Here is a 72089-nt window from a genome sequence, read left to right on the forward strand (position 1 = left end):
CCGAACTGACATTCGGCGCATAAGCGCAGATGACAGTCAGAGACCTATCCCCGACCCGAAGGCGGAGGGAAACAGCCCTCTCGTTCACCGGGGTAAACTCCGTTGTTAATGCACTGAGCTGTGGGGCCACCAATAGCCCCGCCCCAGCCCGGCATCGCTCACCCGCCACAACTCCAGAGTAAAAGAGCGTCCAGCCCCTCTCCAGGAGATTGGTTCCAGAATCCAAGCTATGTGTTGAGGTGAGCCCGACTATATCTAGTCGATACCTCTCAACCTCACGCACAAGCTCAGGCTCCTTCCCCACCAGAGAGGTGACATTCCATGTCCCGAAAGCCAGTTTTGTCAGCTGGGGATTGGACCGCCAGGGCCTCCCTTGGCCGCCACCCGATCCTAGAGAACCTAGAGATATAACCCAACATTCTATTGGCCTTTTTTATTGCTTCCCCACACTGGCGAGAGTGGGACATGGAAGCATCAACATACACACCGAGATCTTTCTCGTAATCAGCTACCTTTATTTCAGTGGAACCCATAAAATATCTGTACTTTATATTTCTGCTCCCTGCATGGATTACCTTACATAAATCTGTGTTAAATTTCATCTGCCAAGTATCAGCCCAGTCGCTAATTAAATCCAAATCCCGTTGTAGCCTCTCTGCTGCTAGATCAGTATCTGCTGTACCACCCACCTTGGTGTTGTCTGCAATTAAAGCAGTTTACTGTACTGTATGTATTTGTGTCAGTATCATTAATGTAAATTAGGAACAATAGTGGTCCTAAAATTGAACCCTGCGGTACCCCACTATGAACACAGGCCCACTGTGACATTCTGCCTCTAATAACTACTCACTGCTTCCTGTCAGTTAACCAGTTTTTGATCCAAGCTGCCACAGTTCCTAAAATCCCTGCAGCTTTGAGCTTTAGCAGGAGCCGTTTGTGGGGGACAACATCAAAGGCCTTCTGGAAATCTAAGTAGATCACATCGTAGGCTTCTTTGCGATCAATTTCACTTGTAGCTTCCTCAAAGAACTCAAGTAGATTCGTTAAACAGGATCTACCTCTCCTAAATCCATGTTGGCTATCCCTCAGAATGTTATTTGCATCCAGATAATCTACCATTTTAACTTAGATTATAGCTTCCATTATTTTTCCAGTAATGCTAGTTAAACTGATTTTTTGAATATGGGTGTTACATTAGCATGCTTCCAGTCTGAAGGTACCGCACCCGCAGATAACGATTTCTGGGATCTTAAAGTTAAAGGTTGGCTAATAATATCCCTCATCTCTTTTAAAACTATAAGTAAGATGCCATCAGGGCGATGCGATTTATTTATTTTGAGTTTAGCTAGGCTTAGTACCACATAAGCCTCAGTTATACGGTACATATATTGCTCATAGACGACGCTGTATTCGTACTCATTGGTGGTAAGTTACTTGTGTTCTCTACTGTGAACACCCATGAAAAATATCATTAAATTCATTTACTATATCAATTTCATTTTCAATTATAAGGCCCTTACTATCCTGCAAATTAGTGATTTCAGCTTTTAGAGCTCTTTTGCAGTTAAAATATTAGAAGAAACTTTTATTGTTATCTTTAGCCTCCAATGCAATTTTTCTTTCTATATCCCTCTTGGACAGACTAATGTAATTTTTTAACTCTACCTGTGGACTTAGATACTCCTGCTTAATTTTTAAATCATTAGTTATTTTCCAATTGTGGAACAGAACCCTTTTCCTCCTGACTTTATTCCTTATGGACCTTGCTTTGTTCATTGGTGTGCAGTCATGTTGGAACAGGAAGGGGCCATCCCCAAACTGCTCCCACAAAGTTGGGAGCATGAAATTCTCCAAAATGGTTTTGAATGCTGCAGCATTAAAGTTCCTTTCACTGGAACTAAAGCGCCAACCCCAACCCCTGAAAAACAACCCCACACCATAATCCCCCTCCACCAAACTTTACACTTGGCACAATGCAGTCAGGCAAGTACCGTTCTCCGTTCTCCTCACTCCAGAGAACACGTCTCCACTGCTCTAGAGTCCAGTGGCGGTGCGCTTTACACCACTGCATCCGATGCTTTGCATTGCAGTTGGTGATGTAAGGCTTGGATGCAGCTGCTCACCCATGGAAACCCATACCATGAAGTTCTCAATGCACTGTTCTTGAGCTAACCTGAAGGCCACACGAAGTTTGGAGGTCTGTACCTATTGTCTCTGCAGACAATTGGCGACTTCTGAACGCAGTGCGCCTCAGCATGCGTTGCCACTGCTCTGTGATTTAAGTAGCCTAGCACTTTGTGGCTGAGTTGCTGTTGTTCCCATTTGCTTCCACTTTGTTAATAATACCACGAACAGTTGACCGTGGAATATTTAGTAGCGAGGAAATTTCACGAATGGACTTATTGCACATTACGGTACCATGCTTGAATTCACTGAGCACCTGAGAGTGAGTGGTGTGTGAGTGGTAGGTGAGTGAGTGGTAGGTGAGTGAGTGGTGTGTGAGTGGTAGGTGAGTGAGTGGTATGTGAGTGGTGAGTGAGTGAGTGGTGTGTGAGTGGTAGGTGAGTGAGTGGTAGGTGAGTGAGTGGTGTGTGAGTGAGTGGTGTGTGAGTGGTAGGTGAGTGAGTGGTATGAGTGGTGTGTGAGTGGTAGGTGAGTGAGTGGTATGTGAGTGGTGTGTGAGTGAGTGGTGTGTGAGTGCGTGGTGTGTGAGTGAGTGGTAGGTGAATGCGTGGTGTGTGAGTGAGTGGTAGGTGAGTGCGTGGTGTATGAGTGAGTGGTGTGTGAGTGGTAGGTGAGTGCGTGGTGTGTGAGTGGTAGGTGAGTGAGTGGTAGGTGAGTGCGTGGTGTATGAGTGAGTGGTAGGTGAGTGCGTGGTGTGTGAGTGAGTGGTGTGTGAGTGAGTGGTAGGTGAGTGAGTGGTAGGTGAATGCGTGGTGTGTGAGTGAGTGGTAGGTGAGTGAGTGGTAGGTGAATGCGTGGTGTGTGAGTGAGTGGTGTGTGAGTGGTAGGTGAGTGTGTGGTAGGTGAATGCGTGGTGTGTGAGTGAGTGGTGTGTCAGTGGTAGGTGAGTGTGTGGTGTGTGAGTGAGTGGTGTGTGAGTGGTAGGTGAGTGTGTGGTGTGTGAGTGAGTAGTGTGTGAGTGGTAGGTGAATGAGTGGTAGGTGAGTGTGTGGTGTGTGAGTGAGTAGTGTGTGAGTGGTAGGTGAGTGAGTGGTAGGTGAGTGCGTCGTGTTTAAGTGAGTGGTAGGTGAGTGAGTGGTAGGTGAGTGCGTGGTGTGTGAGTGAGTAGTGTGTGAGTGGTAGGTGAGTGCGTGGTGTGTGAGTGAGTGGTGTGTGAGTGGTAGGTGAGTGTGTGGTGTGTGAGTGAGTGGTGTGTGAGTGGTAGGTGAGTGCGTGGTGTTTGAGTGAGTGGTAGGTGAGTGCGTGGTGTGTGAGTGGTGTGTGAGTGAGTGGTAGGTGAGTGCGTGGTTTGTGAGTAAGTGGTAGGTGAGGGCGTGGTGTGTGAGTGTGTGGTAGGTGAGTGCGTGGTGTGTGAGTGAGTGCTGTGTGAGTGGTAGGTGAGTGCATGGTGTGTGAGTGGTAGGTGAGTGAGTGGTAGGTGAGGGCGTGGTGTATGAGTGAGTGGTGTGTGAGTGAGTGGTAGGTGAGTGAGTGGTAGGTGAGTGCGTGGTGTATGAGTGAGTGGTAGGTGAGTGCGTGGTGTGTGAGTGAGTGGTAGGTGAGTGAGTGGTAGGTGAGTGCGTGGTGTATGAGTGAGTGGTAGGTGAGTGCGTGGTGTGTGAGTGAGTGGTGTGTGAGTGAGTGGTAGGTGAATGCGTGGTGTGTGAGTGAGTGGTGTGTGAGTGGTAGGTGAGTGAGTGGTAGGTGAATGCGTGGTGTGTGAGTGGTAGGTGAGTGTGTGGTGTGTGAGTGCTGTGTGAGTGGTAGGTGAGTGAGTGGTAGGTGAATGCGTGGTGTGTGAGTGAGTGGTGTGTGAGTGGTAGGTGAGTGTGTGGTAGGTGAATGCGTGGTGTGTGAGTGAGTGGTGTGTGAGTGGTAGGTGAGTGTGTGGTAGGTGAATGCGTGGTGTGTGAGTGAGTGGTGTGTCAGTGGTAGGTGAGTGTGTGGTGTGTGAGTGAGTGGTGTGTGAGTGGTAGGTGAGTGTGTGGTGTGTGAGTGAGTAGTGTGTGAGTGGTAGGTGAATGAGTGGTAGGTGAGTGTGTGGTGTGTGAGTGAGTAGTGTGTGAGTGGTAGGTGAGTGAGTGGTAGGTGAGTGCGTCGTGTTTAAGTGAGTGGTAGGTGAGTGAGTGGTAGGTGAGTGCGTGGTGTGTGAGTGAGTAGTGTGTGAGTGGTAGGTGAGTGCGTGGTGTGTGAGTGAGTGGTGTGTGAGTGGTAGGTGAGTGTGTGGTGTGTGAGTGAGTGGTGTGTGAGTGGTAGGTGAGTGCGTGGTGTTTGAGTGAGTGGTAGGTGAGTGCGTGGTGTGTGAGTGGTGTGTGAGTGAGTGGTAGGTGAGTGCGTGGTTTGTGAGTAAGTGGTAGGTGAGTGTGTGGTAGGTGAGTGCGTGGTGTGTGAGTGAGTGCTGTGTGAGTGGTAGGTGAGTGCATGGTGTGTGAGTGGTAGGTGAGTGAGTGGTAGGTGAGGGCGTGGTGTATGAGTGAGTGGTGTGTGAGTGAGTGGTAGGTGAGTGAGTGGTAGGTGAGTGCGTGGTGTATGAGTGAGTGGTAGGTGAGTGCGTGGTGTGTGAGTGAGTGGTAGGTGAGTGAGTGGTAGGTGAGTGCGTGGTGTATGAGTGAGTGGTAGGTGAGTGCGTGGTGTGTGAGTGAGTGGTGTGTGAGTGAGTGGTAGGTGAATGCGTGGTGTGTGAGTGAGTGGTGTGTGAGTGGTAGGTGAGTGAGTGGTAGGTGAATGCGTGGTGTGTGAGTGGTAGGTGAGTGTGTGGTGTGTGAGTGCTGTGTGAGTGGTAGGTGAGTGAGTGGTAGGTGAATGCGTGGTGTGTGAGTGAGTGGTGTGTGAGTGGTAGGTGAGTGTGTGGTAGGTGAATGCGTGGTGTGTGAGTGAGTGGTGTGTCAGTGGTAGGTGAGTGTGTGGTGTGTGAGTGAGTGGTGTGTGAGTGGTAGGTGAGTGCGTGGTGTTTGAGTGCGTGGTGTGTGAGTGAGTGGTGTGTGAGTGAGTGGTGTGTGAGTGAGTGGTAGGTGAGTGCGTGGTGTATGAGTGAGTGGTTTGTGAGTAAGTGGTAGGTGAGGGCGTGGTGTGTGAGTGTGTAGTGTATGAGTGAGTGGTAGGTGAGTGCGTGGTGTGTGAGTGCGTGGTGTGTGAGTGAGTGGTGTGTGAGTGAGTGGTAGGTGAATGCGTGGTGTGTGAGTGAGTGGTGTGTGAGTGGTAGTGTTGTAGTCAAGACCGCCTAAACCGAGACCAAGACATTGCCGAGACCGGAGGGTATCAAGACCAAGACACTGCCGAGACTTGAGGGTACCAAGACCAAGACCAAGTCCAAGACCAAGACCAAGACACACTAAGGCGAGACCAAGACCAAGACTGGTCGAGACCAAGACCAAGACCGAAAACAGACTAGGGCTAGAATCGACATCACATTACCCAGATCAACTGTAGAGAAAAAAGGCATTGCTGTAAAGTGTCATTACTCGTTAAATCAAATTCATGTTATCTTTTCAATTATATTGTCCGTATGTCCATATGTCTCTCATTTAAAATCTCCCAGATTTGTCATAGTTACGAGACCTGATGGAAAATAATATTCTCAGCAATCCTCTCCTATAACCATTTTATCAGACCTCGTCAAGGGAAAGAGATGGGATGTACCAGAAAGATGTTCATATTAAATCTCTTATACCAGGGACAGAGGCCTCGGGTAAGCTATCAATACAGCTATGTAATGATCCTTTGCTTTGAATTGAAGAGAATGAGCCTCCAGATTGACTTGCACCTCCAAGACCGTGCTTTCTAATCAATGTAAAATACCTAATTTATTTGAATTATAACTATGCTATAGACTTCGCGGACATTTTCGGACATTTTTTTGCCGATGTATGATACTACGTGTATGATGTTTGTGGACTGTGAAGCACTGGCAGTGTCCGTGGAGAAAATGTATAAAATGTAACGTTTTTGAAATGGATGCATCTGACTGGTTGCATTTGAATTGAGGCGCGTAATAAATAATGATACTGTTCTGTGAGGATGTGCAGTTTTCACTTTTTTTCCCCATCCCATCGAGACCGCTATGTCCGAGACCAAGACAAGACCGAGACCAAATAGAGTCGAGACCAAGACAAGACCGAGACTACAAAAAATTGGTCTCGAGACCGGTCTTGAGACCAAGACCGGTCTCGAGAACTACAACACTAGTGAGTGGTAGGTGAGTGTGTGGTAGGTGAATGCGTGGTGTGTGAGTGAGTGGTGTGTCAGTGGTAGGTGAGTGTGTGGTGTGTGAGTGAGTGGTGTGTGAGTGGTAGGTGAGTGTGTGGTGTGTGAGTGAGTAGTGTGTGAGTGGTAGGTGAGTGAGTGGTAGGTGAGTGCGTGGTGTTTGAGTGAGTGGTAGGTGAGTGAGTGGTAGGTGAGTGCGTGGTGTGTGAGTGAGTAGTGTGTGAGTGGTAGGTGAGTGCGTGGTGTGTGAGTGAGTGGTGTGTGAGTGGTAGGTGAGTGTGTGGTGTGTGAGTGAGTGGTGTGTGAGTGGTAGGTGAGTGTGTGGTGTTTGAGTGAGTGGTAGGTGAGTGCGTGGTGTGTGAGTGGTGTGTGAGTGAGTGGTAGGTGAGTGCGTGGTGTATGAGTGAGTGGTTTGTGTGTAAGTGGTAGGTGAGGGCGTGGTGTGTGAGTGTGTGGTAGGTGAGTGTGTGGTGTGTGAGTGAGTGCTGTGTGAGTGGTAGGTGAGTGCATGGTGTGTGAGTGGTAGGTGAGTGAGTGGTAGGTGAGGGCGTGGTGTATGAGTGAGTGGTGTGTGAGTGAGTGGTAGGTGAGTGAGTGGTAGGTGAGTGAGTGGTAGGTGAGTGCGTGGTGTGTGAGTGAGTGGTGTGTGAGTGAGTGGTAGGTGAGTGAGTGGTAGGTGAATGCGTGGTGTGTGAGTGAGTGGTGTGTGAGTGGTAGGTGAGTGTGTGGTAGGTGAATGCGTGGTGTGTGAGTGAGTGGTGTGTCAGTGGTAGGTGAGTGTGTGGTGTGTGAGTGAGTGGTGTGTGAGTGGTAGGTGAGTGTGTGGTGTGTGAGTGAGTGGTGTGTGAGTGGTAGGTGAGTGCGTGGTGTTTGAGTGCGTGGTGTGTGAGTGAGTGGTGTGTGAGTGAGTGGTGTGTGAGTGAGTGGTAGGTGAGTGCGTGGTGTATGAGTGAGTGGTTTGTGAGTAAGTGGTAGGTGAGGGCGTGGTGTGTGAGTGTGTAGTGTATGAGTGAGTGGTAGGTGAGTGCGTGGTGTGTGAGTGTGTAGTGTATGAGTAAGTGGTAGGTGAGGGCGTGGTGTGTGAGTGTGTAGTGTATGAGTGAGTGGTAGGTGAGTGTGTGAGTGTGTAGTGTATGAGTGAGTGGTTGGTGAGTGCGTGGTGTGTGAGTGAGTGGTTTGTGAGTGAATGGTAGGTGAGGGCGTGGTGTGTGAGTGTGTAGTGTATGAGTGAGTGGTAGGTGAGTGCGTGGTGTGTTAGTGTGTAGTGTATGAGTGAGTGGTAGGTGAGTGTGTAGTGTATGAGTGAGTGGTTGGTGAGTGCGTGGTGTGTGAGTTTGTGGTTTGTGAGTGAATGGTAGGTGAGGGCGTGGGTTGGTAGCCCATCCTGGGTTGTTCCCTGGCTTGCGCCCATAGGCTCTGTGATGGGCTCCGGACCCCCCAGGACCCTGAATAGGACAAGCGGTTACAGAGAATGGATAGTCAGTGGGACACCTACTACAGAATGACATGGCAGTGCCATATCAAACAAGGACAAGGACAGCACTGAACTTTGACTTCTCAACAACTGATATAAGAAAATTGTGGTAAAGTGACCCCTGTGAAGGGTATCATAGGGGAAACATCAGAAAAAAACATCTGAAGCCATGGCCCTATGGGTGTAACGGAACAGAGCGACCTAGCGACCCACTGTGCTGAAGATAAAAATCATGGCAGTCTAAAATGGGCTGCTTTTGTGTTTGCTTCAACCTACAACAAAGAAGTTTCTGGAAGAACAGAAAAACAGGGCAGCGTGTAGCAAGAATGCTGAGATGCACCTTATTAACAGTCTAATGAGGCCAAAGGTCACTGTTTATTTTCCTTTAGCTAACAGAATAAAATTCTCTTGCCATTAAATTTTATTTGTATAGTGCATTTTCACACCATTACATTGTACAGCGGGGCACACACACTCGTGGTGCAGCAGTGCAATGCACTCGTATGTGCGGCACTAACAATTGGGTTTCAAAGTGAGGTATATGACTTGAACAATTATTACAATCGACATTAACTGCATCTTGGACCAGTAAATAGGGACAGCTGAGAGGTAGGAGTAAGTGTCAGCATGCCCAGAAGTACACAAGGTAAATGTTTGGGGTAGTAAGTTTTAAATAAAAGAATAAATCAATAAAACACACATTCACATAAGATAGACAAAAAACAACCTTTTTGGCTTATTTCACCTTCACCCCCTTTTCATTTACAGTGCACCGACCCTTAATTCACCTTAAATTGATGCTAAAATTTAGATCTAATTTGGTTTGAGCTAATTAATTAGTCAAATCAATTTGTTTTCTATTTACCCCAAACTAATTTAATAACCCTTTTTGGTACAGTAGTTTGGATAGATTTCAAAACTAGTGATAATTCCCTTTAAAATAATACATAAACACAAATCATCCAACCCACTCATTGAAATGTAACAAATTAAAATTTTATATATATATATATATATATATATATATATATAAAGAATAACTCTTCCCATATTTAACATGTACATCTCTGATAAGTGTTGTAATTATTCCCCTAGTTTTTCAATTGAAATGCAACACTGTTCACATTTGATTTATGCAAAAATAATAAAAAAAAATTATTAAAATCAACACATATGTAGGGTGACCAGATAATCCATGTCAGGGAGGACACTTTGACCTACTTCGGGTTTTACAAACTACTTTCAAACTGAAAGGCTCCTATGCTCGACTAAATAGTTCAGCTCTTCCTGTGCTTTGGTTTGTTTCCTTGACTGAAAGACTCATCCAGCTGTTTCATATTAGCATTAGTGACACAATGCATGATTATCTGAGACTGACCAATCAGCACACAGCAAGAACTCAACGCTCAAGTGAAATCCAGGTCCTTTTAATTGAAATGGTATTTTACAATTCCTGTCCTAGCTCAGAGTGTCCTCCCTGACATGGATTATCTGGTCATGGCTGGCTGACTTCGCTGCAATAATCTTCCCTGTCTTCTCTCCACTGTCTAAAACAGTATAGCTTTAAATGGGGAGTGGGCAGGTTAATTTTTATTTCTCTTCATGAGTATAAACTTTACTATTCAAATGTTGTACTTTACCAGGAGGTGCTCTGGGAAAAAAAATATGGCTCTCCTTCTCTCTACCGTGGTTCGGTAAAGGCAGTTACACTTGTCCAAAGCGCTTTACATTATCCCCACCCAAAGTTCCCGGTAAGCAAACCAGAGATGACAGTGGCAAGGGAAAAACTCCCTAGAAGGAACAAACCTTCGGAGGATCCAGATACAAAGCGGGAGCCCATCCTTCAACGGGCCAGCAGAGGAAGTCAAATGAACATTCCTGATTTATACAAGCCAAATTATTAAAATTCCTAAAATCTGGATGCAAAAGCGAAAGTCCAGAGGAGATGTGGAAATTTTTGTCTAAGCAGGGAGGTGATGGTTCTTCTTCCAATGGCAGAATGAGCGGTGGTCAGCTTCCAAGCTGTCTCCTGGATGATAAAAGAATTAAAGAATTGTCCTTTTAGAGCAAACTTTGAATATGCAACTCCAACAGACTGAGATGCAAACTAAGAAATTCGACACGGTTCCTCTGAGTGTGTAATGTGCTCACGCTTCTGGTGAATATTCAGCGGAAACTGGGAAATCTGGTGCACAGCATGAGAAATACGGAGCGATGAAGATAAATTTGCACCTCCTTGGTCTGATAGCTATTGCCGTCTTACATGCTGAAGTAACGCCTACTGAATCCTTACCTGAAGTCACCATCACCTCATGGAGTCCTCCAACCCATGTTAATTAGCACTGACATGATCATCTTGGTCTCACACACAAAAAAGTTAATTTTTCATAATACCTGAGGTTGCCCTGGGGACAGTCCACAGTGCAGTGATTAAGTAACTATAATATTAATCAAACCATTGTTGGTCCGGATGATCAAAGACGTTTTGTTGTCTTAGGCTACTTGAAAAAGGTTCTTAACGTGTATTGTTTATTTAAGAATATGCTACTACTGGTCTCCCTCCAGAGTGTATCAGACCCATTACAGTGGTACCTCGGTATACGTCCTTAATCCGTTCCAGATCCTTGGACTTATACCAAACAGGATGTATATCAAACAAATTTTTCCCACAAGAAATAAAGCGAAATGATTAATCCGTTCCCATGGAAAAAAAATCCTATTGTTATTGGCATTATCACGATTGCGGGGAAAGATGAGGCAGGAAGGCGAAAATCCACAGGCAAACGGGTTTATTACCGTGACTAGGACAGACAGCGACACACATTAATGACGAATCTAGGGAAATTAACTCAGACGCGGACTAAATACACAGGACAGGCTGGACATAACAGGCAACAGGTGATTACAATCGGGAAGTGACACGAGGTAATGAGGGGGGCGTGGCACACAGGAGGATCGGACGAGCAGGTCATGACAGGCATATTATACATTGATGGGGTTGTATAAAATAATTTAAACACTGCTTCTTACTAAAATACAAAAGCAATTAGATTAAATGAATGAAGAGAGAGTTATAGCGCAGGTTGTTCACTGAATGGTAGCAAGTGGCGTACTGACGCTGGTGGGCAGTCGTGGCTTTGTCTCCAGAGGGGTAAACAAGTTCTAGCAGGTCATATTCCAAGCAAAGGTTGTACACCAGGCAACATTCTTCACATCCAACAGGACATATACCAAGTTGGACTTATTCCAAAGCAGACATATAACGAGGTCCCACTGTATTTCTAGACGCAGCTCCACTATGCAAACACTGTGCATGTTCTTAGACTGTCAAAGAGAATTATGTTTAAGTGCTGGTATTAAAGTGTGTTAAATTAGCCACTGAAAAACCTCTGCTAATGTCACCCCAGTATTTACAGTAAGACCATCCAAGGCACCATTGTATTTGGTGGTTCGACTAGCATACCATGTTTGATTAATCAATACCTCATCAAAATGGTTTCAGTAATTAAGTTAAGTGAGCCTTTAGTGAGATTTAAAGAATACATGGAATGACTGGAGAGATTTGGGAACTGAAGCGAAATCCTTCTAGTCATCCAACAAGGTGTAGGAGCCTAAATGCATTTCATATGATTTAAACCATTAACAGTAGATAATATTGATTCAAGGTACAAGTTTATTAGTTTGACAAATATGACTTAAAAATGTTAAGATTTATTGGATCTACCTTGTAATGTTTAAAAACAGGACTTTTAATGTAGTTCTGATGGATACCATTGGGGTGCTTTTATTATGATAAGGGGGTGGGGGACACGTGGTAGGAGAGAGAGAGGTTAGATTGGAGCGAAATTGTTTTTTGACCTCCTGGTAAGATTGCTCTCGAATTTTGATATAAATGTATTTATTTTATTTTGTGGATAACATTTTATGTTTGTAATATTGGTTAAAGACTCTAAGTAAACAGTTAAGTTTGTGAAGCAGTTTTTTGGAGTTTTATGGAGTGGACTGGGACGGGAGAATCTTTCAAGCGTCAAGCTAAGCTTCAATAGGAACACAAGAACCTACACTAGGTATCAGAAACTTTTTGGAGAATCTATCTATCTGTCTGTCTGTCTGTCTGTCCGTCTGCCATGTTACTCTTTCTTTGCATATATTAAATACAACAGAATAGTTATGCTTTATTAATCCCCATGGGGAAATTCTCTTTTTCCTTTTCTGCATATTGTTCTCCATGAGACACACATTCAAGTGAGAGCAGGCTTGGCGGTCACTGCACTGGGTCAGCCAGCATGTAGCGCCCCTGGAGCTGGAGGTTAAGAACCTTACTCAAGAACCCACAGACTCTTCTACCAAAGCTGGGGCTTGAAACAGCGACCTTCTGATTACAGGCACAGAAGCTGTTCTTTATTAGCAAATGTACACTCACTGCCCAGATAAATATCTTTAAACATTTTCTTTGACTGAATTGGCCTTAAGTCAACTGCATTGTAAGTGTATATATAATTACAAAGAGCTCAGTTGGGTTGAATGGTCTTTGCAGTTGTCTACAAAAACCTGAATTAAGAGAATGTCCAGATAAGAAAAGGAAAATCCCTGCTTCTGCCCCCCAATTAAATCACAATGGACCACACTGTCAAAGTTTTCAGAAATAAAAGGGCTTTAAGGAAATGATCTGAAAGCAGAGAAAATGTTATAGGTCTAAATTAGTCAACATGTCACAAATCCTGCCCTTCACATAGAGAGCTGCTGAAAACAAATTTACAGCCTAACTTAACTGTAGGTGGAGTACACTCTGTACCTGGGGGAATAACCAGTGTTAAATGGTTTGTCACACTGCTGGAAGTGCAACAGCAGGCAAGGTCTTCATCTGAAGTCTGCGAGCTGTAAGAAAACAAAAAACAAAGTGTGGTTTCTTCTGTTTCTTTGGAAACTGAATATCTACAATATGTACAGAGCTCACAGAAAGTCTTGGGATGCTTGCATAGTTCAGTAAAAATATTGCAAATGTATTGGTTTTATAACAAAGCATTACTTTAATCTTTTGTTTACAAAAATATATATCACATTAGAAACAACCAGTAGTTTTAAATAATAGTAATAATAAATTGAAACCAAATTTATTGTTCTAAAAGAGCTATTCTGAGTTAAAAACTTAAGTGACAAGCAGTCTCATTAGACACTTTTTAATTAGTAACACCTTTACAATAATACCAATAACATTTGTGTTTAGTATCCCTTTGGGAGCCAGTAACTACAACTGCAATTAATAGCAAGTGGCAAAAACAGAACTGAATGAGTCAGTCAAAAAAATTTATGCAATAAAAAGAAAACGTCTTTGTGAAAAATATGTGCAGATATGTTACAAATTGCTTGTCAGTGGATTTTTGTTTTGAAACCAATAAATTTACTTACAGAACCAAGACTGTTTTTCTCATCTGGTTTTTCAGTTCTTTGTTGCTATCCTAGGGGGCACAGAGTGTCTCAGTGGCTGTCATTGCGCCCTTGTACCTCCAAGCCTGATTCCTGCCCCTGGCTCAGCTGTGTATATGAGCAGTTTCCATGTTCCCTTTCTGCTTGCATGGCTATTCTTCATGTAGTCCAGTTTCCTCCTGCAGTCCAAAAGAGCATGTAGTTTAAGGGGTCTGGTGTCTATGAATTGCCCATAGTGTGAGAGTATGTGTGCCTTGTGATGGACTGAGACCTCGCCTAGGGTGTCCCCTGCCTCATGACTTGTGCTTCCTAGGATAGGATCCAGACTCAACATTAACCTGTACTGAATTGTTAGGTCCAACCCCGTCCTGCTTGCCTATTCCCTGTTTCTCAAGGGTGTGGCTGCTAATCAGCCGCGCCTGTAGCTTGTTAGTCTTACCTTGTGTTCCTCACCTCTTGTTAACCAGCCACAGCTGCCTTGTGTTTACTCCTCTGTTAATCATGTATATTAGTGTCTCTTAGGCCTGTGCTGCCTGTTCAGTCATTGTTCTCTGTCTGCATTGCTACCCTGAATGTTTCCCCATAATACACACCCCTGCTTGGGGTTTACTTACTGAATGTCAGCCTTTGGGTCGTCCTTCCTCAGTCGTAACGTGACATGAATAAGTACTTATAAAAAGTATAATTCTCTTTGCTAACCATGCATAACTGTAATTAGTAAAATTGAAGCTGTTTTTAAGCAGTTTTCATAACAAAGCTCAAAGCTCAGCTAGATAAATGATATAGACGTTTGAGGAACAAATTGTATAACTGCAGCATTTAGTAACGGCAATTCAAGTTCAAGAATGGCGACCATAATGAGAGAAACTTTTTTCAAAGTAAAGACATGTTACTCTCTCAGCTGGGGGTTTCTTGTTCTGAAAGTTTCTCCCTTTCACATGATCATCACTTTCTTGATCATCTTCCTGTCAGCTGCAGCACTTGACTTTCTAATATCTTGTTTGTAAGACTATTATATTTCCATTAAAAGCGAGGCATAATTTCCCATAATCATTCCTGGTTCATAAATTCCTTTTTCCAATAATATCTTGATAGTGAGAGAAGATATTGTTTGGTGACAGTGAAGGTGACTGACAGGGCCAGACCCAATGGCGCAAGGGGGCCCAAATAATAATTACAGAAAATGTAAAATAGTAACAAATAAAATGAAACCATACGCATCAAATTAAAATGTTTATGTGCAGGCAGAAACATGGCCAGCCCTAGCTGATCATAGAAGGACCTCCCAAATAAAGCTTTGCCTAGGGCCCCTGAACAGGTGGGTCCAGTCCTGGTGGTCAGTGTTCAATGGGACTTGCAGAACAATTTGTCGACAAGCAAACAAACAAGCAGACAAACAAATAAATAAATCTTTAGTGCAACAGTGGCCATATCATTGCTTAAAAATAGTTTCAGACATTTTGAACTCACTGTTAGTAAAGGCAGAAAAACTGAGTTAAATCCTTATAAACAGTGTGGATGTACTTCTTCCGCTTTTTACTGGTTACACAAATCAATATTTACAGTTCTGCAATAAGCACTCCAGCTGTCATATTGTGCAATAGTGACAGGACGTGTTTGTGATGAAATAATGGGCTTGCGGGCAGTTGGTGACTCTGCCGAATTGCTCCCCTTAGGCTAGTCTGCTTTCCTGTGGGCGCGGCAGGCTAATCACGGTCAGGTGTGGGCGACTATTAAAATGTCTCTAAGGCATGGTTCAAGACACAACAGAAACAAGAAGCGATCAGATATGTCAGCTCAGAATTTTTCCATTCCTAAAGAATGCTGCGATTTACCCTGAATACTTTATATCCAACTGGGTCTTCTTAGTGGTAGCTATATAATGTTTTGCTTGCTGTTAGTGTTGCTTTGCAGGTGAAAAAACAATTTGCATGACTATAAAACCAGCACTCCAATTTTCCACACCCAATAACACCTGCGCCCTGCACAGATAATTATCCTTTTAACAAATCCGAGGGAAGATCAGGTGGCAAAGAACATGGTCAATGATGGGTGAAAATCCAACGTACAATAAGAGCTTGGTGCTATAATAAGTAACGATAATGTTCCTTTCTAGATCATTTTAAAAAGCAAACATAGAGATCTATAAAAGCTGGATAGCAGTGTACACAGCAGCCAGAAATCATCTTGTATTGTGTATCATATTGTAACTTTTACTTATGGTTGTTTGTTTATATAAATATTTTGGCTGCCTGAATGCTTTATTATTTATGTCCTTTTCCTTTTATTTATGGTATGACATTTCACTAAAACATTTACAATGTACATTCGAAAATTAGACATAATTATGTGCAAGATATGAGCAAGATGGCAAATTTAAGCAATACTCATCATGGAGTACATAGCCTATAGGGCTCCCTAAATCCGGCCCTTGAGGGCCGACACAGTTTGCTGATTTCCCTGCTCAGACCCACCTACTACTACAGAGCAGGGATATCGGCAAACTGATTTCCCTGCTCTAAAACATTCACAAAATACATTCTGTGCAAAATGAAACAAAAAATCTGTGCAAGATAGCAAATTTAAGCAATAAATCACTGGCAGATTTAAGTATGGGCAACGTGGGCAGGTAGCCAAGGGCAGGATATTGCTGGGGGCAGAAGGGGTGCCCACACACACACGCACATTTGCACAATCGGCTTTCTATCACTCATTTTCACATCATGTCAGTGATATCATGTCACCATGTGGGTCGATTAAGCTTTTTTCTTTCAATTATATTCATTATGTCTTTAAAGTAATTATAACAATGCTCTTTTTTCTTTTCTTTTTTTTCTTTTAAGCTTGTTGGACTAGGTGGCCTGATTCTGGTGTGTGAGCCCTACCACTCAGAAGTATGGGATTGGGGGGGGGGGGGGATACGGGAAGCCCAAGATAGGGGGGAGCAAGGAAATCTATCAAATAGTACACCACTAGCTTTGTCCAGCACTAATGCCACTAGCAAAATCAGTTTCAAATTTTATAAATATTTATTTGTATCATTCCAAATGTCTCAATAAAAATGATAGTTAGTGCTGAATGGTGCTTTTTATGTTGGTAGGGTGGGCGTGAGGGATTTTTGTTGGGGGGGGGGTTTGCCCAGGGTGCCATACAAGCTAGAACCACCATTGATTGTCATGGATCATCCTATATGATGTTCCCTGGGCAGCCGGGAGCCCCTCCCAGCAGCACTGCGTACGAGGCTGGGGAGCAGCCTGGGTGGGATGGCAGCCCACCATAGCGCAGAGGCGCACAACATGCTCCAAACGGCCTAACTGCACATAACACTGCATTCATAAGCCATTCATAAGCCATTCATAAGCCATGCTAAGTATCCACTTCACCTCACTGTATTAACTTGTCAGTCAAAGAAACATATATTTTTTTTACTAATATGTTTCTGATATATAACATAAAACCTATTCCCATTAATTTTTATGATGTACTTCATTCATTCATTCAAAGGCAGCCAACAATGAAGATGTTAATTAATATATAACTATGTTTACCTTGAACTGTGTGTACGATCTTTGCACTTTGTGTGTTCATCTCTGCTCTATGGGCCTTGTTGCTGTAAGCACAAGAACTCCCCCCACCAGTAAATGACCAATAAAGTTCATCTTTTATTTTATCTTATCTTATCATATCTTGATTCTGACTTGCCTTGTCTGGCTGAGAATCCTCTATATTGATGATCTGTCTGTGGAAATAGCCGGATGAAGAAAGACCACAAAACCAGAAATGGCAAAGATTCATGTACATATGCAAACCATAAGCATACTGATTCCAGGGAGGTGGATAAGGGAGAGCTGGTGATGGTGATGGGGGGGGGGGGGGAAGGCGATGGTAAAAGTTAACAATTGGACAGACTATCCATAGCGTCTGTGGGGACGTTTCCGGGACGTCGCACATCCTTCACTGGTGTCGGGAGATGCTGTCAATGTGTGGGAGACTTCAGGGAGAGCTGGCATGTCTGGCATATGACTATAACCATTTTGCAGAGTAATGATTCTGAATTCTGACTGCTATACTCTTCTATCTAAAAGTGAAAAGGAGACTACTAGGTTATCTAAGAGCCCTTAATGAGACTCATAGTGTTCTGCTACATATGAAGAACACCTTGGTAAGACCCACTGGTGCAGACCCTCATTATCTACTCCTAAAACTAAGCCCAGCTGTGAGAGTTCAGACCAGCTGAGAGCAGCACACCCAGAGTGAAGGGCTTGATTGAGGTATAGACAGTGAAGGCACTTCCTAACCAATAATGTGGGAGTTCTGTGTGTGTTTTGGGGGGGCATGCTGTTTGGGGCTAATTTTCCCTACTGATGTGAAACCAAACCTAGGTCCTTACATAGAGTTCACTGGTGAGAAGCACTGGGATGACATCACCAGTTGGGTATCACCCTTCGTAACTGACAGGCCAGCTTGGAATGCAGGGTGTCTTACCACCCAGCAAATGAATCCCTGTGCTCAGGCAATTAAGGGAGATGTTCACATTCAGAATGAACTCTGCCTCTTAACTCATCACCCTGTCTTCCCCTCTCCATTCCTCTTAAATCCCCCTTTTGATTCGTTAGAGCACCAGACAGCTTGAATGAGTTACTACTGGTGATGGTGATAAAGGAAACAGGACCTTGAGCCTTATAAGTGGAACATAAAATCTGCAGCCTACACCCAGCCCATGTGTGCGTGCGTGTGTGTGCGTGTGTGTGTGCGCTTCTGTATACCAATGAAACCCCCCCACAGTGTCTTGTCTTCGAAACTCACAGTGTGAGTATCAGGCTGTGTTTGTCACCGATACTTCTAGCCCATTTCCCGGAGTTATTTCCTCACTTTCCACCGACTGAACCAGACAGTATTTGACAGTGCACAGTAATCACAGCTAGCATGAATCTGAAAGCCTCATTTACTATTCAAAATGCACTGTTCCATTGATGGCTTTCTTTTTGGACCCATCTATAGACCAAACAGGCAGTGCTAAGTATGTGTGAAAGTACAGCTTATCTCTGTTTGGTACCTAAAAGCTGTGTGAGCAGAGTACTCCATTAGTCACAGATGTGACTCTGCATTTTAAATGTGGTTAAGGAAATTAGATTGATGGATGGATGGATGGATATATGGATGGATGGATGTTTTAGCACACAAGTGTCAGGCGTGTTTATGATTATTCAATGTGTTTTACTAACCATAAAACAATACCTGCATAAGCGATTACTCCAACACAGTATGTGCAATATTTAAACACACAAATAGCACCTATGGAAATGTAACTATTAATGGACAATTGATACAATACATGCTTTTATAATAAATCTTTTCGGAAAAGATATTTAGCTTTGCTTTTGTTTTGCATGACACGCAATCATTTTGATACATCTTAAGGAATTGAATGTTTGAAACGATTTTAAATGTATAATTTGAATAGAAATAACTGATTTTGGATACGAAACCAATATTAATCGTTCGTGGTACTCTGAAACGACACTGGATTTTCTACTTTGACATTGCTTTTTACGTTTTATGCACATTTTTTGCTTGTACTCTTCATGTACTCTTAAGGGTCTGTCGATCTTAGAAGTAATACGGTCTTTTGAAAAGATGGTGCTTTTAGGGGGTGTAACTGGCTGGGGCATGTTTGTTTGGCCGCCACAAGCGGGCTAAATTGGCTAGATGAGCGGGGCGGACTTATCTTCTGCAAAAACGAATGACAGAAATGCAGACTTGTACACGGCAGCTGCCCTGTTGATTTCAGTCAGTTCACCAGGACCAAACATTTGGAAATGTGAAGAAGGTTTAAAGTATGGCATGCAAAGATGGTCTCTGTCAAAACGGAGATGGTCATTGCGATACCCCTCAGTTGTATTTACACACTCTTGTACTTGATCTGCATAACTGTCTGGTGAGTACTGAAGCACAATAATGTTGAGATTATATACTCTACAGAAAATTCATCGCCGGTATTGCAGCTGCACGAATAACGCTTGCAGGAGTAGTAAAAATTGGAAACATATTTAATGTATAATTTTCTGTTCACAGCAACAAGCGGTGGTTAGTCTTTTGTAACACATTGCGCTTTATCCTGCACCTTCTTTGGATCGTAAGGGGAGCCTCTGCACAGACAATAAACGATGAGAAACTGTATCCTGAAAAATTCACACGTATTTTAGACCGACTTTTGGACGGCTATGACAACAGGCTGCGACCCGGATTTGGAGGTGAGCAGTTTTCTGATTGTTGGTAAATCTGTGTCAGAACCGGGAATTAATAAAGGTACAACTGGCGATCGCTTATATTATGAAACTACGGTAAAAAGCGAATACTGGCTGATATATATGATTTTAAGTAAATGATTTTATAGGGTGTAAAACTACTATTGTGTGGAGGCTGCGAATTTAATGATTGACACTGGTGTCTTCTAATGTCAAAAATGTGCTTTTTCCTGTGCAATAGGGTGCTAATAACCTGACGTTCAGTTTGGTATGTGTGTGTTGTTAACAATTAACCGCGGCGATGCGTCTTTTTTGTGTTGCCACTATAATTACTTCCCGGATTGGATATCCGCTGTGTTACTGCTTAACAGACATGTACGAAAACCAGCATATTATTCAAAAATTGCGCGTTGACAAGATTGCCTAAAAGCTTGCATATTTTTGCTAAATTATAAATAGCTTGCATAGTTCGGTTGATAATGAGTCTGTGTGTTGTTATGGTACGTGTGTCTGGGAATGTTTCTGGCATTATCTTGAAAAGACGCACGTAAGCTCATAAGAGATGTATAAACACCCTGTTTGTTTGTTTATAAACTTTTGTAGCAATAAACACAACAGCGATGCTCGCGCTCAGCAGTGACGCAGTCAATTCTTCTAATGGCACGAGCCATTCTTTTCATTTTTTCGAAGTCTTCCACTGTCATCTGCTACAGTACATCCGTGCAATAAAGGCAGGACATGTAACACAAATAACGTTAATTTATTAGCAACATACAGTTGGTTGCCTAGGAGACTAGGGAATTTAACAAGGTATAACGAAATATTTTTGGTTACGACGGTAAAATATGGTATTAAAATATCTGATCAGTAGTTTAGGTTTAACCACATTTGTAACTTATTTTTCTATGTGCATGATCAGCTAATGATTTTAAAATTGAGAATATATATCTAGTATGTAGTTTTGATTTTCTGAAATAAAATTATATAAGTTTCCTGACCATGTTCATTAATGCTGCCTTCCTCTTATGCAAAGTAATTTATGTGTATAAGGACATAACGACAGTGCCTTTCATGAGTATTGAAATAGTAACCAAATCGAAAATAGCAACAGAGTATAATAAGGCCAGTTCTATAAATTAGAACGTGAATTAATAAAATCACGTCTTTGCCATCTATGATATGCCCATTCTATGGGCTATGCTAAATAGAATCTGTCTGAAATTAAAGAAAAACCTGCAAACATGAATGAGGATGAAAGATTCAATTTTATATCTTAACAGAGATAAATTAGCAATGATATTTTAATATTGTTTTCTTAGGTCCAGTCACCGAAGTTAATACAGATATATATGTAACCAGCTTTGGCCCTGTTTCAGATGTTGAAATGGTAAGTGTTGGAGCAAGAAATTTCAGTAAACAAGGTAAAGTTAATATTTTTTATGGAATTTAACCTGTTTCTGTTCCGTTCAACTGCACGCAGGAAAATTTTTTTTTGCTATTCAAATAAGGTCAATACAGAAGTATTTATACTGTAAGTTTTTAACCTTATATTAACGTTATTATGTTTTTAGTTCCATAATAACTGTATTATTTGTAGCTTTGCAAGGTCCAGATTAGTTGCATTCAAATGGCTATCTCTATGTTAAATCATACAACAACAAAAAAAGTTTGCATTTATGGAAAAACAAATTATGAAAAAACTTTGCATGCATGAGTTAAATTTGGTTCCGGTACATACACTATTTTCATTTACATTACATTTATTTTTAGCAGAAACTTTTGTCCAAAGCAACATACAACTGAGCCAAATAGTGCATTACAAGCATACGTGCTGTGGAGGAGTCGACTAGGCATAAGGTACTCTGTGACAGCTTTTTTGCGAAACATTTTTTGATTAAAATGATATTAAAAAATCTCATCTCATACTGTTCTTTCGATTCTCCTTTCTTGTGTACAGCACTATACACTGATCAGCTATAGCATTAAAACCGCCTGCATAACATAGTGTAGACCCCCTAGGCTCTGACCCCTCGAGACTCCACAAGACCTCAGAAGGTGTCCTGTGGTATCTGGCATTAAGACATTAGCAGCAGGTGGGGCCTCCATGGATCGGACTTGTTTGTCAAGCACATTCCACAGACGCTCAGTCGGATTGAGATCTGGGGATTTTGGAGGCCAAGTCAAGAACTTGAACTCTTTTTCATGTTCCTCAAACCATTCCTGAACAATTTTTGCATTGTGGCAGGGTGCATTATCCTGCTGAAGGAAGCCACTGCCATCAGAGAATACTGTTGCCATGAAGAGGTGTACTGCAACAATGTTTAGGTAGGTGGTATGTGTCAAAGTAACATCCACATGAATACCAGGACCCAAGGTTTCCCAGCAGATCATCGCCCAGAGCATCACTACCTCCGCCGGCTTGCATTCTTCCCATAGTACATCCTGGTGCCATCTTCTCCCCGGGTAAATGACGCACACGCTTCTGCCCATCCACATGGTGCAACAGAAAATGTGACTCATCAGACCAGGTCATCTTCTCTCATTTTTTCCGTTGTTAAGTTCTGATGTTCCCCTGCCCATTATCGGTGCTTTCGGTGGTGGACGGGGGTCAGCATGGGCACTTTGACCAATCTGTGGCTGTGCTGCCCCATACGCTGCAAGCTGAGATGCACTGTGTCTTCTGACACCTTTTTATCATAGCCAGCATTAACCCTTTCAGCAATTTATGAAACAGTAGCTCCTCCGCGGGATCAGACCAGGTGGGCTACAGCTTTAGCTCCGCACACACTTCAGTGAGCCTTGGTGCCCATGACCCCCTCACCAGTTCACCGGTTGACCTTCCTTGGATCATTTTTGGTAGGTACTGATCACTGCATACTGGGAACACCTCACAGGAGATCATCTGACCCAGTGATCTAGCCATCAGTATTTGGCTGTTGTATTAATCACTCAGATCCTTACACTTGGCCATTTTGCCTTCTTCCAACACATCAACTTCAAGAACTGAATGTTCACTTGCCTAATATCTAATATATAATGGCACCTTTGACAGGTGCCATTGTAATGAGATAATCAGTGTTATTCATTTCACCTGTCAGTGGTTTTAATGTTATGGCTGATTGGTGTATATTGAAGAAATATATATATTTAAACACACATACACACACACACACACACACACACTGTAATGGTTATTGCAATGTTTTTTTTGTTTTAGGAGTACACTATGGATGTGTTTTTCCGCCAGACATGGGTGGATCGCAGGCTGAGCTTTGAGGGTCCCATGGAGATCCTCCGGCTCAACAACCTCATGGTCACCAAGGTGTGGACCCCAGACACCTTCTTCCGGAATGGCAAAAGATCTGTCGCCCACAACATGACTGCCCCCAACAAACTTTTCCGCATCATGAAAAATGGCACAATCTTGTACACCATGAGGTAACACTGGTTAAAAGCAAGGTCACTTCACTAGCTCAGTAGTATATAGTGTCTCTCTGAAAGTCAGTAACTATCCAGTCAGTTTGCATATATTCATTGGTTCAGATTGGGCATCAGGACTGGCCGTTGGGTATGTGCACTGCCAAAATTTATTGTGGGGGACCCCCAATTCCAGGGCTGATTTTTTGATTCCACTCCTGCCCTGCGAGACATACAGTCATGGCCAAAAGGTTTGAGAATGACACAAGGATTGGTTTTCACAAAGTTTGCTGCTTCAGTGTTTGTAGATCTTTTTTGTCAGATGTTTCTATAATATACTGAAGTATAATTACAAGCATTTCATAGGTGTCAAAGGCTTTTATTGACAATTACATTGTTTATGCAAAGAGTCAATATTTGCATTGTTGGTCCTTCATTTTTCGAGAACTATACAACTCACCCTGGCATGCTGTCAATCAACTTCTGGGCCAAATCCTCACTGATGGCAGCCCATTCTTGCATAATCAATGCTTGGAGTTTGTCAGAATTTCTGGGTTTTTGTTTGTTCACCTGCCTCTTGAGGATTGACCACAAGTTCTCATTGGGATTAAGGCCTGGGGAGTTTCCATCGACCCAAAATGTCAATGTTTTGTTCCATGAGCCACTTAGTTATCACTTCTACCTTATGGCATGGTGCTCCATCATGCTGGTAATGGCATTGTTCATCACCAAATTGTTCCTGGATGGTATGGAGAAGTTGCTTTCGGAGGATGTTTTGGTACCATTCTTTATTCATGGCTGTGTTCTTAGGCAAAATTGTGAGTGAGCCCACTCCCTTGGCTGAGAAGCAACCCCACACATGGATGGTCTCAGGATGCTTTACTGTTGGCATGAGACAGGACTGATGGTAGCGCTCACCTTTTCTTCTCTGGACAATCTTTCTTCCCTAAACAATCGGAAAGCGGATTCATCAGAGAAAATGACTTTACCCCAGTCCTCAGCAGTCCAATCCCTGTACCTTTTGCAGAATTTCGGTCTGTCCCTGATGTTTTTCTGGGACAGAAGTGGCTTCTTTGCTGCTCTTCTTGACACCAGACCATCCTCCAAAAGTCTTTACCTCACTGTGCATGCAGATGCACTCACACGTGCCTGCTGCCATAACTGTTCCTGAGCACTGATGGTGCCCCGATTACACAGCTGGGCGCCCTGAAGCCTTCTTCACAACAATTAAACCTCTCTCCTTGAAGTACTTGATGATCTGATAAGTGATTGATTTAGGTGCAATCTTAATAGCAGCAATATCCTTGCCAGTGAAACCCTTTTGTGCAAAGCAATGATGACGGCACGTGTTTCCTTGCAGGTAACCATGGTTAACAGAGGAAGAACAATGATTTAAAGCACCACCCTCCTTTTAAAGCAGCAAGTCTGCTATTCTAACTCAATCAGCATGACAGAGTGACCTCCAGCCTTGTCCTCATCAACACTCTCACCTGTGTTAATGAGAGAATCACTGAAATGATGTCAGCAGGCCCTTCTGTGGCAGAGCTGAAATGCAGTGGAAATGGGCGTTTTTGTGATTAAGTTCATTTTCATAGCAAAGAGGGACTTTGCAAATAATTGCAATACATCTGATCACTCTTCATAACATTCTGCAGTATATGCAAACTGGCTTCATAAAAACTGAGGCAGCCGACTTGTGAAAATCAATATCTATGTTATTCTCACAGCCACGGCTGTACAGTATAAAAGTATAAAAGAAACAGGACAGATGTTTTGCATACTAATGGTAGAAATTGATGACAAAAGAATAAATTATGATCTGTAATTAGTTTGAAATGATTGCAGCCCATTGACTGCAATTCTTACTGTTGTACATTAGTGCTGTTGATATGTTCAGTCTAACAAATCCGTGTTCCTCGAACAATAAAGCTGAACTAAATCTCAATATAACTGAGCATCTTTGTTCCAGACTAACGATCAGAGCAGAGTGTCCAATGAGGCTGGTGGATTTCCCAATGGATGGACATGCGTGCCCCCTAAAGTTTGGAAGCTGTGAGTCAGTGTGTTGTTGTTTTTTTTTTATTATTATTCATTGACTGCAACATGTGAATTTCAATTGATATAGCTTAAAAAGCTTAGTATTCTGGTAAAGTATATTTCAATACCCAATACTTCAATATACAGTGGTACCTCAGTTCTCAAACTAATTAGAACTCGAATTTCTTAAAAGTCGAACCAACTAGTTCGAAAAAAAATGACCTAGAACTCGATCTGAATCTCAGAAGTCAAACCGTGAACGCCGACCTAAGATAACTTATATGCGCGGGGAAATGAGTCATGTGGCACGTCTCTCAGCGGAAACAAAGTTTAAGGCTTCAGTCTCAGCCTTGCATTCGCTGTGTTAGCATCGTACATGTTTACACTAGCTGAATAGATATATTTAGACAGTAAAAAATACATTTACTGTAGACAATGATAGACAGTAACAGTAATTATTATTATATAATAAAATATATTTAAAAATAAAGATTTCTTATTCATTATTTTAATATTAATAATAAACCATTAATACATTTAATTATGATAATATTGTCGTGCCCATCGGGGAAGGAAAGGAGACAAAGGCGCAGACGTCAGGATATCGGGGAATACGGGGTTTAATTACAGGTAAGGCAGGAAAAACGCAGACGGACAATACAATGACCGGGCTGGGGAAACAAACTGAAACGCGGACTAAATACAGAGGACTAATGACAACAGCCAGAAACAGCTGATCACACGGGGATTCCACACGGGGTTAATGAGGGGGCGTGGCACACGGAAGGAGCGGACGATCGGGGCAGGACACATTGTTTTTTTTTTTACTTTACACATAGTTTGGATACATTTATCTTCTTACTTTACAAATTACTGTTTTGATAAATGTGCTTAGATGTGTTTAGTACAGTATATGCTCTTGTTTTATCCGGTTCATTTTGTGTTTAAATACTAAAAAAAACATATTTAGGTATAATTTTTTAGGGCAAACCAAAATTAATTGGTTTTCCATTATTTCTTATGGGGAAAATTCGATCAGAACTCGAACTTTTTAGGATTCGATCCGGAGTTCTGAACGGATTGAATTCAAGTTCTGAGGTACCACTGTATATATTTTTTTAATTTGTGAGTTAGTACCATGTATAAGTGGCAAAATGAAGCCTTATTGTACAGTCGTACATACATTTCTGATAATTTAAAACTCTTTATTCATTTAAATTTTATGTAGCACCCTTCCCATTTTCCCAAAGCGGTAATAAATAAAGATTTAGCAAAAACAATGTAATCCAGAGCTATGATTACAGTGATTGTACAGCAAAGGGCCCAGTGCATTCAAATCCATATGCTGATACTGTGTGTGGATGAATACACAGCAAGGATTTTTGTAAAAGAAAAGAGCCTCATCGCATAATGGCCTGGCTTCAGTTTATCTTCCCTATCACCTTGCTTGTCATGGCTAGTGATTATTTAAACAGCTGCGGGCCGCATTCTTATGTGTAGTTTTAAATTTACTTTCTCATAAATCCAGTGGAAGAGGCTTTTATCCAAAGTGATGAAGAAAGGGCTTCTTCCTCAACCTGTGGTAGGCGGTAGTGGCTGTTACTTAGCATGGGTAGTTACTGCTGACCAGATTCAAGGCAAATCAAAGCAAGATGAAAGTCTTATAATAAATGACACATTTACAAAAACAAGTAAAATTTACAATAATTCGCTAACATTATTCATTTATAGGAAATCCAAACACCCTAAAATACATATAATGTTCTCGCCATATGTCTGCTAAACAAAGTTAATAAGTGTTATTATTTGAGCCAGGAACCTAAGATTTTTCAATAATTTATGATACTTATTCTGTTTATATATTTTTTTTATTGTCATTATGAACCCTTAGCGGTTATTTTCTCTTAAGCTACTGCGGAACTTTATTACTTTAAAAGAGTCCCAGCAGAATTTACTGGAGATTATATAAACCAAAGGCAGTATTTTTGAAATAGCTCCTCTGGATTGAGTGCTTATAGGAGGCATATTAAAAGCTTCTATTTGTCTTTATTCAACCATGCCTGACATGCTGGAGAAACTTACGAAGAACTCAGACATTATGATTATTGAATAAGCACTTTGCTATTGAGGCATTTCCAGACAAAACTTTTGATTACATGCTTTGTGACTTGACCCTCTGGGTGGAAAAAAAAACATTCTTCAAATACATTCTCAAGAGCTTTTGATGAGACGTATAAATCTCAGCTAATTAAGAGAAATGAATCCTTATTCAAAAAACTGTTAAAACTACAATGAAAGGATTTCTCATTTTGCAGGGGCTGATTCTCTCTTTTATAACTTTAACAATTGCATTAGGAATAGTGGTTTCTAGGTCTGGCAAAAAGCTTGTGGTTTCAGACTTCATAAAACCCCAGATGAAGCCTGATTTCGTCTGGTAATCTGGTAATAAAAGAATCCTGATTATATCTGATGCCTGTTATATATGCAGATGTTTCTTTTTTATTCTTTTTTTCTTTTCTGAGGAGGGATTATTCTGCCTGCGTCTCCTGTAACCATAATTTCATGGATATTACGACGTTACATCGGCATTAAGCCCTTACCTAATGCAAACCACACATGTGTTCCACACTTCTCATCCTCAGATGCATATCCCAGAACAGAGGTGATCTACACCTGGACTAAAGGACCAAAATATTCAGTTGAAGTACCGTCTGAGTCCTCCAGCCTGCTTCAGTATGATCTCGTTGGACAGACGGTCTCCAGTGAGACTGTAAAATCGATTACAGGTAGCCTGCTAGCCACCCCTACATCACAGTGACAGCGCAACATGCCAGGACATATAATTTCATCGTTATATTCATCCTGTGTCATGATAGCTAGTTCATGCTTAGCCTGGCACATGCACTCAACTTGCTGTCAGTTAAAGTAGAAGCTGATTATAAGCAGAAGCTGATATTTGCTTTTTTTTCAGATGCTAGCTTAATTGACAATAATGTGGAAATTTGACAAGGGTTGAGAGATATAAGGTTTATTCAAATGAAAATTTATTTTTTTAAATAAACGTGTGTTTAATAATGAACACAAACCAACCAATAGGTGTTAATATTTAAACAAAATAATATTTAGTGTTAGATTGTCATTAAATATTAGTCTGGTGGTTCAATGACTGCAAGCTGAAATTCCAGGTTAAAAAAACCTTTTGTATTTTACAAATTTGCCTCAATATAGTGCTAGATTTTTAAGACACTCGAATGATGTGCTGATGCATATGAGGTCAAGACAACCTCTGTTTTTTTGTGTATTAGGGGAATATGTTGTCATGACGGTGTATTTTCACCTCAAGAGGAAAGTGGGATACTTCATGATTCAGACATACATCCCGTGCATCATGACAGTGATTCTCTCCCAAGTGTCCTTCTGGATCAACAAGGAATCGGTTCCTGCAAGGACTATTTTTGGTATGTCTCCTTCCTTACTCATATTTGGGAAGCAGGAAAAAACATGAGTTTGATGGTGTTTTTAAATTGTTTTCTGCATGCGATATGGCCTCCTACTCAGAATTTAATTAAAGGAATGACTTAATTACCTGCTCCATAATCAGCCCAGCATAGCAAAATGAAGTTTGTGAAGACCCACTGATCACCACCTATAATTTCCTCAGATGTGTGTTTCCATGACCATTTTAAGAATGGCTGCTCCTTATTCAATTGCTGCTTTTCTGTCTGCCAATCCTCTGCCTGAGTAGCCTCTGGCTTTAATAGTCTCCACCAGCCACGGAGAGTTAAGGGTGGAGGGCGAGGCTGACTGTCCAAAACGCCGGTACTCAGTTCAGCAGCGCTTGAGTTGCTCAAAAACATTTACTCTCACTGTCTTTGAGTCACCCCTGTGTAGCATTACCTGCCGAAAGGCGGATTCTCAGCAGTTTTCCATCAGTTCCCACAAACGTACCTGATACTTTGGACCAGAAAGTTCTGTCTGATTTGTTCTGTTTGCAGGGAAAGCTTGTAGCCATTGGCCATATGAGTGTGCTAACACTTTAAATTTCTGAAATGATTTCTTGGTATTTTTTCTATTCATTCATCTATTTTCCTGGCCCTGTGAGATCATTATACTCGATCCATTCTCTCCTTGCTCTTTGTATCATATTTACATTATTACTACTCTTAATCATTTGCATTCATCTTTTATTTTATATGCAAATTTTGCATGCATTAAAATTATAATTAGTGCTTAGCTATTACTTCTCTCAATCACAGTCGAGTTTTCTAGTGAGTTAGGCTGATCAGCTGATTACTTTATTCTAAAAAATGGATACATAACATGAGATTAGTGGATTCAGTGTGTTTGTGTGTGTGGGTTTCCAGTAGGTCTCACTTGTTCCCAGTGTTGGGGAGTAACGAGTTACATGTAATCTGTTACAGTTACTAGAGAAAAAAGTGTAATTAAATTACAGTTACATATGGAAATTTTCATGATTACAATTTTAGTTACATCATAAGATTGTATGCTAAACCTTGCTAATATCTTTAATAACAGTATTTTTATTGCTTTTCATGTTTTTCTTATGCAAAACATCCTCCTTTGCTATTTCCCTCCACAGCCGAAAGTTTGAAACTATTCGATGCTTCTGATTGGTTATCCTGTCACGTCTACATTTGCAGCCAATTCTGCTAATTAACTCACCGGAGCGGTCTGAGTTTCTGTTGCAGGCAATGGCAGACAAGGAAAACATTCCATTGCTGGAAATATAAAAAACATTTCCAATACATTATGGAAAAAGGCACAAATTTAACTGTGCAATGCAGGCTGCAAATGTAGACGCTGTTAACCCCTTAGTGTGTTGCCCCATTGCACTTCAAATGGATGCAATATAATAATTAATAACTATTAAGACAAAAATCATCTGAAAACCCAAGGGGTGTGCAAAATTGTTCCCTGTAGTCCACTGATCAAAGCACACTTCACTAGATGTGTGCCTGTCTTATCTAGTTTTAAAGTTATTAACCCATTCATGTATTATCCCATTGCACATTATACGGATACATTCGAACATTCAAAAATTAATTAAAAATCGTATGAAAAGCAATCTGGGAAAGAAAGGGGTGTGCAACAGTCACCATGAGCCCAAAATGCTAAACCACCATGTCATTATAGGACCTATTATATTAGCTATTAACACGATTTTGCACAAATCACGAAATGGTTTGAAGCACAAAAATAATTGGTGTGCATCATTGTCTGTGTACTGGACACACGATTCTGTCATTAAAAATGCCCCACCTTACTTCCGTTAAATGTTATTAAAGCCTGAAAACTGAATATCGAATATGAAGCTAACTTAACTGCGGTGCCCCAGGTAAACTTGACTTAGCCTCTCATCTTTTCAATAGCTAGAAACTTCTCTGGTCAGCGCATTGGTGCAATAGCGAAAGTTACTGAACTGGATGGGTTGGTGACATTTTATGAACACGAAATATGTGTTACATACACCGATTCCTAATAAAAGTACATTATTATAGAACTGCAAAGATGCAATTCCATGCTTCCCGCCATGTTGCAGTGTTCTGAAGCGTCATGAAGTGGGCGTGCTCAGATGGTTAAAGGCGTGTTCACTCCAAATTCCAGCTGACCAATAGACGTGTAAGCTGCTAAGGCCCGCCCACCCGTTAAAACAGTGCCAAAAGTCAGAAGCAAAAAAGCATTCCAAAAGCAAAAAAAAATTCCAGAAGCAAAAAAAAATAATTCAAAAGCAAAGAAAAACATTCAAGAAGCAAAACAAATTAGAGAAGAAGAAGGGAAAAAATATTTTATTAGACTTTTTTGATATTTGGGAAACATATTTTCATTCTGATACTTAATGATTTTGATTAATTCTTTTGGCACAAAATTAACTCCATAGCTGTCCCCCTTCAATATGGTAAGGTTATTGGTAATTTATGTTAGGTCAAATATTAGCACTCCCGACATGCTATGTCGTATTGAGTTTTGAAAATTCACTAACTAGTTATAACCTCTGGGCGATGCAGCCTTACCACTGTGCTAACCCATTTTATTTAGAACATAAGAAATTTACAAACGAGAGGGGGCCATTCGACCCATCAAGCTCGTTTGGGGAGAACTTAACTAATAGCTCAGAGTTGTTAAAATCTTATCTAACTCTAATTTAAAGGAACCCAGGGTTTTAGTTTCCGCTACACTAGCAGGAAGACTATTCCATACTCTAACTACAAGTAAAGAAGTGCTTCCTCAAATTTGTTTCAAAATGTTCTCCCGCTAATTTCCACTTATGGCCACGAGTTCTAGTATTTAAACTAATATTGAAATAGCCATTTGGCTGAACAGCATCCAGACCCGTTAGAATCTTATATACCTGGATCATGTCCCCCCTTAGTCTCCTTTGCTCAAGGCTAAACAGATTCAGCTCAGCTAACCTCTCCTCATAAGACATTCCTCTAAGACCAGGAATCATTCTCGTAGCCCACCATTGCACCTTTTCTAAGGCAGCAATGTCCTTCTTAAGGTATGGTGACCAAATCTGCACACAATATTCTAGGTGGGGTCTTACCAAGGAATTATATAAATGTAACATCACCTCCCTTGACTTAAACTCCACACACCTAGAGATATAACCCAACATTCTATTGGCCCTTTTTATTGCTTCCCCACACTGGCGAGAGTGGGACATGGAAGCATCAACTTACACACCGAGATCTTTCTCGTAATCAGCTACCTTTATTTCAGAGGAACCCATAAAATATCTGTACTTTATATTTCTGCTCCCTGCATGGATTACCTTACATTTATCTGTGTTAAATTTCATCTTCCAAGTATCAACCCAATCGCTAATTAAATCCAGATCTCGTTGTAGCCTCTCTGCTGCTAGATCAGTATCTGCTACACCACAACCAGTTTACTGTATGTATTAGTGTCAATATCATTAATGTAAATTAGGAACAATAGTGGTCCTAAAATTGAACCCTGCGGTACTCCACTATGAATGCAGACCCATTGTGACATTGTACCTCTAATAACTACTCACTGCTTCCTGTCAGTTAACCAGTTTTCGATCCAAGCTGCCACAGTTCCTAAAATCCCTGCAGCTTTGAGCTTTAGCAGGAGCCATTTGTGGGGGACAACATCAAAGGCCTTCTGGAAATCTAAGTAGATCACATCGTAGGCCTTTTTGTGATCAATTTCACTTGTAGCTTCCTCAAAGAACTCAAGTAAATTCGTTAAACAGGATCTACCTCCCCTAAATCCATGTTGGCTATCCCTCAGAATGTTATTTGCATCCAGGTAATCTACCATTTTCACTTGGATTATAGCTTCCATTATTTTTCCAGTAATGCTAGTTAAACTGATTGGCCTATATATTTTGCTGGATTACTTCTATCCCCTTTTTTGAATATGGGTGTTATATTAGCATGCTTCCAATCTGAAGGTACCACACCCGCAGAAAACGATTTCTGGAATATTAAAGTTAAAGGTTGGCTAATAATATCCCTAATCTCTTTTAAAACTATAGGTAAGATGCCATCAGGGCCCTGTGATTAATTTATTTTGAGTTTAGCTAGGCTTAGTATCACATCAGCCTCAGTTATACGGTACATATATTGCTCATAGACGACGCTGTATTCGTACTCATTGGTGGTAAGTTACTTGTGTTCTCTACTGTGAACACCCGTGAAAAAATAATCATTAAACTCATTTACTATATCAATTTCATTTTCAATTATAAGGCCCTTACTATCCTGCAAATGAGTAATTTCAGCTTTTAGAGCTCTTTTGGAGTTAAAATATTGGAAGAAACTTTTATTGTTATCTTTAGCCTCCAATGCAATTTTTCTTTCTACATCCCTCTTGGACAGTCTAATGTTATTTTTTAACTCTACCTGTAGACTTAGATACTCCTGCTTAATTTTGAAATCATTAGTTATTTTCCAATTGTGGAACAGAGCCCTTTTCCTCCTGACTTTATTCTTAATTTCCTTAGTAAACCAACTAGGTTGTCGTTTCCTAGATTTAGTTTTGCTGGAAGCAGGTATGAAGTCCTCTTGCACTTGCAACAATGTGCTTTTAAAAAATTCACATGCCTCTTCAACTGTTTTGCTATTTAACTCCGTCCAGTTTAGAGTTTCTAGTTTCCGTCTCATACCATTAAAGTTAGCCGTCCTAACATTGTATATTTTAATTTCGACTTTGCTTTTCTGCCACTAAAATTAACCTTGAATTTAACCACGTTATGATCACTACCGTCCAATGGTTCTAAAACCTCTAATTTTCCAATCCTATCCTAGTTATTAGAGAAAACAAGATCAAGAAGGGCTTCTCTCCTGGTAGGGGTATTAACAAACTGAGTAAAAAAACAATCCTGTACTAATTCCACCATCTCAGTAGTCAGTGTTTAGTACTGCTGTAAGGTAAACACTACCAGGTTTTATTTATAAATGGTTAACGGTTGAGAATATTCATTCATAATTTAGAAAAGTAATCAAAAAGTAATCAAATGTAATCAGTTACATTACTTTCATATAGTAATTGAAATAGTTACACTGCTATTACATTTTAAATAGAGTAACTTGTAATTGTAACGAATTAGATTTCCAAAGTAATCTTCCCAACACTGCTTGTTCCTCTGTCTGGATTACTTTTAGCCTGGTTTTGCTATCGCTAGCCTGTGTCATCAGGGATAAGCTGTAGGTCACGACAATGAAAATTGTGTGTTATAGAGAAAAACAGCCAAAAGGAAGTTATTCAGCCTATTGGCTTAGAGAAGAGCCTTCAGATGCTAGTGCACCCACTGTATTTGTTTATGGTCTCGTTGTCTGACCACTTGCTATAGGCTTCAGGCTGCCAGTGAGTCCACCCCAGGAAGCACAGGATTGGACAGGATACCTGTCCATCACAAGGCTTACTCGACATCACGCACTATGGATAGGGCTGATATGAATGAGATATGAAATACTACATACTGTAGCAACATTCTATATTTGGAGAGATGTTTAAAAAACTCTAAATGGAACACAGATTTACAAATGCAGAGTCACTGGAAACAAATTGTGAAAACTACTAAAGAAAGGCCAGAGGCATGTCTACCAAAATCTTTTTATTTGAGGAAGACATGGGTATAATTCCTTATTGCAAAACCAATCTGTCTCTTTTAAAGCAGAAAATATGGCTTCTGACTGAGAAGAATATTTGACAATAAAATTGTACAAGTATAAAACTCACATGTGTTTCAGAAGGACTTCAACTTAAAAGATATTTGGCAAAACATGAATTACAATCATTTTACTTGAGGATCCTCATATCCCCAAACAGTCACCAGTTTGTACTCTATCCCTGAAAAACCCAGTGTATCATAATCATATCGAATCTTGAAGCAAAAGTTTTTACACAGTATTTCTCGTGCATGCTGGGACATATGCAAATAGACCAGACAGCGCTTGGATCGTCGGCACCACATTTTGTTAAAACACATGAATTCAGCCCTAAAATTTATTGTCTAGTCTACTCACATACATTATATCAAACAGTGTATTAAAACAGTACATTTATGTTAAAGAGAATTATTTCTAGCTTAAAACGTTAGTAGACAGTGACTATTTTCAGTACGACAGTGCGGCATGCTGGGACATATACAAATAGGCCCGACAGCACTTGGCTCTTCGACGTCATCTTATGTTAAAACACATGAATTCAGCCCTTAAACATATCTAGGCTGTTCACATTACGACAGTACGGCATGCTGGGACATATGCAAATAGCCACCCCGCTTCTGGGTTAATGCCGTACGCTCATTTTAACAAGGATTACCCGCGTTATTCCTTGATTCTTGTTGTCGAAATGCTTAGGGCACTTTACTTTATTATTCACATTGGCAGAAAAGTGCTTCATTACTTAAAAAACGTTATCGTTAAAGGGTATATTTGAAATAACAGGCGGCCGTCGGTGCCGCCATTTTGAAATGGGGGGGTCTGCGTGAGTGCGCATGCGCCAAGTGTAGCCCCCCATGGACAATCATCATTTGACGCGCAACTTTTGAACAGGCCGGCAGCATGTCGGGTTCGCTCCATTGCGGGATAATGGCCGCCTTGATCCTGCTGTTTGTGTGACATCGACGGAACCCAGAGCCACTATCGATGGATCTTCGCGTTTGGTGAAATACTTTTTCTATTTTACATTGAAATAAAACTGTTAAACTGATTACGGCTTTTTCTCGTTTTTAAAAACTTGGGCTAAAATATTTGTGCTTGTTTCGCATTTGCTCTTTTGACAGTGTTTCTCTTGAGCATGCCTTTACTTGTTTAAAAGTTTAAAAATTTGGTACTTGTGTCGTTTGTGCTTAAAATACGGATTATTCTTTAAATGCATTAAGCATTTCGGTTAAATATAATGAGCTTACGTGCATTTCCTTTTAAAATACTCCGGGGCGCTTGTATCTACTGCGGACGGAACCCCGCTGGACGTGTATGCCCTAGCTTACATTCATCCTGCTATATGTTTTATTATTCCTTAAAACGTAATTAAAAATTACACTTTAATTAAATACATGTAATGTATTTTTATTCTATTGAAGTTTAACGGCAACCATTATCTCCCCAAACCATACGCCCCCTATCAGCAACACGTGGCATAAGCATGTATGATACCATATGGACATAGCCCTCGACCAATTAGAACAAGGGATACGCCCCCCTCCCGCTTATGACATCATTGACGGGGAGAAATCCGCCCAAAGTGCCCCTTAACCTTTTTTTATGTTATAAAAACAACGTCAATGGGCACAGTACTGTAACGTTAACGCAAAGCAATGTAATTGTTTAAATTACATTACATGACGAAAATAAGAAAATGAAAGACAATAAATAGTAATAAGCACATTTATTCTTGTACTTACCCATGAATGTACCAAAATATTTCATCCACACTTTCCCCTCCCCAGTTCTTGTACTTGGCCAGAAATAAATACATTATACCTGCAGACGTTTAGTCACCTCCATCTGCTTCAGTGTTACCCACAACGTTTGAAAAAACGGATAATTAACAATATTCTCATAACTGACAGCAAGTCAAGTGAAATACTATCCGTTTTCTCTTTATGTTTCCTTCTATTTTGTTTTATTTATTTTGCTTTTATATAACGTTATTTTGTGTCAGCTTAAGAAGGGCACTGAAAATGATTGGTACAAGAATAAAGCCTGGACTAACTTGCATTCAGGTGCTTGGAATAACTCCATTACCCTGACTGAGGTCACCAAGGTGGCATTACGAGGCGACTGTGAGGTAACAAAGAAATTAGCGCCATCTATACAATAAGAAGACCGATACAAGTAAAAATCATCTCATTTATTTTCAAAGTCACGGGGGAAAGGCATAAATAAACTAGATCGATCTTGGGATTTTGTGAATCGATATTGAATCATCAAAACCAGGATCGTGATTAATCATAAAATCAATATTTTTTCTCACCCCTAACAATGGATATTTCAGTATAACCAAATTGCTTGCCTGCATGCCTTGGAGCACACAGAGGATACTCATACAGCTTACGGAGAACATGCACAATTGACATGCACAGAATCGGCTGGGATTCAAAGCTACAGCTCAAGAGATGTGAGGTGAAGAATGCTACCTGCCAGGTGCCTGTGCCTCTCGTCGACATGCAGAGTGTTTATTCAGGGGGTGCAGAAGTGTGTGGCAAAGCCCAGTTAAAAGGAAGACATGTCCTGTCAAAGTGACACTTCCACTGTACATCATAGAGTGCTGATATACAGCTAGAACAAGGTGTTTGTGTACATGGAAGTGGCCAAATCTTCTTTCACATTTGAGAAACACGTGGCTCATGTTCGATGGAGATGGGGGGGGGGGGGAAATAGCTGTTTCCGGAGGGTGACACTATACACCTGTATAAGCTGCCTTGCTATTGTAGTATGGAGTGTTTGGCTTGTGTGAGGGCTGCTGTCACGGCTATAGTCCGGCTCTCTCTCAGCTACGGCATTCAGCTGGGATTGGGCAGCTTGACATATTCATATAATGGTGACGACAACAACAACAATAATAATAATGGTGTCACACACATCTGGGACCAGGGTTCAAGTCTGTCATGATTCCACATGTGTGCTGTTTGTATGTTCTCCCCGTGTCATCGTGGGGTTTCCTCTGGTTGCTCCAGTTTTCTCCCACAGTCCAAAGACATGCTGAGGTGAAGCATGGAGCTACCAAGTTGCCCTTAGGTGCTAAAAGTGTGTGAGTGTGCTCTGTGATGGGTTGGTGCTCTGTGATGGGTTGGTGCCCTGCGATGGGTTGGTGCCCTGCGATGGGTTGGTGCCCTGCGATGGGTTGGTGCCGTGCGATGGGTTGGTGCTCTGTGATGGGTTAGTGCCCTGCGATGGGTTGGTGCCCTGCGATGGGTTGGTGCTCTGTGATGGGTTGGTGCCGTGCGATGGGTTGGTGCCCTGCGATGGGTTGGTGCCCTGTGATGGGTTGGTGCCCTGCGATGGGTTGGTGCTCTGTGATGGGTTGGTGCCCTGCGATGGGTTGGTGCCCTGTGATGGGTTGGCGCTCTGCGATGGGTTGGTGCTCTGCGATGGGTTGGTGCCCTGCGATGGGTTGGTGCCCTGCGATGGGTTGTTGCTCTGTGATGGGTTGTTGCTCTGTGATGGGTTAGTGCCCTGCGATGGGTTGTTGCTCTGTGATGGGTTGGTGCCCTGCGATGGGTTGGTGCCCTGCGATGGGTTGTTGCTCTGTGATGGGTTGTTGCTCTGCGATGGGTTGTTGCTCTGTGATGGGTTGTTGCTCTGTGATGGGTTGGTGCCCTGCGATGGGTTGGCTCCCCATCCTGGGTTGTTCCCTGCCTCACACCCGTAGCTTCTGGATAGTCTCCGGACCCCCTGCGACCCTGAATATGGATGGATAATAATAAATGCTAATATTTTATTTGTTCTCTTTTAAGGTAAAACAGCAATATCATGTATTCTGCTTTCAAAACCATTTTTTGCGTAATTTTTTACTATATTACAGCTTATTATACCAAATTATAGGGATGCACCGATACCGATACCGGTATCTGGTATCGGCCTCGATACCACATTTTCTAAAGTACTCGTACTCGTTAAAAGTCCCCCGATACCGGGGACCGATACCACGGTCTGAGAAATGTCTATGTTTGAGTGGCGTGTAAGGGGTTAATCACAGGCGCCGAGTGCCCGCCCCCAGGTCCCGGCTGCAGCTCAGAGCGGGGAGAAGGCGAGGCGAGACATGTCAGCCGTGTGGAACTATTTCAAAGTGAATGAAGACGACAAAACAAAGGCGGACTGCAAATTGTGCTCAGCGAAATTGTCCAGAGGAGGCTCAAAAGGTAGCGCATTTAACACAAGTAATTTAATCAAGCACCTAAAATCCCAACATGACAACGAGTACAAAGAGTTTACCCATGCTTCTAAATCAACACAACCCACGCTGCAGCAAACTCTTGTAAGACGAGAGAAAATGTCCAGAGACAATCCACGTGCTGTGAAAATAACACAGGCAATTATCGAGTACATTGCATTGAGTGACCAGCCACTCTCGGAGGTAGAAAATGTGGGATTCCTGCGTCTCCTCCATGTTCTGGAGCCCAGATATGATGTCCCAAGCCGCCGCTACATGACTGACACGGAGCTGCCTAAACTACACGACTCCGTGAAAAAACATATCCACAGCCTACTGCAAGCCTCCTCTGCGTTTAGTTTCACCACGGATATTTGGACAAGCAGTGTTAGCCCCGTGTCGCTAATTAGCCTAACCTCCCAGTGGATAGACGAGAGTTTCACGCCGCAACGAGCCATATTACATGCGAAACAATTCCGCGGCTCGCACACCAGCCAGGCTATAGCGCATGTGTTTGAGGAAATGCTCCAGACATGGGGTATACCTAAAACATCAGTACATGTTGTGCTTCGTGACAATGCCAAAAACATGATTAAAGCCATGAATGACGCAGGGCTCCCAAGTCTGCCGTGTGTCGCGCACACGCTCCAACTGGCTGTTCACGAGGGATTATTAGCACAGAGGAGCATAGCTGATGCTATAGCAGTGGGGCGGAAAATAGTTGGCCATTTTAAACATTCCGCCTTAGCCTACTCCCGCCTCGAGGACATTCAGGGACAGCTCAACCAGCCAATAAAGAGACTGCAGCAGGACGTACAGACGCACTGGAACAGCACGTATTACATGCTCCAGTCCCTCATTGAGCAAAAGCGAGTGCTGGGGGTGTATGTGTCCGAGCATGAACTCCCTGACTATCTCACCGCTCACCAATGGGCTCTTATGGAGAAGACTGTTGCCATCCTCGCCCCCTTTGAGGAACTAACTAAAAAAGTGAGCAGCTACGACGCACTAGCCTCTGATGTCATCCCAGCTGTGACTGTGCTAGTGAGACTTCTAAACAGAGAAACAGACGAGGACCACGGCGTCAAGACAATGAAAGCAACCTTACTGGCAGCTGTCAAGAAGCGCTTCAGTGACGTCGAGACCAACCCACTGTACTTCATATCCACCATACTTGACCCAAGGTAAAGTCTGTGTGCTATAGGTATTCAATGATAAACTACAGTACTAAATGTAAGATTAATTTCCATCTGAAATATTGTATTATATTTTTGTAACTAAAATACACAAATACAAATGTATGCAATATATATAATATGAAATTTCCTTATTACTACCAGAAAGCCAAATGGCTGGCATTTGTGACAGTGGTTTAGGGGAAACTAAAATCAGTCCTATTTTTCCACATATTAATACATTCATGAATTTTGTTCAGGTATAAAGATCGCTTCTTCTCCAACAACACTGCTCCGGAGGCCAAGCTGCACCTGAAGCAGGAGCTGCAGATGATGTCCAGAGCTGAGGCAGAGGGGAGTCGGGCAGAAGCTGCAGAACCTCCTGCTAAACTGTTCAAGGCCCAGGCCAGCACTAGCAGCAGTCTGGACACTGTATTTGAAGAAATCGCTAAGGAGCAGCCCCAGGCAGCACAGCCGCTGGCAGCAGGTGCTGCCATTGAGCTTGTCACATACCTCGGGGAGGCCCCAAGCCCTCGTGAAGACAGTCCTCTGAAGTACTGGGGTGTCAACAAAATCAGGTTCCCCACTTTGGCTAAAATGGCCCAGAAATACCTCTCAGCCCCATGTAGCACTGTGGAAAGTGAAAGGCTTTTTAGCTCAGTGTCACACATTATAGATGAAAACAGAAACAGGCTGACTGCTGATAATGCAGAAAAGCTACTTTTCTTAAAAAAAAACCTGCCACTCACTTTTTCTAAATAGGCTCCATTAAGTGAGTCGTCTTAGACTTGATGTTAATACCTACCTCAGTTGCACTGACTGCCACAGTTCTATGTTGGTGGATGTTGTTAGTTTATTCAAATATTGTGCACTAAATAGAAAAGCTGTTTATTAATGCCCCTTGTGTTGTCCAAAGCGGCAGAGTTTACAACAAACTGAAAAAAATACTTGAGTTGCACTGTCACTGTTTTTTTTTTATAATTATTTATTCTGTAATATGTTGCATACAACGTGCTTTTCATTTTAAATAAATGTTCTTAATTCCAAACTAGTCTCTTGTTTTTTTTTGTTAAATTATATGACTAAAGCTGTTACCTGTAAATTTAAATCATGTTTTTATTAAGTACTCGGTATCGGTATCGGCGAGTACTGAAATGCAAGTACTCGTACTCGTACTCGTACTCGTTTTCCAAAAAAGTGGTATCGGTGCATCCCTACCAAATTACATACATTATACCATCTGTTTTCTGAATTTTGTGTATCGGTAACCTTTGATATTAATGTTCATTATTGTTGCGACATGAGGCACAGGGAAGGGCTTGGGTACGTATATATTCTACTGTATATTTGGGTAAATAGTTATAAATTAAACCACATTCATAAGATAAACCACATTCAAGAAGCAATTTTACGTTATCTTTACAGTATATTTTAACATATTACGGTTAATGTTATTTACAGCTCAATCTTTAGTTTCAAATCAGGGTGACAGTGTCTTGCAAAATGTAATTGTTATTGGTTCCAGTAAGAAACAATGTGTATGCACAAGATTTAGAGGCAAAATGATCCTGTGAGGGGAAAAGTACTTTTGCAGGTGCTGTTTGTAATGTACAACTGCTGTAGTGGTGGGAGAGATGCGGCTCTGCAGGGGTTGGTGAGTTGGGCAGAATCTCAGTCAAACCCTGGATGGGAACCAGTGGGGATTAAGATTAAACCAGTCAGGAAAGGGCAGAACCTCCGACTGTGATGGTATCAGTGTCACCTTTCTCATTTTATTTCCCATTTCTTCCATCGCTGCTTTCAGGTTACATCAACAGCACCAAGCACCCTTTGAGGTGCCAGCAACAGCAAACAGGCAGAGCTTGTCCCTAGGTCTCTCACTCTTGTATATGTAATACAAAAAAATGCCTTTCTCCCAGTCAGGCAGAGGTTCACTCGCAGTAATTTCACAATTTCCCTCGGCCCTGGGGGCTTGATACAGAACTCGTCACGGCTGACCTTGTGCAGCACTTAGTCTTTCTTCGGGGCTGTGAGTTCCCTATGAGTAGCCTCTTTTGAACCCAAATTAAAATTCCAGCACCCGAGGTATGTGAAAGCAGTGGATGAGAAAGAGTCTGATGTTCGATGGTGTCCCTCCTGCTTCCTGTGCACTTTCATTTTCCGTTCACATCTCATCAATGTGGAAACGCCCTGAACTTCACCACCAAATAAGAGGCTGCTTAGGTGTGTTCACTAGTAACAGGGAACGTAGGAGCCCAGTTCACCAGTGGTACCATCTTATGATATTTCCAGGTAGGCATTGAGCTTAGAAGTAAGGCAATAGCTGTATTATGATCTGTTGGTCTTGATCCCCTTCAGACAGTGAAGGGACCCGCCCCTCTTTATATAGAAGAACAATTGAATATTTTCTCTTTCTTTACTCGTTCCAGACTCAGTAAATATCAGATGTGGAGTCTAGGAAAACATTCTCTCACAAATCCTGTTAATTTGTTAAACATTATCCATTAGGCAGTAGCTTCTAGAAATGTGTTTGGAGTTTAAGTAAGACAAGATTCTTTTTTTCTTAAGTGAAGACATTTGTACCTTGTGATTTTTACATTACCTCAGGATTGGGGCCGGTATAGAATATTAAGAACTTGAATGCAAATTTAGTCTTCAGAAAAAAATATTTATTAATCCAGTCCAACATCCTGCATTTTGAACAAAAAGCATCATCGCCGGCTGATCAGGTAAGCACGTAGCACTTTAAACGTGTACCAGGATCACATTTCCTGTGTCCAGCCTAAAGCTGACCTGAATTTAGATTAGAAGCCATTTCTGACTGTGCCTTCAGTGGAGCCTATGGTCTTGATGGCACATTTCTGGTACCATACTGAATCAAATGATATCTCTTCAGTTTTCTGAGTGTGTAGACAGCACTCGTTATTTCTTATAGCCATAATCGCCACGATTTTCTAAAAACAAGGCAGGTCTTTCCAAAAATATTTTTAAGCCGAAAACGTGACAAATTCTGTTTGATATGCTCAAACCTGGCATCAGAATATATTATTTTATCAAACTATGTGTTGTCTCAATGAAAACAGCAGAATAGATAATCTAGTTAATAGACAGCAGCATCCAGTAGGAATGGGAATTAAGGTAACAGTGATAAAGCAAGGATCATTTCACTGCAACTATTTTCACCAGGTTCCTATTTATCAAATCGTGACTGTTATTTTACTGAATATTGTAGAACAATAACGTAAGGGAATATGATACAGACATGCTCAGTATATGCTGGGCAGATGTATGTAACGTCAGTACTTGCATATTTCACGTTTTGAGCCATTTAAATCTCCCAGATAAGGCCTGGTTCTGAACCACTGATGTACATAATTAAAAACTAATTTGGTTTCTGCAGTCATTATAAGTTGTAAAAGCAATGCTATTTTGAAATTTAGTCCTGTTCTGCTTTGAGTAACGTTTATTCTGCTTATTAGGCAGCAAATTGATATATTCAGCACAGCCCCACAGTGTTTTAGGTGGTCTGTCTTTTGCCATTCTTTTGAAGTAATATTTTTTTCTGATGTTATTTTATCAAACTATAAAGGTATATAATCCCATTCCTACTGGATGCTGCTGTCTATTAACTAGATTATCTATTCTGCTGTTTTCATTGAGACAACACAGTCTGATAAAATAATATATTTTGATGCCAGGTTTGAGCATATCAAACAGAAATTGCCTCGTTTTCGGCTTAAAAATATTTTTGGAAAGACCTGCCTTGTTTTTAGAAAATCATAGCATGTGATGTAGCCGTAGCTGTTTATCTGTAAATCTTTCAGGTGTGACCGATTCAGTACAAATGCTGTAATGCTTAAAGGGTAACATTAGCTGTCATTTTTGTTTGTAAGCTTCTCATAGGTTGTTCTCCAGGTGATTCATGGGTAATTAGCTAAGTTGGGGTGTCATGCCATTTAGGGAAATATTTGGGGAAGAATACAGTTGGTGTAACTGTGCAAACAAGACTATGTTAATTTGGTGGATGCATCATATACAGAATTTGTTTTGAGTTGTTGTTGTTTACATTAAGCTACATGTTTTACTGAAATTGAAATGGACTCTTCACAATGAAGGTTTATGCCAGATCGTGTGTAGTGTGCACCCCAAAGTCATAATATTTAAGCTCAATAATAAATCGAAATCTGTGGGCCTTATCTTTTTGAGTGTCCGCTGTTAATAAATGTTTGTGATGTTTGTCTGAATGGAAGCTCATGTAAACGTCCTTTGAGAAATTTATGAAGTATATAATCTAGATTATTCCTACTTTAACTGTGGTTGCCAGAGTGATTTCTGGTTGGGCCCTTGAACAGGGTCCTAAGCCTTAATTGCTTCAGGGTTAGGGTGGCCCTGCTTTCTCAATTGTCTGTCGCTTTGGATATAAGCATCTACTAAATAAATGTTTACTTATTCAATAGTGGGAGGAGTGTCAGGTCACTTGTGTCACGTCCTTCTGCTTGCAGGGATCACTACAGTGCTGACCATGACCACGCTAAGCATCAGTGCCCGTCACTCGCTGCCCAAGGTCTCCTATGCCACCGCCATGGACTGGTTCATTGCCGTCTGCTTCGCCTTTGTCTTCTCCGCCCTTATTGAATTCGCTGCCGTCAACTATTTCACCAACGTACGGATGGAGGCTGCCCGGATGAGGTCGGCCAGGGTCCCCTGCCCAGGCGATGCCACCGACGCTGAAGAGGTGCTGCATGTGAGCCAGCTGGTCGGCATTCGCCGCTCACACATAGGTCAAGGGCCCTCCTGCAGATACTGAAAGCCATTATGGTACAACTGTAGAGAGCAGTCCTCCACATTGCCCAGGGAGGTAAACACTTGTCCTCTGCCCCGAGTTAAACTGAGGACCCCTGAGATTTTACTTTCACTGGCTTATTCTCCTTTAAAATTCTTTACTCAGAGAACACTCAATTTCTAGTGTAATTCTGCCTAGAGGTGTAAGGTTACCTTTTCTTGCGATAAGACGTTTGCTCAGGTGTACTAAGAATTTCTAGTTTTTCTTGCAATTTCAGCCAACAACTATTGGTAAGTAAGCAATATATGGAAAGTATAAGGGTGTCCAGACACAGCAGCTATTTACAGTATTACTCAAGGATTAAGTTAATTTTGCTTCACAAGAATGTGGTATCACGCGTAAGGAATTCAACTTCGTTCAGAAAGTCTCAATGCTTTTGAATGCATTCTTGACCTATTTTGTATGGTGGATCCAGTAGTACACCTCACTGTTTCAGGTTGAATCCTTGGTATGGTGAAAAAACTCAGTAATCCAGAGCAGGGCCACCCCAGGGTAAACGTGATCCAGGAAGCCACCATCTGATCAGTCTGTCAGGATGGGAAGAAAGATGACGAGTTACAGTTATGTTAGTCAAAATGCACCAAAAAAAGGCTTGACCGGCCCTGGTCCAGGTGATGGACATGATGTAGATTGTTAGCAGATTGTTAGACTTTTCCTAAACATACTGGACAGTTGTTTCATCACAACAACATGCATATCCAAGCAATAACTTTTAAATTAAGGACAATCAATGCCTCTTTGTCTCATCTGAGCCATCTAACACATGCAGCCTCACACAACATAGTCTCTGTTTTGCAGTTTTATACAACAGTGCAATGTGATTGTTTATTGCATCATAATTAAGATTATGCAATCAGAGTGGACATTACGGTAAGAATGTGTACGGTTTGTGGAGTTTGGTTGGACTGTGGAACATGATTGGGTGATATTTTTCAATGTAGATGGGTACGGTCTTACAAAAGGCCCTGGTTATTTACTTATTTATTCCAAATCCCCCAGGCTGAGGTTATAAAATAAAGTACTAGAAGTAGAATAACTAGTCTTTAATTAGATAAATTTGTCAATTGCCTCATTTTTCCATGCTTAGCTGGCTGTCCAGGCAGAGACCACTGAATGCACCCGTAATGGAAAATAACAGTTTTAAGGTATATTTGTGCAAGTTAAATTAATGTTATAGTGTCCAATTGACTATCAGAGTATGCCTTCAGGAGTTTAAATTTAATTAATGCCGGCCTTCTGGAGTCTAATCGCAGAAAGGATCAGTAACACTGCCAGCCTGAAGAAATGGAAATCCCATTCTGCTTAAAGAAACATATAAAACAACTGCATATTGTGTCCTGTTTGCTGCTTTCATTGGAGTGACTGTAATTCTTCAGAGTGGGTAGTATTGCCTGGAGGAGAAAAATCACAGAGATTTCAGATTAAACATTATTTTATAAGATTTAGGGGCAGCTTCAACCAGCCTTACAAATTACGAGGAAACCAAGTAAACAGGGATATGACGATGAGTTAATTAACAATGTTGCGAGATTCCCTGAAACACTTTTATCTTTTTTTAATTAAATATACTTGCAGACAGGTTAGGATAAGCTTTCATCCATGAAGCTGCTATGACAAGAAAATACCTTGCATTTTAACCCATATACCGCAAATGAATACAGATTAAAATACATTATATTTTGTTTTCATAGCAGCGCAAATGCACATAAAATAAGTACGCATTTGTGCTTTTACAATCGATTGTCGCATGTATCGTTCTTAAAGGTGAATGCGTACTTGCGTACCAGTTATGTGCACCCCTGACTATATACAGTAATCGATTCCATGAAAAATCAGTTTTGTACATGACAGATCAAGACTTTAATTTTGACAACACTATGTTGTGTACATAGGGTGACCATCAAAGGTGGAAAGTTCAGGTTTGGAAAGTACAAATCCAGACAAAGATTTTGTTTCAGCCAACCAATTGAGTAGAAAGAGTCATAGTCACAGGGCCTTCTTTTCCACCGATTCAAAGTGCGACGTAAAGTGTGACGCAAAGTGGTTTGTTAGATTTGTACAAGTGCTGTCCCCTTTCCCAACCGCTGTGCTCATTCAGCAACGAGCTTGTTTTTCCCGTCATCTGACATCATTGTAATAGCAATCCGCTGTAGATCATGCATCGCTGCCTTTTAAAGGTGAGGTGACCCACCATTCTGATTGGTTCATTGCATGTTACGGCCAAAACACGCCTCTGAATAATTAAAAGAGTTAGGACAACCATGTGCTTTGTGTTGCCGCAAAGTCTGGTTTTTCCGCTGTCAAAATAGTGAAATGGATCTGGACACGCCCATAAATGTTAGTTGCACTAACTCACAGAGAGCCCACAGAGTGCTCAACTGATTGGTTGAAACAAAATCTTGCTGGTCTGGATTTGTACTGTCTGAATTTGAACTTTCCACCTGGTGATTATTTGTCCTGATTTCATGCGGACAGTCCACTTTTCCCTGCTGCTGCATGTCCTTTTTGCCCTTTTGTCTTCTTTTGACATCTTCTGTGCATGTAAGGCATGTGTAAGTAATGATAATGATAATATGATAATGATAGCAATATTAATACTATGAGTCCTGTTAGCGTTGACATTAATGTGTAACTACCTGAAAAAAAACAACACTTTTCAAACAAATCTCAACGTTGCTCAGACATCTAGCAAAGCCGTCTGTTGAACTAGTTTTTACTGAGTGGGTTGAATTGTCAGTGAGGGAAAGTGCTTTTGACTGATTCTAAATTCAGGTTGTTTCTTCACATAATATCAGGGATGTATGGGTTTCATATAGCTCTTTCTTTCTAGTTATTCTGAGGTGCATGTATTCCTATGTTAATGCTTATCAATATACCGTATTGGCCCGAATATAAGACAACCCCGATTATAAGATGACCCCCTACTTTTTGACAACTACTTTAAAGAAAAAAATTTTGGAATACCAAAGTTTGCCTTTATAAAGAAAAAATATTTTATTTGACAAGAACATACAAGTTAACCAGCAATCTCTGTTTAAAAGGCAACCACAGGCATTAAGGTTGTAATAAGTGTATTAAACAGCAAATATTCCAGAACACAAATGTTTTATTGGGGGGGTGGGGTATGAAAATTACTAACCCCAAAACCCTTGAGGGTGCAGAATGTTTTAAATGCAGCAGAGGGTAAAAAAGCATATTGTGGAGAAAGGTTGAGTCATATTAACAAATGATATGACAGCTCTTTTAAAGTGAATGTTACTATCAACAGCCACTATCAATTTAATTCTAGCAGCTTCGCAGCCAGGGAAGCCAAAGATTTACACGACACTCAGGGATACGCGCTAAACACGCGCACAGCCAGGGAAGCCAACGATTTGCACGACACTCAGGGATACGCACTAAACACACGCACAGCCAGGGAAGCCAACGATTTACACGACACTCAGGGTTACGCGCTAAACACGAGCACAGCCAGGGAAGCCAACGATTTGCACGACACTCAGGGATACGCGTTAAACACGCGCACAGCCAGGGAAGCCAAAGATTTACACGACACTCAGGGATACGCGCTAAACACGCGCACAGCCAGGGAAGCCAAAGATTTACACGACACTCAGGGATACGCACTAAACACGCGCACAGCCAGGGAAGCCAACGATTTACACGACACTCAGGGTTACGCGCTAAACACGAGCACAGCCAGGGAAGCCAACGATTTGCACGACACTCAGGGATACGCGTTAAACACGCGCACAGCCAGGGAAGCCAAAGATTTACGCGACACTCAGGGATACGCGCTAAACACGAGCACAGCCAGGGAAGCCAACTATTTGCACGACATTCAGGGATACGCGCTAATGACGCGCACAGCCAGGGAAGCCAGCGATTTGCAAGACACTCAGGGATACACCCTAAACACACGCACTGCTATGGCTGCCAGCTCTCACGCATCTGGTGTGACCCACTTTTTGAGTCTTACGCTCTTACAAGAAATCTTACGGTAAATTTATATTACGGTCAAAACACTTGTTACAAAATATCATATTTGGTGCCATCTATTCCCTTTCTTGTCTAGACCACAAATATAAGACGACACCACATTTTCAGATGTATTCCGAGAAAAAAAAAACTCATCTTATGTTTGGGTCAACACGGTACATCCTTTAAGAAAATGGACAGTAGGTGATCATGTTTTACATATTTCACATGATCAGGATAATGGTAGTAGCCCAGTAGGTTAGGGGGTTTGATGCCTGCCTCCGGCGGTACTTGCAGACTGCATGTTGCCCGTGGTGAGTGTGGGTACCCTGACTTAAGATGGGATCCTGTCTGGGGTATCCTCTGCCTTTTGCTGCCTGGGGATGCACCCTGGACTAGCCATGCCCCCATACTGGTTAAGGGATTGGGGACGGTCTGTCGATACTAACAAAAGCAATACTCATAATCATTCAATATCAGAAATGATTCTGTTGCCCAAAATGCTTCTGGCTGCGGAAACATCCATCCATTTTTGGTACCCTCTTGTCCTGTGCAGGGTTTTTGGGGTCTGGACCCTGACCCAGAAGTAACGGGCACAGGGCAGGGAATAACCCAGGATAGGGTGCCATTGCAGGACATGTAAATATCATTCACACAATTTGACAACCCAGAGGAATCCCCATGAGCACATGGGGAGAAAACATGCAAACTCCACACATGTGAAGGCCTGGCACAGACTTGAACCCTGGTCCCAGAGGTATGAGGCAACATTGGTAACCACGGCACCCCCATGCGTACCCCTCAGTGATCATGTCAGTTGCCATTATGTTTACTGTTAACCCATACTGTAAGTCTGGGATGGGCTATCACTACAGTGAAAGCTTTAAATATTTGTCACAGGATTAGAACATATTACAGCATTTTGGAGTTAAGAGAAATCAATAGACAGCAATCCCTTAAACCTGAACCCTTAATGTGTGTAGAATTTATTGAACCACCACCAAGATAGTGATGGGGAAGTCAAGGCGGGGTAATAAAATCAAACATGTTGCTCATTTTTACTTTTTAACATAAAGATTGATATTGGATAGTAAATATTTACTCATTATCTACTTTATACTTGTATGTAAAGCTTTTTAGACTTGATTTTGATTGAAAAGCAAAGATTCCATGAAATTGATGGTTTTCTGTTAGGAAGCAAACCCACACTGAAGTATTATATATTCTTTCTTTTGAATTATTATATTTTGCCTCTAAGTTGTCTTTTGTGTTTTGCAGCAGAATGATGTACACAGCAGCCTGAGAAAGAGGGTGAATTATGTGAGCCAGGCGGCTTCAGGGAGCTGCCAAAGATCTGATTCGGGCAGCACGCTCAAGGTTATGGGAGGCGGAGCTTCCGCAGCAGCCCGGGCTCCATCACCACCCACTGCACTGTACCCTTCCAGCCTGTCAGAATCCAGTCCCAACCCATTCAGCCAATTAAATGCAGCACAGATGCTGGCCCCCTGGAGCACACCTGTAGCCCCAAATTCAAACATACATACGGGCTCCCCACCCCTCCAGAAAGTCAAGCCAGAGCCTGTGCAGGCGATAGGGATCAAGACAGACTCCAAACGGACTACACACATGTCCCTGCTGCCACCAACCTCTTCATCTTCACCCAGTTCAGACGCAACCAGCAAAATCGACAAATATGCCCGCATCCTATTCCCGGTCTCATTCGGAGCATTTAACATGGTTTACTGGGTGGTCTACTTGTCCAAGGACACAATGGAAACTAGTGATGGGTAGCCTGATAGTATCTATGCTTTTACACCACTGGCAAAACAAAATAGAACAAATAATAGTGTGATTATCAGACACTCGCTAACTACAGTTACAAATCAATTACCTCAGCTATCGCCCACGTTGTGTGTGGTCTCCTTTAGCATAAGTGCTTCTGATATATATTGCCTTGTGTTAATGAACACAAGTTTTCTATTTTCACCGCCTTGGCTGGGTAACTGTGGTAAGCAGCTATATGTGCTTCAGCAGAAAGAAGTAGCTTTATAGGGAAAGTGTCACTCGGGTGTTCGTAAGCAACGCATTTGTAATCCGTTATTATTGTTACCTCGATTTTTTAGGATATACAACAGCCAGTCATTTAGTCAATGACTTTTGGAGGATAATATACTGTATAATAAATTTTATGTATTTTTTCTCCATTTTGTATTTCTTTAAACAGTTCTGTGTGGCTTGAAGATCACGTTAGAGGTACACTGCATCCATCCTGTTTAAAAAAAGAACAAAACAGAAAAACATTTTGGTAACATTTTCAAGGAATGTCATGAACACATTCTTAAAGCATATTAAACATGGCTATACATATTTAGAAAAATGGTAAGACATTATGGTCACATTTATTATCCATCCAACAACCCACTTATCCTACTGGGTTGCAGGTGGTCTGGAGCCTATCCTGGAAGCAATGGGCACGAGGCAGGGAACAACCCTGGATGGGGGGCCAGCCCGTCACAAGGCACACTCACACACCATTCACTCACACAAGCACACCTACGGGCAACTGAGTAACTCCAATTAGCCTCAGCATGTCTTTGGACTGTGGGGGGAAACTGGAGTACCTAAAGGAAACCCCACGACATGGGGAAAACATGCAAACTCCACATGCATGTAACCCAGGGGGAGACTCAAACCTGGGTCCCAGAGGTGTGAGGCAACAGTGCTAACCACTGCACCACCATGCCGCCCCACATTTATTATACATTTCAAATGTTTTATGAAGATCTCATCCATAACACACTATAGGTACCTTTTTAAGTTCATTCCATCCATCCATTTTCTATACCCGAGCTCTTTAAATCTGGACCTCGATTCCAAATCCAGGCCTTGTTTTCAGTTCTCCCAGGTAGTTAGTTTAATGATTACTGACTCTAATTGGCCACAGAGGCTTCATATCCGGCTCACAGGTAAAGGAAGGCTGGAAAACCAGCAGTGCTCGGACCTTGAGGACCGTGATTTGAATAACCCTGTTCTATACCTGGAACCTCCAGTTCAGGGTCACAGGGGGTCTGGAGCCTATACCACAGGCTATAGGCACAAGTCAGGGAACAACCTATCACAGGGCACACTCACACAGTACTCACACCTACAGGCAATGTGGTAACCTCAGTATGTTTTTGGACTGCAGGGAGGAAAGTACTGTACAGTACTTGGAGGAAACCCCAAAAAGACACAGGGAAAAGATCCAAACTCCACATGGGGCTTTAGCAAAAACTTGAACCTTGGTCCCAGAGTTGTGAGGCAACAGTACTAACCACTGTGCCATCAAATGCAGTACAAACAGGCCTCAATTCTTGTACCAATCATCATACAACAGTTGGTTCTGACTAAGAAATCTAATCAGACAAGAGGTGTTCTATGAGCGCTGTTATCAGAGTATAATCGCACTCGGACATTTCACATCAGATCTATCACTCCGTTTTACAGGTGTGCCTAAAAACTGTTGCTTAAATGTAACCCTCTGGAGCTGGCGATCCCCCGCAGGATCAAACATATCTCGCCAAACCGCCTGAAACACTCCACGAGTTTATGTCACAGAAACATTAAAAACACCCCAGAAACCTTGAACGGTCTACTAAACATATATGGAACTCTCTCTCTTTCTCTCTCTCTCTCTCTCTCTCTCTCTATATATATATATATATATATATATATATATATTAGTGCTGGGCAAGTTAACGCGTTATTATCGCGTTAACGCAGTACTTTATTAACGCCGACAATTATTTTATCGCGAATTAACGCAGTTTATTATATTAGTAGTAGTATTATTTTGAAAGTCTGTTGCTCGCTGGCTCTGAATCAGAGCATGTGAGCGGAGTGGAGCGGAGCGTGAGCGAGGAGCGGAGCCGGCTGAATTTGGTCAGAGCGCGAAGCGGTTTTTTAATTAAGGCTGGAGCAGTCGCTCTGTCTCTCCAATTTCGCTCCGATACCGCTCACACTACGATTCTGAGGCGCGCCCAAATCTACCCAGAATTCATCTGTACAATTATCAAGACTGTTACACAAATTGGAACGAGATGGAATTCGCAAAGTATTTCACAAAGGAAACTGATAAATCATACAAGTGTACTATTCTTATCAAACGTATAGATGACAATAATGTAGAGCAAGAACAATAATGTGGTGAAACTGTTTCAGTGAGTAAAGATTCACTTTGGAATCACTTTTCTCAGAAACATGAGAGGGTGCTACACGAACAGGCGGAAGCCAAAGCAAAACGCGAGCAAGTTTTATATGGTTGTACCATATCAAGTCTATAGTAAATTGAAGTATAAAAGCCTATAAAGTAAAGATCGGTAATCAAATAAATTCATTTTGTCATTCAAAGTAGGTCTAATAGGATTTTTTAAATTTCACGTAACGCTGTCAGTGAAATTTTATTTTATAGAGAGACGCAGCAGCAGCATCAACAGAAAAAAATTGAGGAATTTAAAACGTGTCTGTATATTGTCACGCCCCGCTCCGTCCGCTCCCGATGTGTGCCACGCCCACCTCATTACCTTCTGTTTCGCCCTAATTGTTCCCACCTGTAGCTCGTTCTGTTACCTAGTCTTGTGTATTTAGTCCGAGTCTCAGTCTGTATTCCCCAGATCTGTCATCGTTGTATGGTCCGTCGTTGTCTGCACCTGTCCTTTTACCTATAATAAACCCTGCACTGGACCTTCTGGCTTCATTCGCCTGCTTCCGTGCTCGCGTTCCATCCCGAAGCTGACAGAATGACAGATCTCCGCAAGAAAGGATCCCCCCTAGCCGAGGAAGAGTACCTCGGCTTGGTAGACGAGGTCCTATACTGGCTGGCCCAACCCGAGATCCGAGAGGATCCCGCAGCACTCCGGTTAGCTCACCGAAGCCGGGATATCCTGGAGAGGATATCCGTCCCCGGCGACGCGCACCAAGCGGACGTGGTGCGCGAAAGCCTCCAGCAGCTTCGGGAGGTAGCGGCTGCAGCCTTGCAAAGGCAGGTGGAGCTTGACAGCGGGCTGATGTACCGCTCGCCACCCGCTGATGCGACCCCACTGCTGCCTTCCGGATCCAGAAGGAGAAAGAAGAGGCGAAAGGGAAAGGCTGAAGAAGCCGCCCCAACTCTCTTCTTGGGAACGTGCTCCCTTCGCCCCGCCTTGGAGGACGCCTGGGTGATGGGTGGGCCCCAAGACGCGGAGGACCTGCCTGCTTTGGAGACTGGGGATGCCTGGCCAGAGCGCTGTCCTGGGAGAGGGAACAGCGCTGTTAGAGACGCCAGTCCCCGGGTCCCTAAAGCGCGAAAAGGGAGGGCGCATACGCGCTCAGCACCCCTCCTTCCTGCACCGGACCGGTTCGGTCCGGACCTGCCGGCGGTTGATGCCGCCGCTCTGCCCGCGGCACCGCCGGCTGCTGACGTCTCCTCTCTGCCAGCGACGTCGCCTGCTGCAGCTTCCGCCGATCAGCCAGCAGCACAACCTCTCCGGTCTGCTGCCTCCGTCGATCCGCCTGCGGCTGCGCTGCCTGCTGCCTCCGCCGATCCGCCTGCGGCTGCGCTGCCTGCTGCCTCCGCCGATCCGCCCGCGGCTGCGCTGCCTGCTGCCGCCGCCGATCTGCCTGCGGCTGCGCTGCCTGCTGCCGCCGCCGATCTGCCTGCGGCTGCGCTACCTGCTGCCGCCGCCGATCCGCCCGCGGCTGCGCTGCCTGCTGCCGCCGCCGATCCGCCCGCGGCTGCGCTGCCTGCTGCCGCCGCCGATCTGCCCGCGGCTGAGCTGCCTACAGCCCCGCCTGCTGCAGCCGCCGCGATGCCGGCAGCACCGCTCGACCCGCCAGTCCTGCCTGTCTTCCCTGCTGCAGCTGCCGCCGCTCTGCCTGCGGCACCGCCTGTTGCAGCTTCCGCCGCTTCGTCAGCGGCACCGCCCGTCCTGCCTGTCTACCCTGCTGCAGCTACCGCCGCTCTGCCTGCGGCACCGCCTGTTGCAGCTTCCGCCGCCTTGTCAGCGGCACCTCCTGACCTGCCTGACCCGTCTGTCCCATTGGACCCGCTTGCCCTGCCTGGCTTGCCTACAGTCCCGGTGGCTAGCCACGGGGTGACAGCGCCCGCCGAGGCGCCCCCTGCTGGCCGCGTGCTGGTGGCGCCCGCCGGGGTGTCCCTCTCTGGCGCGCCCGGAGTGCGCGCCTTTGGGGGGGGGTTCTGCCCCGCGGCAGCGCCCCCTGCTGGCCGCGGGAGGGCAGCGCCCAACCTGCCAGCATCGGAATTGCCTGTCCTGCCGGCATCTGAACTGTTTGTCCTGCCAGCACCTGAACTGCCTGTCCTGCCGGCATCTGACCTACCTGTCCTACCGGCACCTGAACTGCCTCAGGTTGCCGCGGTTACGCCCCCTGCTGCCCGTGTGCTGGTGGCGCGCAATGAAGCGCCCCCTGCGGGCCGCACACCCGAGCCCGATTCACCTGACCTGCTCGTCTCGCCTGTCCAGCCGGCCCAGCCCTGCTCGCCTGTCCAGCCGGCCTTCGTTCCAGTCCTGCCCGCGGCGCCGCCTGAGGCCGCCGTTCCGGTCCTGCCCGTGGCCCCGCCTGAGGCCGCCGCTCTGCCTGCGGCCACACCTGAGGCTCCGGCTGCCCCGCCTGTTGCCTCTTTAGAGGCCAAGACACTTGTTTGTCCAGACCTGACCTCCCTTGAGACTCCCTCGCCCTTACCCCGGCCAGACCAGCACCGCCCAGGACCCCGCCTGTCAGTGTCCCGTAAGGGACGGGGACACAGGCGTCGGGCCTGGGTCCCGCCCGCCATGCCCCCTGGCTCGCCCGTTCGGCCCCTAGCTCTGGCTCGGTGGCTGCCTGCGGGTCCTGCGCCTCGGGGTCGGCGGTCGCCGCCGGGCCCCCCCCTGGTCCCTGGGTGCCGGTCCTCGGTCCCGCCTCCGGCTCCCGGTCGGCCGCCTCCGGGCCCCCCTGCTCCGGCTTGGCGTCGGACGGCGCCTTCGCCGGCTGCGGCTGCGCCTCCGCCTGCCGCGGCTTCCCCCTCCTGCCTGCCTTCCCTGGTGTTCCCTCCTGCTCCCTCCTGGTCCCCTCCGTCACTCCCTCGTCCCGTCCCCTTGGTCCCTGGGTGGTCCCCTCCTGCTCCCTTCTCCCTCTCCCCTGCGGCCCCTCCGGCCGCTGCCCGTCGCCCGCCTGGGCCTTTTCGTGCTCCCCTTGTTCCTCCTCCCTTTCCGTTCGTCCCGCCTGTTTCTCCTTCTGGTCCCTTTGTCCCTCCTTTTGGCACCCCTGGCCCTTTCGTGTCGCCTGTGGGTGTTCCCCCTGTGTCTCCCTTCTGGGTCTGTCTCTCCGCCTTCCCTGTTCTCTGTCAGGTCCTGTCCTTCGTTTCGTCCCTGTTCGTCTTTTGCGTCTCCGTCCTGTTCCCTGGGTTTGGTTGACGTTCTGTTTTGTCTTTCAGGTCCTGTTCCCTCGTCCCGTCCGTCGCCTCCTCCCTGGCGCGCCCGGTGTGCGCGCCTTTGGGGGGGGGTTATGTCACGCCCCGCTCCGTCCGCTCCCGATGTGTGCCACGCCCACCTCATTACCTTCTGTTTCGCCCTAATTGTTCCCACCTGTAGCTCGTTCTGTTACCTAGTCTTGTGTATTTAGTCCGAGTCTCAGTCTGTATTCCCCAGATCTGTCATCGTTGTATGGTCCGTCGTTGTCTGCACCTGTCCTTTTACCTATAATAAACCCTGCACTGGACCTTCTGGCTTCATTCGCCTGCTTCCGTGCTCGCGTTCCATCCCGAAGCTGACATATATTCTTTAGGCTATTAAGCACACTGATTCCTTTATTTTTAAGCCTATTTTTGTGTGGAATGCCATTGCCAAACCTGTTCGTTGTTGCCTATAAGTTGCTTAAAAATAAATATTTTCTGTTCTGACTGGCAATGTTGCCGTTGCTCATATTTCTTTATGACATAAGGCTTCGGTTTAAGGTGACTTTTGTAAGGCATGCAGATTATTTGTCCCTCTTTTAAATTGGAGCGAGCGTGGAGCGATTTGACTGGAGTGGGAGGAAATTTTAGTGGAGCGAGGAGCGGTGTTGAGCGGAGCGGCTTAGTGCGAATTAGAGCGGAGGAGCGGGCGGAGCCAACAGCCTCGTGAGCGAGGAGCGGAAATTCTCACCGCTCCACTCCGCTCACATGGGCCCAATCCCAAACTATACCCTCGACACTCCGCCTTCATTTCGAGTCACACTCCCGCCGAGTCACCCTCACAACACGCCCTATACACTTAAACTGAAGGAAATTGTCACAAGAAAGATTTGAGACAGACTTGCCCTCGCAGCGCCTTTTTAAAGTCTTCATTACCGGAAAGAGGAAATGCATTACGTAGTGATTTGACGAAATGGATCCATCAAGAAGCTGTATTGTATTTTCTTTAATGACATATCAGTTATTTTAAAAAAGCACAGTTTATCTAATGCGAGAAGACGACGGCTACGTCGTCTTATTGCACTGAGCAATTTTAAGTATGTACATGTGTCATATTGACGATTGTACAATTTCTACCATAGCTAACTTAGTTTACACGCATAAAACATTACGCATTACTTCTGTACCAAATACCAGATCCAGATATGTAGAGGAAAAAACAGGCAAATATGAAACATAAATTGTTATTGCTGGTGTGATGTTGATCGAGTTTGCGTACGAATGTTTCTTCGCGTGGTTTCTAGTTTGAAAAGTACACAAAATCTCTCGTAATCGGATCACGATAAAATCTACCTGTACTGACCAGCTATAAATAACTGCTTTCCTAATTTTTTTTCTGCAGCGATGAATTATAACATGTAACATAGACTTTCTATGTGTATTTCACTGTGCTGTTAGAATCCAATTATTAAATTATCGCGCTGTTCTGTTTCCTGTGCGCTAGGAATTATGGGATATGGAAGTGGTAGTGAAATCGCGCGAGCCACCATCGTTGCCGACTCGCTAAAGGAGGGCATAATCGACCACTCCCCCTTAGCCCTTGCTGCTTTGAGACACACTTCAACATGGCGACGGGTCTCGGGAACGCGCAAACGAAGGCGGAGTGGTGAGGCGGAGTGTGTAGGGACCGGTTTGGGATTGGGCCATGCTCTGCTCTGAATACACCTACAAACCATGGGTCACAGGAGGGGAGGGATGTTGATCAGTACTGGCTTGGAATGGGCTTCATCACGCGTTTCAATCAATGAGAGCATTTGGGGTGGGGCTAAGACTGTTGCATTGTTACATGTGCTTTTATTCAGCACAAACTCAGCACCAATAATCTGAGACCACTTAAAATGTTATTATTCTATTTTTTGTTAAAATCTTTAAACATATACTTTTCAAAAACCTATTTTCAGACATGCTGAGAAATTGTAAAAAATCACATTGTAGACATTTCTAGGTAAGACTTTTGAGCTCTGAAGCTTAGACACAGGGGTTGGCTACACATAGGTGAAAGAGACATTCTGAAATTTTATGTGGTTTGGTTACTAAAGTGTTAGAATTTTGGAGTGACACTCTTTTTCCTCAAAGTCAGTGGCTTTCACAATGAATATTGATTGAAACGCAAGAAAGTAGCAACAATAAAATCCCTTTCACAGTTTATTGGTAGATGGAATGAAAAATGAAACTGTGACCATATAAATATAGAAAGCGATAAATATGATGCAGTGACTATTATTAACACTTGGGACGAGGGCATCGTCAACCGCGTATCTTTCTTGTGTATTTCAGTTTATATCTCGCTGAAATCATTATGTAGAATCATGAAAAAACACTGACTAAATCTGTAATCGGTCTTCTTTTCAAAACTTCCATTTTTGGAAGTATTAAAGTTTTTAAAATTAGGTTAAATAGGAAAAAAGGCAAACTGTACCACCTTTCTTTGTCTTACTTGCATCAGGAGTGTATAGGACTGCTCTCAGCTGAAGATCGCTATTCACGTTCTAAATAGGATGGGTTTGAACTGGCGATCTTGTGATTACAGGCAGACAGGCTTAGCACACCGAGCCATGGACACAGGTACAAGAATTGCTGCTGAAAATGGCAACAATTTCTACCTACAGTATATATATTTGAAAAGTAGACCGTCCAAGGTTTCTGAGGGTGTTTTTTAAATGTTTATATGACAAAAACTCGCAGTGTTATTTAAATGATTTGGCGAAATTTCTGTCAGGCGGGACCGCCGACCCCAGAGGGTTAAAATAAAGTGCACAAAACACTACTTTTATTATAATAAATTATTATTATTATTATTATTATTATTATTATAAATTTTTCGCATAACATTGCGATTAATCATGATTAATCAGACAAATCATGCGATTAATTACGATTAAAGATTTTAATCGTTGCCCAGCACTAATATATATATATATATACACTCACCTAAAGGATTATTAGGAACACCATACTAATACGGTGTTTGATCCCCTTTCGCCTTCAGAACTGCCTTAATTCTACGTGGCATTGATTCAACAAGGTGCTGAAAGCATTCTTTAGAAATGTTGGCCCATATTGATAGGATAGCATCTTGCAGTTGATGGAGATTTGTGGGATGCACATCCAGGGCACGAAGCTCCCGTTCCACCACATCCCAAAGATGCTCTATTGGGTTGAGATCTGGTGACTGTTGGGGCCATTTTAGTACAGTGAACTCATTGTCATGTTCAAGAAACCAATTTGAAATGATTCGAGCTTTGTGACATGGTGCATTATCCTGCTGGAAGTGGCCATCAGAGGATGGGTACATGGTGGTCATAAAGGGATGGACATGGTCAGAAACAATGCTCAGGTAGGCCGTGGCATTTAAACGATGCCCAATTGGCACTAAGGGGCCTAAAGTGTGCCAAGAAAACATCCCCCACACCATTACACCACCACCACCAGCCTGCACAGTGGTAACAAGGATCCATGATGGATCCATGTTCTCATTCTGTTTACGCCAAATTCTGACTCTACCATTTGAATGTCTCAACAGAAATCGAGACTCATCAGACCAGGCAACATTTTTCCAGTCTTCAACTGTCCAATTTTGGTGAGCTCGTGCAAATTGTAGCCTCTTTTTCCTATTTGTAGTGGAGATGAGTGGTACCCGGTGGGGTCTTCTGCTGTTGTAGCCCATCCGCCTCAAGGTTGTGCGTGTTGTGGCTTCACAAATGCTTTGCTGCATACCTCGGTTGTAACGAGTGGTTATTTCAGTCAAAGTTGCTCTTCTATCAGCTTGAATCAGTCGGCCCATTCTCCTCTGACCTCTAGCATCAACAAGGCATTTTCGCCCACAGGACTGCCGCATACTGGATGTTTTTCCCTTTGCACACCATTCTTTGTAAACCCTAGAAATGGTTGTGCGTGAAAATCCCAGTAACTGAGCAGATTGTGAAATACTCAGACCGGCCCGTCTGGCACCAACAACCATGCCACGCTCAAAATTGCTTAAATCACCTTTCTTTCCCATTCTGACATTCAGTTTGGAGTTCAGGAGATTGTCTTGACCAGGACCACACCCCTAAATGCATTGAAGCAACTGCCATGTGATTGGTTGATTAGATAATTGCATTAATGAGAAATTGAACAGGTGTTCCTAATAATCCTTTAGGTGAGTGTATATATATATATATATACACACACATAAGGTAATTCGACAGTCGTTATTGGGTCAAAAACACACGTGAAAACTTCTATAAACAAGAGCACATGTTTGGGTTCTGTTTAAAGTGATTGCAGAGCTGCAACCTTATATTTTGTGACGTGAGGGAATTTTCACTATGTAAATACAATAAAAATACATCATTTGGATAACTATGAATAGGGGTAAGCAGTGATGTTGTAAATTACAAAAAAAAAATGTCTTTATAAATATAAACAAGCTGTTGGTAACTAGGTTGCTCCTTTAGCATTTTTCACTACCTTTATGAACATAAGAACATAAGAAATTTACAAACAAGAGGAGGGCATTCTTGAGACTTTTCTTGCAAGTATAAGACTACAAAGCAATTGTTTTATTTAACTTGTGTTTCTCAAAATACATGTCATAAAATAGCTTAAAATAGTATGGATAGTATTTGCTGAAAATAAGATATTTTACATAAAACATTAACTTTTGCACTAAAATCACTTGAATAATTCACATAATTGATGTGAAGTTGCGCCGCGAACCTAGAAAATAAAACATAGTATGGGTATGTTTCCCAAAAGCATAGTTGCTCATTACGTTAGCGGCTTACACATTTGGAACCATGCAACTGAAGGTTTCAGTTATCGAAGTTGCTAATAGGAGCTTTTGGTAATTGTGCCCCAGTTCAGCAGTAAAATTGTAATATATTTTGAGGATTATTATATGATGCAAAGTAGTTGGGAGTGAGTGAGTGCTTGGCAAAAGTCAAAAATTGGCTGGTGGGAACTTCTATTTTTTTTTTGTTTGTTTGTTTGGTGGCGGCCCGTAAATGCTCAAAATAAACAGCAAATTATTAATCATGCAAAGTATTATCTCTTGTGGCTTATTACTGTTAACTTATACACTCACCTAAAGGATTATTAGGAACACCATACTAATACGGTGTTTGACCCCCTTTCGCCTTCAGAACTGCCTTAATTCTACATGGCATTGATTCAACAAGGTGCTGAAAGCATTCTTTAGAAATGTTGGCCCATATTGATAGGATAGCATCTTGCAGTTGATGGAGATTTGTGGGATGCACATCCAGGGCACGAAGCTCCCGTTCCACCACATCCCAAAGATGCTCTATTGGGTTGAGATCTGGTGACTGTTGGGGCCATTTTAGTACAGTGAACTCATTGTCATGTTCAAGAAACCAATTTGAAATGATTTGAGCTTTGTGACATGGTGCATTATCCTGCTGGAAGTAGCCATCAGAGGATGGGTACATGGTGGTCATAAAGGGATGGACATGGACAGAAACAATGCTCAGGTAGGCCGTGGCATTTAAACGATGCCCAATTGGCACTAAGGGGCCTAAAGTGTGCCAAGAAAACATCCTCCACACCATTACACCACCACCACCAGCCTGCACAATGGTAACAAGGCATGATGGATCCATGTTCTCATTCTGTTTACACCAAATTCTGACTACCATTTGAATGTCTCAACAGAAATCGAGACTCATCAGACCAGGCAACATTTTTCCAGTCTTCAACTGTCCAATTTTGGTGAGCTCGTGCAAATTGTAGCCTCTTTTTCCTATTTGTAGTGGAGATGAGTGGTACCCGGTGGGGTCTTCTGCTGTTGTAGCCCATCCGCCTCAAGGTTGTGCGTGTTGTGGCTTCACAAATGCTTTGCTGCATACCTCGGTTGTAACGAGTGGTTATTTCAGTCAAAGTTGCTCTTCTATCAGCTTGAATCAGTCGGCCCATTCTCCTCTGACCTCTAGCATCAACAAGGCATTTTCGCCCACAGGACTGCCACATACTGGATGTTTTTCCCTTTGCACACCATTCTTTGTAAACCCTAGAAATGGTTGTGCGTGAAAATCCCAGTAACTGAACAGATTGTGAAATACTCAGACCGGCCCGTCTGGCACCAACAACCATGCCACGCTCAAAATTGCTTAAATCACCTTTCTTTCCCATTCTGACATTCGGTTTGGAGTTCAGGAGATTGTCTTGACCAGGACCACACCCCTAAATGCATTGAAGCAACTGCCATGTGATTGGTTGATTAGATAATAGCATTAATGAGAAATTGAACAGGTGTTCCTAATAATCCTTTAGGTGAGTGTAAATGCTACTGGAACAGTTGTATAAAAACAGTAACATACCTGAAGTCGTGCGGTTGTACTCCAGTATACCACAGCTGTGATTATTTTCAGGACTCGGCCTGCAGCTTTGTGCTTATGACCAAATCACAGCTGTGATATACTGGAGTACAACTGTACTCCGTTCCCTATGTTATAGCTTAATTAATTCTAATGCGTTGTGAAGGTATCTATAGTGCATTATAGATTGGAGCTTATGAAGTATTATAATCAATACGACTATGCATTATGACTGTCAATAGAAAATGCTGCAATGCTTTTTAAATTCACATACATATATATAATGCATTATAGAAGACAGCATTAAGTAAAGTGTTACCCTATTTTCTTTCTGCAACTTTCTTCTCACTTGGACAGAAGCAATTTGTGGAGGTCTATTATCCCTTAATAGCCTCTCCAAAGACTTCACATCTTTTGGTTTAGTTTTTCCTGTTTGTAAGGTGCTTAACTGCGAGTAATTACATCAATCAGCAGTCACTTGTCCAAACAGAGCTGCTGTGATCTGGAAGCAGTCCCAGAAAACTCAGGCCTGGAGCAGGCTTCAGTATGAATGAGAAACAAGTCTTGAACTGCACGTTTTTGGCATGAAGTAGGAATCAGCAGCATTCAGTGGGACCCATATGAACATCATGCAAAAATGAAACGTGGCAAACAAAAAGTCACACACAGGCCATTGGCTGAGACAAAGAGACAAAGTAAACGGACAGTTTTTGAAATTTTACTTTCTCATTTAAAAAATATAACCCTAATTGCAGTTGTCCCTGGATTGGTTCCAGGACTCGCCCCTGTTTTTAATTAACATTGTAACAAGATTATTGAAATTATTTTGCATCTCAGTCAACAAATTTTACAGTGCTAGATTTGTCATGCAATTTTTATCAAGGACTCTAAATAGTAGACTGACCACCTCATAAATCTTTGTAACGAATTTGGACTTCTGCTTTTAATGTTTTTGGCTTCAGTATTAATTAGATATTTGTTTAGCTATCCAATTATAGGCCACAAGCAGCACAGAAGCCTGTTATCAATGTCAGTATCACAGAATCTGTAATGTTGTTCTTTACTCCCCAGTTAACCTGGGATACATTTCCCAAAAGTACAGTTTCTAATAACATTAGTAATTTTCAAATGAAGAGAGACTAGCTACAGCACGGTTCCAGCTCGTTTGATTCGACGCAAAAGTATAAATTAGCCTTTTCAGCGACAGCGCAAGTTATTGTGTGCATATTTTCATCAGTTTATAGTAAATAAATTGTGTTGATTGTTGTAAAGTAATGTTTAATTCCATTTGTTCATTTAATTATTTGTGTAAACCTGGATCATCATTTTATCTTGCTATACACTTTTTGGAAAGTTTTGTCTAAGCTGCAACATATTACAATTTCAGCCACCTACTGGTACTAACCAGTACTTTTAATAGACCACAGAGGTGTGAAGATATAGAATATCAGACATATGAGTCCCAGTTTACCCTTTGTCACACCTAACCAATATTCATCCTACTATTAAAGGAGTTATGAGTATCATTCTTGTGTATTGCAAAATTATAATGTTAATTCAATCCACCTGTTTCCTTTCACATTTGTAGTATAAATGTGTGGTGGCTTCTTCCTCAGTCCCATACTGAACCTGCTCAACCATGATAACTGTTTTATTTCCATTGTCTGAGATTCTTCCCTTAACAACAGTATCCAAGTTACCAATTTTGTGTTCCCATCAGTAAAATAGTTTTCCATTCCTCTAATTCCAAAAACTCTTATGTGAGTGTTAGGAAAATCATTTATTACCTCAAATATGTCATGAAGAATGGAACAAAGGCCAGGGGAAGACCCCAGAAAAGACTATCATACCCACCTGCCCAAAAATGTGCTGGACAGGACAACACAGGAAACAGGTAACTGACAGGGCTTGAGTCTGGCTTGCGGGATGGACAGTTAAACAAGATGTTTAAGGGCAAGGAGTGAAGTGTGGAGAATTGAAAGCAGGAGACAGAAACTGGCCAGGAGACAGGAAATCAAGCAGAAGACAAGTCAGGAAACAGGAACCACCAGGGGACAGGTGAGGAAAGAAAAACCATCAGGAGAAAGGAACCACCAGGACAGGATTGGAAACAGGAAACAGCAGGGGACAGATCAGCAACAGGAACTACCAGGGGACAGATCAGGAAACAGGAAACAGCAGGGGACAGATCAGCAACAGGAACTACCAGGGGACAGATCAGGAAACAGGAAACAGCAGGGGACAGATCAGCAACAGGAACTACCAGGGGACAGATCAGGAAACAGGAAACAGCAGGGGACAGATCAGCAACAGGAACTACCAGGGGACAGATCAGGAAACAGGAAACAGCAGGGGACAGATCAGCAACAGGAACTACCAGGGGACAGATCAGGAAACAGGAAACAGCAGGGGACAGATCAGCAACAGGAACTACCAGGGGACAGATCAGGAAACAGCAGGGGACAGATCAGCAACAGGAACTACCAGGGGACAGATCAGGAAACAGGAAACAGCAGGGGACAGATCAGCAACAGGAACTACCAGGGGACAGATCAGGAAACAGGAATCACCAGGGGTCAGATCAGGAAACAGGAACCACCAGGGGATAGATCAGGAAACAGGAAACAGCAGGGGACAGATCAGCAACAGGAACTACCAGGGGACAGATCAGGAAACAGGAAACAGCAGGGGACAGATCAGCAACAGGAACTACCAGGGGACAGATCAGGAAACAGCAGGGGACAGATCAGCAACAGGAACTACCAGGGGACAGATCAGGAAACAGGAAACAGCAGGGGACAGATCAGCAACAGGAACTACCAGGGGACAGATCAGGAAACAGGAATCACCAGGGGTCAGATCAGGAAACAGGAACCACCAGGGGATAGATCAGGAAACAGGAAACAGCAGGGGACAGATCAGCAACAGGAACTACCAGGGGACAGATCAGGAAACAGGAATCACCAGGGGACAGATCAGGAAACAGGAAACAGCAGGGGACAGATCAGCAACAGGAACTACCAGGGGACAGATCAGGAAACAGCAGGGGACAGATCAGCAACAGGAACTACCAGGGGACAGATCAGGAAACAGGAATCACCAGGGGACAGATCAGGAAACAGGAACCACCAGGGGATAGATCAGGAAACAAAAACTGCCAGGAGAAAGGAACCACCAGGGGACAGGATAGTAAACAGGAAACAGCAGGGGACAGGTCAGCAACAGGAACTACCAGGGGACAGATCAGGAAACAGGAACCACTGGGAGACAGATCAGGAAACAGGAACCGCCAGGGGATAGATCAAGAAACAGAAACTACTAGGAGAAGGTGAGGGAACTGGAACCACTAGGAGACAGGTCAGGAAACACGAGCAACTGGGAAACAGGTTGACAAGATGGTTGATGTCTTAGTAAGAGAGTTAATTTTGCCATCTTGACTAGATAATTTGTGACTAGACCAGTCATCATGATGACAATATTCAGAATTTAACTGTTATGAGTGAAAAGCTGTATACGTATATAAAACAGTGCTAAAATGATTAAAAACAGATTTAAAACATCAGCTCATAGTTATAGGACTTTTCTGGGACTTTAATAAATTTAATAAAAACATCATATAAGTTTCAGTATGGGATTATTCTGCTGTGCATCCTTACTTTGCAGTTTCTGCATTAATTTTTAATATCTGTTTATTGATGTGTTACATTTTGATTCCCTGCTTGAGCAAGTGTTATTTATTACAGCTGAAAGTTAATTAAATAACTGTATCAACAGAATTACTGGGAGTTTTTCCAAAGGAGAGAATTTAGATACTGTTGGATCTGTTTACAATTAGTTGCCATTTTTTTATATAATAAATGATTCACAAATTATTGAATATTTTGCCATTATCTTGCCAAGAATAGTGGGATTTGAACCTACAACCTGCAGTGTTAGTACAGTACATTATGGCTGTGAATCTGCACATATTTTCCCATCTGGGGGAGTGCTGCTTTATATTGCTGTCATGTAATATTTGTCCAGCCTTTATTAATTTAAAAATGCCATACTAGTTAGTTCAGGCAAACATCGTACTAGAGGCAATATGCCTTACTGTAGAGAAGAAGATGGTTCTTATTCCCTCACTAATGACCTTGCACATGGACAGAGGTGCCATATGCATTAATTAATGCACAAACACGACACAGAAATAGACAAACTATGAGTGTGAGTTTTATTACAAATCAGAATGTATAAAATGTTATTGAATTAAAATAAAAAAAGGGAAATAGTAGAGGTTCCTCCATAAAAACGTTAAAATGACTGGATAGCTGGTTAGCTCTCCCTATAGTAAAGAAAGGTCAGGTCTGCTCCTGCAGACCACCTCAACCAGCCAGCTGTTGGAGACAGAGAGGAGACAGCTAGCCTACACAATACACACGCCACCCCTCAACCACGACATGCTGGTATGTTCTCTTACCGCTGCCAGTGAAGGCATTACTCACATACACCACTGCAGCCAGTGCCACGCAGTGCAGTGCCGCACAGCGAGCAGCGGTGGTGTGTTGGGGGCAGACCCAGCCCTGTACAGAAGCCCTGAGCAGGTTACCCTTTTACATATGAAATAGATGAAGACAATACCACAGACATACCAGCTGGTCACACTTCAATGCCATTTAAAACAGAGGCACCGATTCCAACCGAACAAAGCAAAGAGGTGAGTCCAGCACCTGCACAACATGGTCATACCAAACAACAATGGTGCCAATCAAATAAATCACAGGAAACAGGGTCTGGCCTGGCTCCTTTAAAGAAAAAGAACACACATGAATTGCCAGTCCAGACAATTTAGCTAACATCTGTCAGCAAAATATCAAAATAAAACATATGTTACAAAAATGCCCAATTTCCGGATCGCAGTGAAATGGCTCTAAGGTTTCTCAGTGGGGTTATACAGAAATACAGCAACACACCAATGCTTTGAGCCCACCGACGACAAACGTTTGCTTCGTTTCTCCCCTCAGAGGGTGGAGACCACATCCAAAGTCACCCTGTTTGAAAGATAAATTGTGCTTAATAAAGTTAGATGTCCCTCCACTATTACAGGCATTAAATAGTAGCTCACCCAGGTGTATGAAAGGGGAAGCACAAGCACAGAGCATGCAGCCAACTCTGAAGCGGCAATGGCCGCCAACTTCAGCGGCCTACTGACTCCCTGGTCATGTGACTGCCTCAACACCTGCCTCTCATCACCCATCACCTTTCCTTACCCATATCCGCACAATAAAATACATTATATATTATTCATGGTTATTTACATTTATTGTGCATGTTTAATGCTCTCTTAATGCCCACAGTATAGAGTTATTCCACATTTCACTACACATTTTATTTGTACTGAGTATGACAGGTTCTGGCTTTCCTTGTGCTTGGCTTCAGGATAAATCTATCATCTATAAACTCTGTAATATTTCTGGGAATTAATTGTAGGACCAATTATTTCAGCCTTGCTGTTCCTGGAATCTTTATCATTGTGGACAATATGCACCGTAATAAGCCCCCTAAAAATACACACTTCAGTGTATTGATTTAGACTTTTTTCCCCAGCTTCTGTCTCAGCTGGACCACTATGTACAAATAGTCCCCATTCTGCTCTCAGCCCTTCATTCTTCCCTCACTAATGCAGGACTGTGTTGCCATGGTACCTTACAAATATTTTCATAAGATAAGAGAAAACCCTTTCATTTTTCTGCACGTAAACCACATGAAAATGCAAAGGGGATTTTCTCTCCTGAGCCACTGTGCCACCCATACTTATATGGTATATTAATAGAAATCCATTAAATTATCCTCAACATTTGAGTGAGATTCATTACATAAACCATCCATAACCACTTACCCAGTACAGGTGGCAGAGCGTAAAAAGGAGAGGACACCAGTCCATCACAGGCCACATACTCACACAATACAGGCAGTCCCCAGGATACAAGCAAGATCCCTTCCCTACATCAGTCTTCAAGTTGAATTCGTTGTAAGTACAAAAAACAATAATAATACAGTAATAAAAAGCTACACTGTACTGTACTATACCTCGAACCAACAAACCACTAAAAAGCCGCACTGTCAGGACGGATCCCTGTCTGGTCTCCTTTGGTATGTCAGTTCCCTATCTGGCCAGCAGGTGTCGCTGACCAATCCATTGTTATTATCTCCTAGCCAAGGGTTCTTCAAATCTGGACCTCAATTCCAAATCCAGGCCTTATTTTCCATTCTCCTGGGTAGTTAGTTTAATAATTACTTGTTCTGATTGGCCACAGAGGATTTGGGTAAAGTAAGGCTGGAAAATCAACAGTGCTCAGACCTTGAGGACCGTGATTTAAATAGCTCTGTTCTAGCCTGTACCCCCAGCCACCATGTGGATGTAATGGACTATGCAGGTGGCTGTATTGTCTTGGTTCCCTTTTATCATGGGTTTGAGGCCAGCCTCACCGTGTTTGTAAGTTCTAAATTTTTGGTTCTTGATTTATTCTTGTTATGTATTGGTGTATTTCTGTTTGGTTCCTTATTTTGTATCTTTGTTTATTTCGGTTTGTGCCCCAGTTCTGTAAGTGTTGTTATCCTGGTATCTCCTAGTGTTTGAACCCTTAAGTATTTGTTATAACTTGTGTCTCGTTTTGTTTCTTGATATCAGCCCAGTGTTTGGGTAATATATGCATTTTAGCATATTTAGCATGGTCAGTCAGTCCCTGGAGTGATTGAGGTTCAGGACTTTGCTCAAAGGCCCAATGGTGAAATTACCCTGGTAACTATGGGATCTGAACTGACAACCTTCGGATCACAAACAGAGAATCCTAATCTACAAGACATACACCACACTGACATTGATAGATTATAACAAATAGTGGCAAACTAGCAGTACTGATTAAATGAATTTTGATAGATTATACAGCAAGTAACATTTATTAACATCATATTCATTATAAAGTGCTAATCATTTACTGATTAGGTTCCAATGAAAAAAATAAAAACCCTGCTTATAAATTTAAAAAAGAAAATTAATCCCCTGACATTTTGAACTTCATCAGGCAGTACCGCTCATTGCCAAGGTATCAATATGAATTTTTTTAAAAGCAAACCTTAATTATTTTCCTAAAATCACACCAGTTTGTGTGCTTTAAAACTTGATGAACGTTGAATGCCTTTTTTGTTTAAATTAAGATTTTAAATTGCAACTGCGGTTAAGCAACAAAGTTTGACAAACATGACACCAGTTTATGTTGAGCCAAAACGGCTGTGCTTGGATTGTCTCCACCTAGGTCTGTCAAATAGAGAGGTAGCTTTTAGAAGCCGGAGCTGTATTCCTACTCTAGCGATGCAGACCTGTGCAGTTTCTTTTTCTCAGGAACTTCAGCTGAATCCCTTTTGAATTAATTCAAATTAATGCATTATAATGGCCAGTATAAGAATGAACAAAGTACTGTATTATAACATCTTCTCCTGACAGTCATAAGGCATTATAGTGTTGATTATAATACTTCATAAGTTCCAATGAAGCTCTCATCTATAATGCACTACAGATACCTTCATAATGCATTATAATGGTCATTATAAGGATTAAGGCTGGTTTGTACTGCATTGTGAAGGTAATTTTAGATTATTATAAATGAGAGTTTCAGAAAGCATTCATGATGCATAATAAAAATACCTAATATGTGTTAGGCCTTTTGATAAATCTTTACAGCCAAGTTTATAATGCTTTATGAATGCATTAAAATGTGTTATGAATGTATTCATAGATTCTTATAAACATGGTTAACGAGATTTTGAAGATCTGTGAATTACTCGAAACAGGCTTTCTCTGAAATTGCAGTGGTTCTGCATTGTTAGCATAACCAGCACCAGAATTACCTTGTTACATGCATAATGCAAGAAAGGTATATATGAGCAGGAGACAAGCAGCTGAAAATCATCTTGGGGTGGAATCCCATCAATAAAGGCTGTGCATGGTAGGCATGATTTCCCTCTTGCAGTCCAGGATCTTCTGCTGCTCTGTGATTCCTAGGATACGCTCTAAGCTCATTTAAATCCTACACCAGAAAAGAGGCATGTTCAATAAATGGATGATGCAATTTTTTTAGTTAAATCTGTTTACAAATACCATGGGATATTTTGCTTTTGCCTTATATCTGCCCCCTTCGTGAGCATGCTTTTGGGTTATAAACTTGTGTGTCAAGCTGTGAACATGTATTTTTAAGATCAATTACAAGAAAAAAAGGAAATGAGAACACTGATTATTTTCAGATTTTCATTTTGTCATCCAGTTTAAAGCACAAAAAAACATCTAAGAAGTCTTGTTTCCTTGGCAACTACCTTAAATATCAAGCCAATTTGAAATCTCTAGGCAGACTGACTTACAATAGGACGCTCTTGTAGTGTATCCTACATTTTTGCATCAATACAGTGTCATGACCTGCTTGTCCGATCCTCCTGTGTGCCACGCCTCCTTGTTACCGCATGTGGAATCCTGGTGCTTTCAGCTGTGTCTAGTTGTTGTTAATTGATTCTGTGTATTTAGTGCTTCCGTGTCCATCTTACCCCTGTTCACCATGTACATAAAACCTGCATAGCAAAAACACTGATATCATCAGTGTAAATAATACATCTTACATTTTCTTTGAGGTTGATGAACAGAAAAGTGAACGCTGAATGAAGAAAATGAAGTATAGCTCAAATTTAGATGCAAACATGTAATCATTGCAGCAGGGAGTGTAGTAATTAAGAGTGTGGTTCCTGGCACACAGGAAGGGTGTGTACTGTAGAAGAACTGTACCAAAGCAGTAACATAACACAATGGAATCCAGGGGAATTCACACATTAATTGACTTTACAAAGGTATTGATGACAGTCAAACGAAATATGAAAGCTAGGATTAAATAGCATTATTTTAATATAAAAATATCAGTAGAGCAGTGTTCTGTAATAGTTAATACTACAACATTAACACGTGGTGTGCAAAGCAGGTTGAACCATCATCATTTCTGAATATAAGAGCTCAATCATTTACGTCATTTCAACCGAACATATGAACATCAAGTTGATGTGTATCATGATATTTGATTTTAATTTTAAATTTTAGTTCACCTTGTGACTATTCATGATTTACCACAAAATACAAAGATGGCTTTACAAAATTAAAAAGGCTAATTGCCTTTCATCATTATATAGTTTTTTTTTCATTTTTATGTTAGAAGGGAGATCTTAACCAAACTGTTTATTCTTTCAGTTTGGTTACAATATATCATTTACCAATTTTTTTCTTTCTTTTTTTTAAGTTAATTATCTGACGGGACCTTCGCAAATATGGCTTGTTTACTGATCCTTTACAATTCCAGTCCCTTATGATTTTGTGCACTTAAATGACATTGAATGGCATTATCAATCATGGACTTAATAGGATATTATACTGCCCAGCTGTATTACTAGAATGTTATTATATTTTTTTAATTGGCTCTCCTGTGGGCCCACCACCTGCGAGGGGGAGGTCCACTGCATTGTAGATCAGGTGGCAGTCGAAAGCAGGGGTGCTGGCTACCAAAACTGGCTTTAGGGACATGAAATGTAACCTCTCTATTCAAATTCCCCCCAGTTCGGTGTCAATACACTGGAGTTCACCTCGGTGAATGCGAGGGTTGCCACTGTGCAGGAAATTTGTGAAGGCCTAGAAATGAACACGTCTTGCATACATCAATGTTGTAGGCCTACAAGCCTTGAGCACAGCACAGTAAATTGTCTTTCCCAGTAGCATCTTCTCCTGCTGTCTTGTAGCTGTGGCTCTAAGAAATAGTGGGCCACTTTCCTTCTCTGTTTTGATTGGCCTTCCTCCCTTTCCAGTGTGTCTGGAGGATTGCCTTGTTATCAGGCCAGGTGCTATGCCAGGCTTGAGTCTATGAGAAAAGTTCCAAATGAGAAAGTTCTGTTGATAGCATCTTAGA

At 42.5% G+C, this 72089-nt stretch overlaps 2 protein-coding genes and 1 long non-coding RNA gene across 16 annotated transcripts; 2 read left to right on the top strand and 1 right to left on the bottom strand.

The window, feature by feature from the left end:
- Positions 1–12105: 12105 nt before the first annotated feature.
- LOC111857624 (uncharacterized) lies at positions 12106–13659 on the bottom strand. Of its 2 annotated transcripts, XR_002841399.2 has the most exons (4): positions 13539–13659; positions 13250–13446; positions 12636–12718; positions 12106–12509 (listed from the first exon to the last, which is right to left on the bottom strand). It is a non-coding gene; the product is annotated as an uncharacterized lncRNA (long non-coding RNA). The 2 variants fall into 2 exon arrangements; XR_002841398.2 differs by having other exon boundaries at positions 13250–13659.
- Positions 13660–18939: 5280 nt separating this feature from the next.
- LOC111857616 (gamma-aminobutyric acid receptor subunit alpha-6-like) lies at positions 18940–51697 on the top strand. Of its 13 annotated transcripts, none has more exons than XR_002841396.2 (9): positions 18940–19205; positions 19343–19521; positions 20835–20902; positions 22733–22953; positions 24902–24984; positions 27612–27755; positions 28275–28427; positions 44018–44373; positions 49615–49737. XR_002841396.2 is itself a non-coding variant. In XM_072707123.1 (9 exons), exons 1-9 carry the CDS (start codon positions 19120–19122, stop codon positions 50125–50127), a joined length of 1659 nt encoding a protein of 552 aa, XP_072563224.1. In that variant the 5' UTR covers positions 18940–19119; the 3' UTR covers positions 50128–51697. The 13 variants fall into 13 exon arrangements, 11 of the variants coding, with proteins under 11 accessions (XP_072563224.1, XP_023694447.2, XP_023694449.2 ...); XR_011985568.1 differs by having other exon boundaries at positions 44018–49093; positions 49615–49654; XM_072707123.1 differs by having other exon boundaries at positions 22763–22953; positions 44018–44259; positions 49615–51697.
- LOC111841124 (zinc finger BED domain-containing protein 4-like) lies at positions 37694–40496 on the top strand. Its single transcript, XM_023806625.2, has 2 exons — positions 37694–39524; positions 39776–40496. The coding sequence occupies exons 1-2, from the start codon at positions 38230–38232 to the stop codon at positions 40275–40277; spliced, it is 1797 nt and encodes a 598-aa protein (XP_023662393.2). The 5' UTR covers positions 37694–38229; the 3' UTR covers positions 40278–40496.
- Positions 51698–72089: the final 20392 nt, after the last annotated feature.

This window comes from Paramormyrops kingsleyae, chromosome 25 (assembly GCF_048594095.1).
Source record: "Paramormyrops kingsleyae isolate MSU_618 chromosome 25, PKINGS_0.4, whole genome shotgun sequence".
In the NCBI taxonomy this organism is placed as follows: Eukaryota; Metazoa; Chordata; class Actinopteri; order Osteoglossiformes; family Mormyridae; genus Paramormyrops; species Paramormyrops kingsleyae.

Bases quoted from the DNA above. Each gene is read 5' to 3' on its own strand.
- LOC111857616 (XM_023838679.2), top strand. From the start codon at position 19,120: ATGGTCTCTGTCAAAACGGAGATGGTCATTGCGATACCCCTCAGTTGT. The intron at 19,522-20,834 runs GTGAGCAGTTTT...TTGTTTTCTTAG, and splicing joins GCTGCGACCCGGATTTGGAG to GTCCAGTCACCGAAGTTAAT. The intron at 24,985-27,611 runs GTGAGTCAGTGT...TCTCATCCTCAG, and splicing joins CCCCCTAAAGTTTGGAAGCT to ATGCATATCCCAGAACAGAG.
- LOC111841124 (XM_023806625.2), top strand. From the start codon at position 38,230: ATGTCAGCCGTGTGGAACTATTTCAAAGTGAATGAAGACGACAAAACA. The intron at 39,525-39,775 runs GTAAAGTCTGTG...AATTTTGTTCAG, and splicing joins TCCACCATACTTGACCCAAG to GTATAAAGATCGCTTCTTCT.